The sequence below is a fragment of the Rutidosis leptorrhynchoides genome, chromosome 1 (genome assembly GCF_046630445.1).
Source record: "Rutidosis leptorrhynchoides isolate AG116_Rl617_1_P2 chromosome 1, CSIRO_AGI_Rlap_v1, whole genome shotgun sequence".
NCBI classification, from domain to species: domain Eukaryota; kingdom Viridiplantae; phylum Streptophyta; class Magnoliopsida; order Asterales; family Asteraceae; genus Rutidosis; species Rutidosis leptorrhynchoides.
This window is the reverse complement of record NC_092333.1, coordinates 417,585,197-417,657,285: the sequence shown is the minus strand read 5'-3', so window position 1 is coordinate 417,657,285 and position 72,089 is coordinate 417,585,197. Positions and strand designations below refer to the sequence as shown.

The window sequence follows — 72,089 nt, the reverse complement described above, 5'->3', positions numbered from 1 at the left end:
AATAAGATGTTGAGGCATGTGGTGTTGAATCTTAGGTTGTTGGTGGTACTGGTGCTGTTGGTGCTGAGGTTGGTGATGTTACTGGTGTTGGTGATACTGCTGGTGCTTGCAATTTGTGTACCGTGCTCTCTAAAGTTAACACTCGAGCTCGGAGTTCTTTAAATTCTTCTACTAATCCTGGTTGGTTATCAGTGTGAGGTAGAGATTGGAAATATCCTCTAGTTCCGTTAATGGTAGTCTCAAGATGAAAAATTCTGGCAAAAAGGGTATAAACGGTGTTGTGAACAGGTTCGCCGATGAGCGGGTCGAGTACTCCAAGGTTAGGTGGTAGATTCGGTTCATGATATGGAGTACCTTCTTCCCTTCTCCATAGGATGAGTATGTCTCGAACCCACCCCCATTTTATCCAGTAATCACGGTAGTTAATTGGTTGGTGTGCTCCTGTCACGCTGTCTTCAGAGTCAGAGGAACGTGGTCGATTCGTAGAGGCCATCTTGATCACAGAAAAGATTTTTGGTATAAAGAGTTTAGTGACAGCAATTGATAGTTGGATGTATTCTCAATGCATAATATGGATAGATATATATAGTACCAGGATCCCTTAAATTGCAGAGAAATTTACTAGAGATATCAGGCAAGATCTACAGTAATAGATACACTAAGATATGAATTTTGTCTATACACTATTCATGCAGTCAATGCAGTAAAATGTGTCTAGACTAAGAATAATGAGCAGGTAATCTCCTAAGGATGATAAGCAGATGATTTTCGACAAAATGATAAGCAAAACTTTTGACATGCAGACACGGTCGAAGTCCAGACTCACTAATGCATCCTAACGACTCATCAGTTATACACACTAATGCAGACCTGGTTCGCTAAGACCACCACTCTGATACCAACTGAAAGGACCCGTTCTAATCCATCCAGACGAAGTCCATATTGATTATAAACGATTCACAACAGTTGATTACATCGCGAGGTACTTGACCTCTATATGATACATTTTACAAACATTGCATTCGTTTTTGAAAAGACAATCTTTCATTACATCAAAAGTTGACGGCAGACATACCATTTCATAATATATCTAACTATAATTGACTTAATAATAATCTTGATGAATGCGACGACTTGAATGCAACATCTTTTGAAATATGTCATGAATGACTCCAAGTAATATCTCTAAAATGAGCAAATGCATAGCGGAAGATTTCTTTCATACCTGAGAATAAACAAGCTTCCAAGTGTCAACCAAAAGGTTGGTGAGTTCATAAGTTTAACATAAATAAACATTTCCATCATTTTAATAGACCACAAGATTTTCATTTCTCATAAATATACGTCCCATGCATAGAGACAAAAATATCATTCATATGGATTGAACACCTGGTAACCGACATTCACAATATGCATAAAAGAATATCCCCATCATTCCGGGATCCTCCTTCGGACATAATATAAATTTCGAAGTACTAAAGCATCCAGTACTTTGGATGGGGCTTGTTGGGCCTGATAGATCTATCTTTAGAGTTCGCGTCAATTAGGGTGTCTGTTCCCTAATTCTTAGATTACCAGACTTAATAAAAAGGGGCATATTCGATTTCGATAATTCAACCATATAATGTAGTTTTGATTACTTGTGTCTATTTCGTAAAACATTTATAAAAGCAGCACATGTATTCTCAGTCCCAAAATATATATTGCAAAAACATTTAAAAAAGGAGCAAATGAAACTCACTGTACTGTATTTTGTAGTAAAAATACGTAAGACGACATTGGACAATTGAACAATGCAGGGTTTGCCTTGGATTGACGAACCTATATCATTTGTATGTTTATTAATACACATAATGGTATTCGAATGAATATACATATAAATTTATTAATTACATTATTTTTAAATTAATAACATATATTTTTAATTTGTATGTTCATTCAAATGGTTAATATTTTTATAGTTATATTAACATATTCATATATATACTTGTTTAATATTATATTTAAAATAAAAAATTTGTTGTTTGTAAGTGTTTATATAAATAATTTTAGTAGGTTCTATATATATAGTTATGTGAAGTTTTAATATAAGTATAGTATATATCATAAATATATTTTATGTACCAAATATTTATTTGTTTAAAAATATTAGTTTTGATATTAACGATTTACTAATAATTATAACTTTGTTACAAATGATAATATTAATAATAATAATATTGATATTGTCAATAATAATACTAATAGTTATAAGAGTGTTACTAATACTTAATATTAATGAAAATAATAATAACTTGTATTATCTTCATAATAATGATAATAATAATGATCCTAATCATAATAATAATAATAACACATCTGTTAGTGATAATAATCATAATGTTCATACTTGTATTTATAATCATAATAAGTGAAAATTGTATCACTTATATTAGTAGTAATAATAGTATTAATAATGTTTCCAACGCTTACAAATCTAAACATGACAATACTAATTATAATACTTTTAATAACAATAATAATAATAATAATAATGTTAACAATACTAATTTTCATGATTCTAATAATAATATCATTAATAATAATCAGATTAATAACAATAATAATAATGATAACAATAATATTAATATTAATAATAATAATAATAGAATTAACAATGTAACTACCTTAGAAAGCCCATTTAAAAAGAATTGCACCAAGAAGGGATTGAACCCGAGACCTCTCGAAAACCAACACATCCTCCCAACCAACTGATCCATTCTGTTTTTCTCAATTATATAGCATCTGAGTTATATTTATCTATACTCTATCTGTTTCCCTTTATCTCCATTTCTTCTCAAAACCGTACTCAACCAGGGATCAAATCCCTTCTCTCCATAAATTATAAATCATTTTTAGGATTTAATAACGATACAGAACTAATTATAGATGGATTAAAAATTAATTAAAACAGAAAAAAATAAGAACTGCACTGCTACTGCCGTCGGCTTTTTTTAACAAAAAAAAATTGTGATTTCAATTTTGAAAGTTTTTTAGACAAATGTTACAACACGAATTAGTTTCTAAATGGTTTGTATAATCTTTCTGACTCTTCAATTTTAACAGAATCATAACAAGTAACTAGAATTCGTTTGAAGAACAAAATTTGACTTTTTATTTCAAAGAGTTTGACTTCGAAATTAGAACTCGATATTAGGAATTGGAACTTGATATTTTGCAGAAAGATCACTTGGAGTATTCCTAACAAAAACTCATTAACACTTTTTGAAAATTGATTAAAAATCGAATTTTGACCAATCGAGTTGAATACCCGAGAGTAACGAGCTGTTTCTTGAAATTTCTCTGAATTTAAATTAAACAAATGTAGTTACAGGTAATTGTAGTTCATATTTGATAGTGGAAAGAATTTAGGATGGCTGCTTTATAAATTGGATCGATTGATATAGAAAAAAAATAAATGGACAGTTTTTAATTGGAGCAGACAACCAAAAAGATTAAATAAAAAAAAAATGGAAAACTACACTCCATCGAATTTGTTGGCTCCTGATTTCGATTCAGATGCAGATAAAGAGAAAAAAACAAAATTGTAAAGTTGATTAAGATATAAACTTAACCCGTGATAATATGTTTGTATATACATATTAGATACCGTATATATACATATGTACTTATATATCTAACTATATAACTATATATTTTCTTATTGTATATCTATATATTTGTTTGTACATTTGTATTATATAATTACTCTTATTAATTAGTAATTATAATTGTAACAATAATACACTTAATGTTATAAACAATAATAAAATTTATAACAATATAATTGTATTTTATTATTAATGGTATTGAGTATTTTATCTTTTAATTACATTTAATAATTTTAATATTATAATATATTAGTTTTGTAATATTTACTATTTATATTATAATTCCTATGATAATATTTATTGAATATTGAATATTTATATATATTATATATATTACAATATAATAATGATTACTAATCATATATATACATATATTAGTTCATAATAATATCATATATATTTATATATAAATTCATTTTAAAACTAACTTAATCAATCTATTTATTATTTTATATTTTTAATTCCAATTGATTATAGTATACATTATTAATTAAAAACATTATATATACCTTATATTTATATTTAAATATATATATATATATATATATATATATATATATATATATATATATATATATATATATATATATATATATATATATATATATACATATTTATTAGCAATTGTCCGTGAATCATCGGGCATAGCCAAAGGTCAAATGCATTCATAAAAAAAAATAGTTCAAACATTTTAAGATTCGATTAAATAGACTTTGCTTATCATGTCGAGATCACATAAAGATTAAGTTTAAATTTGGTCGGAAATTCCCGGGTCATCACAAATATGATATTAGACTCATTTGATTTACCGTTAAAATAAGAATATATAATCTCTAAAACATTAGAGATTACATAATCGCCATGTCGAACGAAGATAAATGATGTAGAACGATTCGTAGAACGATAATTACACTCGAGGTACAGAATGAGATGTTGAGGCATGGATTTTTGATGGTACTGGTTCTGTTACTGATGGTACTGTTGGTGCCGGTGATGTTGCTGAAGCTGGTACATTTTGCACCATATTTTCCAAGGCTACAACTCGGGCGCAAAGCTCGTTGACTTATTACTCCGGGATGATTATCGGTAGGAACGAGCGAATGAATAAGGTTTAGAATTTTAGATAGAATATAATCTTTGCGAGATATTCGAAAAATGAGTGTGAAAATGGTGTTTCGAATGGGTTAGTTGGTAAATGCTTCAGGTTCATCGTCAAGAATGCAGGTTGGTGGGTGGAAACGATCGCCTTCTTATCGTCTCTATTGGTTAAGTCGACTACGAACCCATTAGATGAATTGGGGATGGCTAATTGATTGAATTCATTCTGGTGACGCTGCTTCCGGAGCTTAGGTGAATATTCATGTCGGAATAGCTGTCGGAATAACTATCGGAATAGCTATCGAAATCTGAGGGACTCGAACTGGTTGAGGGATTCATCTCGTACGATCAGATGAAGGATTTTCGATAAGAAATAGATTATAGGATGTAGATTAGTACCCTGCAATACATAATTTACATATGCATATATAATACTAAAATCCCATAAGTTACGGAGGAATCTACGGAAGTTGTCAGGCAAAGTCTACAGTAACAGATATGCTAAGATATGAATTAGTAGATACGCTAAGATATGAAGGTTGTCTATACACTATTCATGCAATCCAGGTAGTAAGATATGTCTAGATCAAGAATGATAAGCAAGTGATTCCCTAAGAATGATAAGCAGGAAATTTTCGACACGAAATGATAAGCAAAACTTTTGACATGCAGACACGGTCGAAGTCCAGACTCACTAATGCATCTAATCAACTATCAGTTAGACACACTAATGCAAGGCCTGGTTCGCTAAGACCACCGCTCTGATACCACATGTCATACCTCGTCCAACTCCTTCTGAACGAATACAATAACATCTGGTACCATCTCGATGAACTGACTTCTATATGCCATGAATGACTCCATGTAAATGAGAAAATGTACAGTAGAAGGTTTCTTTCATACCTGAGAATAAACATGCTTTAAAGTGTCAACCAAAAGGTTGGTGAGTTCATAAGTTTATCATAAAACAATAAAATTCTGTAATTTTGATAGACCACAAGATTTCCGTTTATAAATATATGTACACTCGCAAGTGTATAAAAGTATTCTATAAGTTGTTGAGCGCTTCGGTAACCATACTTAACAATTAATGTGGCATATTCCCTTTATTATGAAATCTCCCTACACTGTACCAAGTGTAGTAAAAACGAAGTACTATGCAACCGTTTACGATACTAGAGCGAATAGCCCGGTTGGGGTGGTCAAACCCGATAGATCTATCAATAGGATTCGCGCTTACATGTTCTTCCAATATGTAAATATTAGTTACCAAGCTATTAGGGAAGATATGCAAAGTGGTACAACTCAACGTAGAATATATTTTAAGTACTTGTGTCTATTTCGTCAAACATAAAAGCAGCGCATGTATTCTCAGTCCAAAAATATATATTGCAAAAGCAATTTAAAAGGGAGCAAATGAAACTCACACTACGATATTTTGTAGTAAAAATATTCATATGACGAATCTGAACAATGTAAGGTTGGCCTCGGATTCACGAACCTATATCATTTGTATATTTACATTAACACACATAATTGTAATCAAACAAATTTATATATATAAGAATTTATTAGTTATATCGTTTTTATATTAATACCTATATGTTTCATATATATATTTTATATATTTAAAAGAATATTAATTTTTGTTATGTTATATGTTTTTAATACATTTTTGTATACATATGTATATATATCTTTTGTTTGCTAATATTATATTAATACTAAAATAATATTAGAAATGATAAAAATAATAATAATGATAATAGAGTTAAAAATGATACTTTTAATATTAATGATAAAATGATAACTTTAATAAAAAAATAATACTTTTAATAAAAATGTTAATTTTAATAATAATGTATACTAATAATAATAATTCTAAAAATAATGATTTTACTAATAATAATAATGATAATAATAATATTAAAAAAATAGATTTTACCATCATCATCTTAATATAATCTTAACTTTATATACTACTTTCATATTTATATAATTATCATTATTTTGTCATTAAGATTTATATTATCAACAATAACGATATTAATGATAATCATAATCTTAATAATATAACCAAATTAGTAATACTTATTCTAATACTAGTTATTTAATAATTAGGATAATAATAGCAATAATAATAATAATAATAATAATAATAATAATAATAATAATAATAATAATAATAATAATAATAATAATAATAATAATACTAAGTGATAATAATAACTATTTATGATAGTAATATTATTATTAACAATGTTAATAATAATTATAATTACTATAATCATAATAATAATAATAAGTGATATGTAATACTAACTTTTGGTAATCAAATATACCTTCCCAAGCTTTCTTAAAAAAATGCTTCATACCGGGCTCGAACTCTAGACCTCTTTTTTCCCCCCAACAACACCCAAGACCATGGCTCCATCACCTCTTTTCTATTCTATTCTGTAACCCATATGCATTTAACCCTGTTTTGTATCCTTTCGGCCCAAGCTTCCTTATGAGTCTAACTAATTCAACGGCCCAACAAATCATAGAATACCTAGTCCAATTAGCAGGCCTAAGTTGTAAAACTTAATTGGGTTCGGTTTGTTAACGTAAAAGAAACAGGAATCAGATTCTTTACTTGATTGAAATCAAACACCATCATTATCTATATTTTTAATTATCATCATCATTAAATTTGTAAAACCCCACCTTTATTTATATCATTGTCATCGTTCCATAACCAAAATAGAAAACACAGCAGTGACCATCAAAACAAGTTTCGACTCATCTTCATCATCTCATTAATCTCCTCATCGTACGTCTCCACTGTATCATCACCATGATCATTATATCATCATCATCTTCTTCCTCGTTTTATTATCTTCTCTTCGTTATTTATATAGAATTATCATCATCATTGTATGCTCATCATAGTCGCTGTAGCAGATACATATACTATGGTAGAAGTATATGAGCAGGAGAAAAAAAGAAAGGGTTATAGCAGCAGCAGTTAAGCTGTAAACAGATGGACTTCAGGTGATTTTAATCACATAATTTAGAGAGAAAGAAGAGAGAGAAAAAGATAGGGTGGTGATGGGTATAAGGTGACGGTTTGTAAACTTACAGTAGATGGTTTCGAATGGTGATTTAAAGCGACAACAGTAGCAGTAATTGAAGTGGTGATGATGTCGATAGTGATGGTTACAAACAGCAAGTAATGGTGGTGTGTGGTTGAGCTTCGGTGGAAGTTGTCAACGGTGGTACATGAAGGTGTAGTGGTGGGTTATGGAGATGGTGGAAGTGATACTGGCCGAAGGTGATGGCGGTTCATTGGTGTTGGATGGTTTCATCGATAGGAAATCAAGAAAGAGAGAGAAAAGATGATAGGGTGATTGAAGGTGGTGACGGTTGGCTCGCGGTGGTGTATGATGGCGGAAGGAGGTGATTGTGACTGCGGTTATGGTCGATGGTACCGGTGGTGATCGAGCTTTTAGAGTATATGATATATATATATCCTATATATCTTATGTATGCCAAAGTATATATATAAAATTAGATAAGGAAGAAAAGCAAATAGTGACTCTAATTAGTTAATAAGTCACGGGAGTAATTAGACTATTTCTTTGCCGACACTTATTCACGGATATGATTTCGTGTCCAATGCTAAACAGTTAACGTATAAAAGTGTTCCTAAAAATCCCAAATTTTTAGATTAAATGTATTTAATTATTTCACTCATTAACTGTTTGAAACCTGATCAAAAAGGTTCGATAAATATTTATTTTCTGTTCCAATTTATATGTACGAAGTACTAATATTCAAACTTAAAAAGGTAAAAATATATTTAACAAATCTAAGATCTCGCAATCAATTTACAGTTCAACTTTTATTTCAATCCTTCATGAACAAGTACTATATCTATATTAAAACTAACAAAACGTCAACCGAGTGTTAATGACGTTTACTAATTAAGCTCGAAATCATTTATTTTTAATATATATTCACATTCTATATATAAACAGTTTTAAAATAGCATGTTTAATTACTAAAACAAATATATTATATATTTTTAAACAAATAGATTTAATATAACTTTATATATTTACAAGTAATATTTATATACATAATTATAAATATCTATATATTTATAAATATAGTTTCCATTACATCGCATATTATTTTACATATTTAATTCTAACAGTTTAATGATATATTATTTTAATAATATCTATATTCATCTATTTATATAGTTGTTCGTGAATCGTCGGGAATAGTCGAAGGGTAATTGATTACATGAACACAATTCAAAGTTTTTGAAAACATCAACATTACAGAAGTTTAAATTTGGTCAGAAATTCCCGGGTCATCACAAACGTCAACAAAAATGTTGGTAAGTTATAAGTTTAATATTTAATAGACCACAAGATTTTAATATTTAACTGCACACATTCATCTCGTGTACAAAACATGATACACACAACCTTTGTATAAAAATCATTCATATGGTGAACACCTGGTAACCGACCTTAACAAGATGCATATAGAATATCGCTATCATTTCAGGACTCTCATCGGATATGATAAATCGAAGTACTAAAGCATCCGTAACTCGGATGGGGCTTGTTGGGCCCGATAGATCTATCTTTAGGATTCGCCTCAATTAGGGGCCATTTCCCTAATTCTTAGGCTACCAAGCTAAAAAGGGGCATATTCGATTCGATAATCCAACCATAGAATGTAGTTTCGAATACTTGTGTCTATTTTGTAAAACATTTATAAAACTGCATGTATTTTCATCCCAAAAATATTAGATAGTAAAAATAGGACTATAATTCATTTTCACAGATTTTCGATTCGTCGAAAATTAGACTTGGCCACGGGTCGATTCACAAACCTATAACAAATATATACATATATCAAAGTATGATAGAAATATATTCATATCATATTTTCTTACGTGTTGACGATTTAAGTTGTTAAGTTAGCAGTACAACGTTAGTAGTCCACAATTAGTAGTCCACAGTTAGTAGCACATAAATAAATCAATATATCATATTATGCATATTATCTCGAATCAATCCACGACCCAGTGTATACATATCTCAGACTCTGTCACAACCCATGGTATATATATTATTTTAGAATTAACCTCGACCCATTATATGCTAACTCGAGCATTACCGCATATAGTGTCTTATGGGTTATTCAAAATAATATATATAGATGATGTCAATATGATATGTTAAAATATTGTATACGTGTCTATAATTTATCAAGGTATATTATATATATATATAGAATATAGGATAAGTTAGTTAGGATATGGTTAGTATAGATTTGTTATAAAATTTTCGTAGTTAAAACTAGTAATTCTATCCAATTTTGTTTTGCCCATAATTTCTTCATTTCAAATCCGTTTTGAGTGAATCAAAAGGCTATGGGTTCGTATCGAACCATAATTTATTAATCTAAATAGAAAAAGCATAGGTTTATAGTCTAAAATATAGGTTACAAGTCATTTTTGAAAGAGATAGTCATTTCCGACGAAAGAACGACATCTTGATGACCATTTTGAAAAACATACTTCCACTTTGAGTTTAATCATGAGTTTTGGATATAGTTTCATGTTCATAAGAAATATCATTTTCCTAGAAGAACAACTTTTAAATCAAAGGTTATTATAGTTTTTAATTATTCAACCCAAAACAGCCCCGGTTTAACTACGACGACGTATGTCCGGTTTTACGGAGTTCTTTGCGTTTCCAAGTTTTAAATCATTAAGTTAGCATATCATATAGATATAAAACATGTGTTTAGTTGATTTTAAAAGTAAATTTAGAAGGATTAACTTTGTTTGCGAACAAGTTTAGAATTAACTAAACTATGTTCTAGTGATTACAAGTTATAATCTTTGAATAAGATAGTTATATATATATGAATCGAATGATGTTATGAACATCATTACTATCTCAAGTATAGTAGGTAAACCTACTGGAAATGATGAGAAAATAACTTGAGCTTCAAAGGATCTTTGATGGCTTGGAAGTTCTTGAAGTAGAATCATGACACGAAAACAAGTTCAAGTAAGATTACTACTTGAATTAAGATAGATATAGTTAAAAAAATTGAATCAAAGTTTGAATATGAATATTACCTTGAATTAAAAAGATAACCTACTGTAAATAACAAAGGTTTCTTGATCTTAGATGATTACTTGGAATAGATTAGAAAGCTTGGAAGTAATCTATCAAACTTGAAAGTGTTCTTGAAGTGTTCTTGAGTAGTTGTTTTGTTTGTTGATTTATGTATGGATTTATGAGCTAGATTGATGTAGATTTTGATGAAGATGATGAAGAACACTTAGAACATCAAGAGAGAACAAGAGAGAGATCAAATGAGTGAAAGATAATTGAAAAATGCAAGTGTGTGGTGAGCTTGAAAAAAACATGAATGGAGGCTAGCATATATGCAAGTTGTAATTTGATTTTTAGTGTAATAATTCAAGCTAGTTTCCAAATGTTTGGTTCCACATGTCTCTTAATCATTTAGGACTGCTAAGGAGCAGATTTTTATTGGTATAGATCAATAGTAAATACATCTAAAAGTTACGTACAATACGAGTACAACTACTGTATGAATACGAGTAGAATTGTTAATGAAAACGAAGGGGAATGTAAATGTAATCATTTTTGTTAATTAGAATTATTTTGATACATGTCGTTACAATACATATATATACATTTTAATTAAGTCGTTAACTCATCGTTAATCGTTAAATGTATGTGTTGTTTCGAAACTTATAAGTTAACGATCTTGTTTAATGTAATCAACCCATTATTATTATATCCAATGAGATGTTAAATTGTTATATTATCATGATAACATGGTGTATGAATATATCTTAATACGATATATATACGTTAAAACATTATTACAACGATAATCGTTACATATATTACTCGTTTCGAAATCCTTAAGTTAGTAGTCTTGTTTTACATATGTAGTTCATTGTTAACACACTTAATGATATATTTAATTATCATTTTATCTTGTTAAACATAATGTATTAATATCTTAATACGATACATAGGTATTTATTTTAATTCAGACGTTGTTATAACGATAATCGTTATATATATCGTTTCGAGCTCCTTAATTCATTAGTCTCATTTTATATATATAACTCATTGTTAATATACTTAGTAAGGTACTTACTTATCATAACATCATGTTAAACATATATATATATATATATATATATATATATATATATATATATATATATATATATATCATGTCATTTTTACAAGTTTCAATCATTCATGAATCGCAGGTCAATTTGGGTGGTCAATTGTCTACATAAAACTCATTTCAATTAATCAAGTCTTAATAAGTTTGATTGCTTAACATGTTGGAAACATTTAATTATGTAAATATAAATCTCATATAATATATAATCATGGAAAAGTTCGGGTCACTACACCTTGAGTCTTTCGGGATATGGTACACGAACTGGGTTCTGTGGGAGCAGTTCTCGCATGGTGGCTGACTTCTTCTTTAGCCTAAGTGACCTTCGGCGAGGCGGTGGCTCTTCCTTTGGGATTACATGATCCATTTTCTTTGTTCTTCTATGTGGGAATTTTTGATGGTATTACTAGGAAACCTTTCCTGCGGTCGGGTTTCAAGGCGTTAGGATAACCGTCCGAGCTGCATCTCTAGACATTTGAGTAGAGCTAATTAATTTCTCATGAGTACTTCCCTCTCGATCTTTTCTAGATGCAGTTCTCTGATTTAACTGTTGTTGCCCTTGAATGAACTAGTATACATGTTCTTCAGTTCCGAGAGTTGAATTGGTTGCTTTTGTAATTTGATTGTTAAGAGGGTTAACTTCTAACGTTGGTCCAGTGAGTGAGAGTGGTTGATCGTAGGTTAATTGAGATTTCTGAGGGTATGAAAATAAATATAAACTATATCTTGGCCTATCCCTAGCTTCTTGTAGGAGTTTGACAAAGAGATGAAATTATCAAGGTGAAAGTTAGGATCCTCGTTCGACAATCCATGAAATTGACAACCAGTTTGGATGCGTTGTACAATGTAACATTTTAGCTCGAATGAATGTCCTTGAATCTCTGGAAATCTAATCGGTCCTCCTTGACCTTCAATTGAGGGTTTTGTGTTCTCAGCAAGCAAGAGTGACTCGTAGTGCCGTTGGGTTGACGAGAGCTTTAAGCTTTTCTTCCTTGCGTGATTATATAATATTGATTCAGGACATGAACGAATATCATCAATCCTGGTATGGATCAGGTTTTGGTCATACACTAGGTATGCCTGACTAGTTTATCTACGAAATCCTAAGGGGTTCTATGATAATATGGGATCTACGAAGGGTTTAACCAGGGCGAGTTTTTTTTTCTTACTGCTGTTTTCCTGGTATGATGATAACAGAGTTTCGCATGAACTATTTAACAAACTAAGTGGCCAGGCCGACTACGGGAGTTAAGATCCTTTTGGTTTCAATATAATTGGAGACTATTCGAAAATTTCAACAACCAAGTCCGTGTATAATTGTCTTTCTTAAACACCACTTAAAGCTTGTAATAAGTTTGAAATGAAACAATATTATATAATACCAGTTCCCCAACATCGACGCCAAAAACAAAGTTACACTAATGAAATCGCCTAAAAAGTCGATTTCGTTTGTTGTATAACGAGGTTGACAAAGCGAATGCCTACCAACTGATTTTTTTATTTGTAAAAGCGGGGCCTAAATCTACTAGTCCTTCCTATAGGTGAGTAAGAGAAGCATGACCTAGGATTGTTCGTTTAAGAAGACAACAGAATTGAACCTTCGGAATAGTAAACTTAGAAGATTAATTTAGGAGTAGTTTGGGATAGTTTTGGTTTTTCTATAATCTAAGACAAACTGATAAAAAAAATAAAGCGATAAAGATAAAATTTGTATTTCAAATAAGGTTAAAGTAAGTGCATGCTATGATTTCATCAGTTGCTTGGCTGAGATTGTAAAATGACGGCTCATGAATAGGTGATGACTTTAGATTCGTTATGTTGTACCTATAGGCCCCTATTAGATAACTGATATGTCACCGCGTAATTACGCTAGGTTTGGTAATTCTGAATAGACAATAATGCCCTCAACCATTGACGTCCATCAAACATTGCTACATGTAGGCATGGGCGGCTCATCAATAGAAACGCTCGAAAAAGGCGACATATTAATATTTCATAAGGTCTAAACTTTCTTATGCATAACAAAAGATCTTAAAGTGTCCCTAGTTCGAGAGACGCGATGTGTTTCGATGCTTTCGTTAACGACTGGTTAATAAAAGGTAGTTAGGTTCTTAATGAAAAAAGGCCAACCATGAAGAACACCATGGCCAAGTTATGTTGTAACTTTCATGAACACGTTATGTTATCCTAACGATTCAATCCTTAATGACTTTTAAAAAAGTAGTCCCTGAGTTAACTAAATAATATCTCAAGCTTAGTGCAATGTACATGCACGTCAACACTAGGCTGTTTCCATGGCCCTGCATAGTAGAGGTACAACTTACAACAAATGTTGTGCTTCAGCATGCACATGGTAGATTTATATGCTAGTGACTTGAGACGACCCGTCCTAATCCATAAGGACGAATACAATAACATATGATTACATTGCGAGGTATTTGACCTCTATATGATACATTTTACAAACATTGCATTCATTTTAAAAGACAAACTTTCATTTCATCGAAAGTTGATAGGCATGCATACCATTTCATAATATCCAACTATAAGTGACATAATCTGTCATTTTCTTAATCATAATCTTTAATGAACTCAACGACTTGAATGCAACATCTTTTGAAATATGCCATGAATGACTTCAAGTACTATCTTTAAAATGGGAAAATGCACAGCGGAAGATTTCTTTCAATCTTGAGAATAAACATGCTTTAAAGTGTCAACCAAAAGGTTGGTGAGTTCATTAGTTTATCATCAATATTCATTTCCATCATTTTTAATAGACCACAAGATTTCATATTTCCATTTCTCATAAACATCATGCATGCATATAGCCATCTGCATAAAAATCATTCATATGGATTGAACACCTGGTAACCGACATTAACCATAATGCATAGAATATCCCCACAGACATCGACGTTTGTATAATAATAATCTCGAAGTACTAAAGCCATCCATAGACATGAATAGGGGTTGTTAGGCCCAATAGATCTATCTTTAGGATTCGCGTCAATTAGGGGCCATTTCCCTAATTCTTAGGTTACCAGACTTGAAGGACGATATTCGATTTCGATAATCCAACCCTAGAATGTAATTCGATTACTTGTGTCTATTTCGTAAAACATTTATAAAAGCAGCGCATGTATTCTTAGTCCCAAAAAAATATATTACAAAAGCCTTTAAAAAGGGAGCAAATGAAACTCATGATACGATATTTTGTAGTAAAAATATGCAAATCGACGGAACTGGACAATGCAAAGTTGGCCTCGGATTCACGAACCTATATCATTTATATATATATTAACACATATAATGGCAATCGAACAAATTTATGTATTTATTCTTAGTGATATAATTATTATATTTAATAATTTATAGGTTTCATTAATAGTGTAGTTAGATATATTTACTTTATTTACTTTAAATAAATAATTATTATTTATTATAAAAATATTAATATAGTTATGTTATATGTACTAAATATATTTTTATATAAATGATATTTATTTGTTATAGTACTAATAATAGGAATAATATTAATAATAATGATACTTATAATAATAATAATAATGAAAATACTAATAATAATATTAATATTGATAATAAAAATGATAATAATAATAAAATATATAAAATTTTTAATAATGATAGCAATAATAATAAAATGAAAAGGTTGTATTATTTTTACAATAAAAACACTAATTTTGATAAAAATTCTTAATACTAATAATACTTAATACTAATAATACTTGTTAATAAATATATTAATGTTAATAATAGTAATAAAAATAATGACAATTCTAATAATGATAATGATAGTTTTAATGTTAATAAAATGATAGTTTTAATAATACTAATAATAATAATAGAAATATTAATTTTTAATAAAAATGATAATTTTAATAAAAAGGATAAAAATAGTTATTAGTAATGATAATATTAATAATGATAGTTTTTAATAATAATAATAATAATAATAATAATAATACTTACATTAATAATAAAAATGATATAATAATAATAATAATAATAATAATAATAATAATAATAATAATAATAATAATAATAATAATAATAATAATAATTTTTGAATACAACCTTTGAAGAAACAAGCTTTAAAAAATATACACCACAACCCATGCTCGAACCCCCGACTTCCCGTAACACACAAACACGCCTAACCAGTCCTCTGCTCCATACATTTCTGTTTTATTACGACTTTTAATTTATTTAACCCTTCTTTCAGTTTCATCTTTATTTACGTACAACACCATCGCCATCTTTTGTGTTCTATCGACACTACCATTATTATTTTCTATAGCGATCCACAAGCAGGAGCCCAATTGAGGCCCATTCGTAGAAAGATGTTACCAGCCCTCTATTGAGTTTAATGGCCTTTGGCCCATTACGAAATAATAAGCCCGACCGAGTACATGATTTTTCTTCCAGTCACATATAATAATATAAGGAGTAAAGGCACGAGGGATAGAAAAAGTCATCATCTTTATATAGTATCACCATTACATTGTGTCTTCACCTTTACGGGGCAGGAACATTATTCCTCATCATTGTGTCTACTACTCATCGTCATTATCATTCTATCCATCATCACCTTTTAATTTTCTTCAATCATAGCCTAAAGGAGAAACAAAGAGAGACAGAAACTACAGCAGTCTAGCTGCTTTGTTCAAGCAAAAGAAGAAAAAAAAATAAGGTGTTGGTCGGTTCGTAACAGGAATAAAAACATAAGTGCAGTAGAAATTGATGGTTGTTTAATGGGAATAATCGAAGGTGATGGTTTTTGGTTTGTGTCGAATCGAGCATGAAACAAAAATAGTAACTGTTAGGGCTAATGGTGGTTACAGTTGTTGGGAAATTACGGTCTCACTAATTCCCACCACCCAACCCAACAATAATAGTAAAGAAATAAGAACAATACACAACACAAGATTTAACGTGGAAACTCCAAAATAGGAGAAAAACCACCGGCCCCCAAAGAGAGAAATACACTATATCACAAATTGTTACAATAATATAGATGACTCTCTTAAGCCAACTACACTCTCCAAAATATTTAACTAATACAACTCTCAAACAAGGGTAAGAAAGAAAGAAATAATCAAATACTTAAAGTGTGTGTATTGATTGGTGCAATTTGGAAGTGAGGCATAACACTTCTTTTATAACCAAGTCACCCGCCTCCCACTTCTTCCTCCCACCTATGTGGGATAACATCCATTCACAAATACAAAGCAACCATATCCATTTCTTCTAACCAAAACTATAACCAACAAATCTCCACCTTTTGGATAGAAGAAGATAACCATGCTTCCACTTTGCAAAAGAAACCGACATAGATGCTTTCTCGACGACAACTTTAAGATCCTCATCTTCATGCCGCTGACATTACCTCTAACCCAAGTAATAAAATTTGCATCTTCATCGAACATTGTCAAGACCCGACAATCATTGTCATAACAGACAATCATAACTCTAAACAGAATTATCATACTCCACCATAAAGAGTATAGCACTTAGAATATCACATTCCAAGCATTTTATATCGGCATATGTTATATACCCAGCTGAACTGTTATGGTGCAACTTCCTGTTTGGCTTTCCCTGGAAGTTTTATCAGCTACAACATCCGTTTCCACCACACAACCTACATAAACGCCAAACCAATGCCCATGTGCAATTGTGGAACCACTAACGAATATCCCTTACCATGATGGCGCAGACACACCATGAGGATGACTTGACTTCAGAAGAATTCGTCACTCTCCGTAACAACGGAGACAATGTTAGCATCTTTGGAGCCATTTGCCGGATTAGCTCCACCGGGACAATTAACCCTTACATGTCCAGTCTTCCCGCACTTCCAGCATGTCAGATTCTTTCTAGAGTTTCTCTTCTGCCTATCCGAATACAACAGTACCGTAGCTTCTGATGACGAGACCCCGTTACCTTCCAATCTTTTCTCCTCGGATAGGAGCTTGCTAGTAACATCTTCAAACTTCAACGTTTCTTTCCCGTACATTAGAATAGGTTTCATGTGCTCATAGGATAATGATAAAGATAATATCAACCTCAAAGCTTTATCTTCATCATCCATTTTAACTCCAATAGCCTCCAGTTCCGAAACAATACCATTAAGAATACTTAGATGATCTGAAATTTTTGAACCCCTATCCATACGCAGAGTATGGAATTGTTCTTTAAGACACAACCGATTTGAGATGCCCTTGCCCTGGTACAACTGCTCCAACTTATCCCAAAGTTCCTTAGCCGTTGATAACCCGTGCACATTTGTAAGCACGTTCTTTGCAAGACACAAACGAATCGCACTTTCCGCCCTCAAATCCATATTATCCCATTCTTCTTCATCGAACTTCTTACTAGAATTACTGCCGGGAACAAGGGTGGGTTTACCCTTCAAAGCCTTGTGTAAACCGGACTGAATCAACACACCCTTTACTTGAACCTGCAACAAGCCAAAATTTATCCTCCCATGAAAATTTCTCTACATCAAACCTCATTGGACTGAACTTCGACAACGTATCTGTATCCTATAAACAACACTTTCTCTGATTTTGCTCATGTTTCGACTGGCCGACAGATGTAGTGGAGTGGCGCACAGGATCCGTTAAATTGGAAAATCCAACACCCGATCCACTACAAATTCTTGACACCACTTACTCCGAATCTGAAAGATATTGTCAAACCAGATACCCTATACGATCAATAGAACTCGTTTTTGATGTGGACGATCCACTCCCGGGGCAACCACAGAGCACTCTCCGACTCCGATAACCGAGACCCCCCGTCAAACATGACGTTCTGATACCAGTTGTTGGGAAATTACGGTCTCACTAATTCCCACCACCCAACCCAACAATAATAGTAAAGAAATAAGAACAATACACAACACAAGATTTAACGTGGAAACTCCAAAATAGGAGAAAAACCACCTGCCCTCAAAGAGAGAAATACACTATATCACAAATTGTTACAATGATATAGACGACTCTCTTAAGCCAACTACACTCTCCAAAATATTTAACTAATACAACTCTCAGACAAGGGTAAGAAAGAAAGAAATAATCAAATACTTAAAGTGTGTGTATTGATTGGTGCAATTTGGGAGTGAGGCTTAACACTCCTTTTATAACCAAGTCACCCCCTCCCACTTCTTCCTCCCACCTATGTGGGATAACATCCATTCACAAATACAAAGCAACCATATCCATTTCTTCTAACCAAAAGTATAACCAACAACAGTGACTTGTTATAACAGAAAACAGACCATACGTTTAGCGAAACAAAAACATTAATGACAGCCATCTTTTGGGTTGAGGATCGAACAGAACAATAAGAGGGTTGCAGTAGCAACAACAAACAGAAAGAACATACTTATAGCAACTGCAGTAGATAGCGAACGTAGGGTTAAATGGTTGAGCTGTGATGGTGGTGCGTACAGTAACAAGGCAATAGCAGCAGCCAAACAACAGCCATAATTGAATTTGGGCTGTTTGTTTTCGAACAGAAACAGTAAATTTACCGGCGGGTTTGAAGTGGGTGGTGGTTGTTTAATGTGGCATTTTATGTGAGTTCAAAGTGGTGGTTACACAAGGTGAAAGATGGTAGTTTAGTTGATGTTATTGGCACGATCCAGAAACATAATAGCAGCACTTGTAGTTGTGGTTTGGTAATGGGGATCGAAGAAAATGGTGATATATTATCAAAGAAGAAAGGAGGTGGCGGTTGGGGTTGTTGAGGTGGGTGGAGATTGAAGGAGGAGAGGTGAGGTGTCACGATGGGTTTAAGATGGTGATGTATATTTCTAATAAATCAAAGTGGTGAAGTGGTGGTTTGTTGATGAGGAATGGTTTTCGAATGATAAACAGAAAAACCAATGTAGCAGCAACAATGGTTCGATGTTGGGGTCTAGTATGGTGGTTGAAATAAAATAAAAACAGACGGTTAGCAGAAGTAGTAGGTCACGAGGATGGTTTGGAGTTGATCGTGGTTGTTTAAGTATTTCACGCATGAAACAAGAAAAAGAGTGGCAATAATGGTGTTTGGTTCATTTGATTTGAAACAAAAACATTGCATCTTTAATGATGATTGTGGTGATGGGAAGGTGAAGGTTGTAGTGAAATGGCGATGGAGTCTAATGAAAGTGGTGCTGGGTTTCACAAGAAAGAAGGAGAGTAGTGGATGTGGTTTGGTGATTCTTGCATTTGTATATGTATATCATATATATATATATATATATATATATATATATATATATATATATATATATATATATATATATATATATATATATATATATAATTAAGTGAACTACACAGTAACATGTTGAATAATATCTACAAATTCAATTAGTATTATATTATAACTTTAGATTGATGATAGAATGGATTGGAACAAAAATAGTGACCAACGAATTTGACAGGCAACAAGGAAAGGAAGAAAAAGAATATTGTGGGGTTCATGAATTGGATAGAAAACAGAAAGTTGGAAAGTGGGTTGTGATTGAAACTGGTACACGTTTTGTGATCTACATATAAGTCATATGCTTGTATATATATATAACTCGACTTTTATTGTAAGGAAACAAATTAGAAATAATTTAAGCAGACAAATTGATTCTTGGCGGGGTTTAACCAAAAAAAAATGATATGTGTTGGTGATTAGATAGAAAGCATAAACTATTAAAGTGGTGTTCAAAGAGGTGATTTAATAGTAGTAGTCTTGCTTAGTAGTAGAAAAAGGAGCCAATAACTGGAAATTAAAAAGAAGAAAAAGATGTGTGATGTTATAGGTTGTATGTATGTGAATATATTAATAATATGTTAATGTACCAAGGAATTTAATAATACTCCCACATGCTGATTTAAAGAATCTACAACAAAATTGTAACTTATTTGCGGACGATTTCATTAGGGGTAGTAGTACAGAGAAGTTGTATGAACTTCTCTCAAGTTAATCAACAAGTGGGTGTAGAAGCATAAGTGGATTAATAAACAAGGAAGATAATAATCTAATACAACAAAAACATGTCAATCAAGTAATTAACATACTAATAATTATAACATTAACTGAAAACGTGTGATTCAATAGCAGCCTTATGGTTTGGTTCTTTCTACTGGCATAATTAATACGGATGGTCTTTAGAAAAAACCCGTATTTTTAAATTACATACCTTAATTTATTTAGGTCATTAACTGTGTAAACCCCGATAAAAAATTTTTGACCTAATATTAGCGCTCAATCCCAAGTAAAATTTACTAAGTGTTAAAATTTAACAAATAGGTCTTAAATATATTTTCAATAAGCCTCTAATTTATATAACTCATTTTCGGATCACCGTTTATTTTAAATTCATATAAGTTCGATTTTAACTTGCTTAAATAACCATCGAATGATGAACGAGTGCTATTATTGTTTACTAAATGAATTCAAAACCAAATATATATATATATATATATATATATATATATATATATATATATATATATATATATATATATATATATATATATATATATATATATAGATTCATCTTAATAACAACTTTATTATCTTATCTTATATTTTACATTTGTAATTCAAATGATTAAATTGTATTTTTATTATTTCAAATTATCACATATACTTACATTTATATATACATTTTTAATTACAAACAATTGCTCGTGAATCGTCGGGAACAGTCGAAGGTCAATTGAATATATGAAACAGTTCAAAATTTTGAGACTCAACCTAACAGACTTTTCTTATCGTGTCAAAAATATAAAATCGTATCGAGAGTTTGATTTAAATTTAGTCAAAATTTTTCCGGGTCGTCAGATGACTACACCACATGGTTCAAGACCAACCATGTACTACAAGTCCTAGTAAGAGTTTCCATCATGAAAGAGTCATTTGTCGGAGTCCGTGGCGTAGGTTGACATACTACAACCATTGTGTGACGACCCGAAAATTTTCGACCAAATTTAAACTTAATTTTAATATGAACTCGACACGATAAGCAAAGTCTGTAATGTTGAATTTTAAAACTTTTAAACTGTTTACTTTGATTCATTTAACCTTTGACTATTCTCGACGATTCATGAACCTTTAATTGTAAACAGAAATATATATATATATATATATATATATATATATATATATATATATATATATATATATATATATATATATATATATATATATATAAATAATCATATATGTAAATAAATATATATAATAAACTAAATATATTAATGTACTAGTATGTGATTTAGTTATTATGAACGATAACTTAAAATGTCTAAAACTTATTATTTTGAATATAGAGAGTAGATTGAATATACATAATTTATCAATGTTAACAAGGTAATTAAATATTATACTCAGATATTATTTGTTTCAATATATATATAGTTAATATAATTATCTACTTAATACTTAAAACATAATTGTATATATAGTAGTATATATATATATATATATATATATATATATATATATATATATATATATATATATATATATATATATGTATATATATAAATGTATTCTATTCATAATTGAATGTATAAGTAATAAATACTCAAAATATGTTATTTCAAGTTTAAAGTATAGTTGTATTAGTAATATTATTATTACATTAAATAATAATAACAACATTAGTAGTAGTAATAAATATATATCATATAGATATGAAATTGGTATATAAAATGATATATTATTATTATTATTATTATCAATATGATAATATTCATTATTAATATTAGTATGATTATAATTAGTATTATTATTATTGTTAATAATATTATCGATATAAATTTATAGCTATCATTACCATTAATAATATTATTATTAGTATTACATTATTATAAATTTGTATTAATTACTATTATGTATAATATTAAGAGTATTATTATTATAGTTATATTTACTAATAATATTAATTATAATCTATAATAAATAAATAAATAAATAAATATATATATATAGAGATGGATATATACAGATATATATAATATATATGTACACAGATATATACAGAGATATATTTTAACAAATTATTATTATTTTTAGATTATTATTATTAATATAATTATTAATATTAATTAGATTTAAATTATATATACATATAAACAAATATATATAAAAGGAAATATGTAAAAATTAGTTATATATAATAAATTTTGTACGATTTTGTTACCAGTTGCCATCTAAACTGTATTAAACTCTTGTCCTGGTCTCCAATCAGTTACAAGTCAATATCCAATTTATATATTTTTATTTATTTTACGTACCTGTTGAAGCAAACCTTGTCGACCACTTCTGCAATAAATCCAACGAGTATTCTATGATATTGAAAAATCATTCAATTCATCAGTACCATTATCAATTTCTTTATTTACTGTTGCGAAATTTTGAATTAAAAACAGTAATTATACAAAAACCATGTCGACGACCCTGTTCTCTTTTCATATTTCAATTAGAACAATTTCGAATGAAATTTAAAAATGTGTAAATGCAGATTGGTTAGAAAACCTTCGTTTAAACTACCTGCAAATTCTCAAGGTCCAATTCTATCTATTGATTTCAATATTTCGAGTCAAAGTTTCGAGATAAAAAAGTCAAAAAAGTGTTCTTCAATCAAATTGATGTTTTAGAGATCAATTCTAGTACAATTGATGATTCAAAAAGTTTATAAAGATGATTTAAAACCTTTTTCATTTAGTAATCATGGTCTATAACAGCCTAAAATGTCGAATTCGATTTAAAGTTGATATGTGTTCTTAATTTTTCTGTTTCAGTTTTATTTTAATTATTTTTCTGTTGTTTTAATCAATTCAAACACTTCTAAATCGTTTCTGTATAAGTTTAAATCTTAAAAGTAATTAGTAAAATTCGTTGTTACTTGATTTTGAGCTCTGATCGATTTTAAGAGGAAGAAGAAGATGAATACGAGTAAACGGGATTTAAGATTTTCATTTTGGTATAAAACAGATATGTAGTTATGGAGGAATGGTTTAAGGGTGTGTCGGGTTAGCATGTGGTCACGGGTTCGAGTCCAGGGGCTGTTATGTTTTTAGAATCCATTTTAGTTGAGGTAGTTTTCAAATTCTATTATCATTATTATTATTATATTATTGTTATTATTATTATTATTATTATTATTATTATTATTATTATTATTATTATTATTATTATTATTATTATTATTATTATTATTATTATTATTATGATTACAATTATTGTTGTTATTATTAAGATTATTATTATTAATGTTATTATTGGTATTATAAGTATTATTATTAGCATTATCATAATTATAAGTATTATAACCATTATTGTTATTATTAGTCTTATAAGTATTATTAATATATTTATTATTATTAATTTTATCATTTAAGTATTTTTATTATTATTATTATGATTATTATTATTATTATTATTATCATTATTGTTATTATTACACTTATCATTATTATTATTACTATTATCATTAAGTATTAGAATTATCATTATTATTAGTATTATTATTAGTAAGTATTATGAATATCAGTTACTACTGTTATTATTACTAATATAAATATTAGTTACCAATTATTATTTTTTATTACTGTTATTATTAATATTATTATCAATATAAGTATTAATATTAAATAATATCATTATTAATATTATCATTATAAATATCAAAACTACCTTTTAAACAGATAAATATTTTGTATATAAAATATATTTATTATATATACTATAATTATATTAAAATTTCGTATAACTATATATATCAAACCTATTAATATTATTTATATAAACACATATAAATAACAAGCTATCGACTTTTAAATATAACATTAAACAATTATGTATATAAATATGGATATATTAATATAACTATAAATAAAAAATAGTAACCGTTATGAATATATACACAAATTAAACATACATAATATATAAATTAAAGATATAATAAATAAATTTGTCAGTTACGATTATATGTTTTAATATATATATACAAATGTTATAGGTTCGTGAATCCGAGGCCAACCCTGCATTGTTCAGTTTCGTCATATGTATTTTTACTACAAAATACAGTATTGAGTTCATTTGATTCCCTTTTACTCTTTACATTTTTGGGACTGAGAATACATGCGCTGTTTTTACAACTGCTTTATTAAATGCTTTTGAAATATATTTTGAACTGCGAATACATGAAATGCTTTTATAACTGTTTTATGAAATAGACACAAGTAATCGAAACTACATTATGTGGTTGAATTATCGATATCGAATATGTCGAATTTATCATGTCCAAAGTTTTCTCGGAATGATGGCGAGTTTATCATGTCCGAAGTTTTTCCGGAATGATGGCGAATTCATCATGTCCAAAGTTTTCCCAGAATGATGGCGAATTTATCATGTCCGAAGTTTTCCCGGAATGATGGCGAATTTAGCATGTCCGAAGTTTTCCTGAAATGATGGCGAATTTATCATGTCCGAAGTTTTCCCAGAATGATGATGAATTTATCATGTCCGAAGTTTTCCCGGAATGATGAGGATATTCTATATGCAACTTGTTAATGTCGATTACCAGATGTTCAATCTATATGAATGAACTTTATGCATGATGTTTATGGGAAATGGAAATATTAAATCTTGTGGTCTATTAAAATGATGAATTTTATTGTTTAGGATAAACCTATGAACTCACCAACCTTTTGGTTGACACTTTAAAGCATGTTTATTCTCATGTATTAAAGAAATCTTCCGCTGTGCATTAGCTCATTATAAGGATATTATTTGGAGTCATTCATGGCATATTTCGAAAGACTTTGCATTCGAGTCATTGAGTTCATCAAGATTATTATTATGTCAATTATAATTGGACGTATTATGAAATGGTATGCATACTCTCAACTTTCGATGTAAAGAAAATTTGTCTCTTAAAAACGAATGCAATGTTTGTAAAATGTATCATATAGAGGTCAAATACCTCGCGATGTAATCAACTATTGTGAATCGTTTATATTGTATATGAATGGGTCATTTCACGTTGTGCGCCTCTGTCAAGCGCACTATGTATCCAGCAGAGTTTTCTTACCAAGAGGTGACAAAGATAGTATACTATGAATCGGGGTTCACGACTTCCTAATGACAGAGAAAATAACTACAATCTATTAGTTGAAAAAGCGATTGAGTTTAAAACATAAGAGGAAAGTATCTCATCTACATACACATTTTACAACAAAAAAATCAGTAGCGTAACTGATTACATCATAGCATATAATGATATGCGTACCTACGCACATGGCGCTCGTGCGTATCACGTGCATCGTGCACGTCCATAATAATACCGGAGTATCTGATTAGGAGGTGCGCATGCGGGTTTTGCTTAGCGCACATGAAAGCAATCATATATGATTTTATCCATAATTAAACGTGATCCTTTTCCAACTATAAACCCGTTATTTATGGTTGTTATCCGGTAGCATCTAAAACCTAATTATGAGGCATTCTAGGGTTAGGGTTTTATTATAAATACAAACCTAAACCTCCTTCACTCGACACAACGTTTTCTGTATTACTCGAATTTAAGATTGCATCCAGAAAATGCTCTTATGGTAACAGGTATGTTCCATGAACATAAACCCTATGCAACCATCTCTAGTGGCCATTATTGCGGCAACTGCCATCAATGGTGGACGTAGCTTTGATCACCCTTTCGCAGATCATCATCTCAATAAGGGTTATTCACGGTAAACCAGACCGGAGATCAAAGCTATAAACGTTCTTAAACACTCCCTCATGCACTCAACATCATTCTTGCTATATGAGTAGATTTACGTTTGATCAAATGGCACCATCCATGGGACCATAACTAGAATTGCGTAAAAACTTTTATATGTTACGAATGATTAACTATAAAGCTTTTAACCTTTTATGGTTTTTCTTGTAACAGGTTACAACGGGAAAGTCTGGTAGCAATCAATCGACTCGTTCTCAGGTTCCTGATGTTACGGGATCGAAACACGTAAACCTAGACAAGACTCCTGTCACAAGTAAAACTCCAATCTCTGGAGCAGTTAAGATCTCGGAAAAATAAAAAACTTCGTCAACAGTTACTCCCAAGATGTATCAATCGTTGACGTCACGAACAACTACCGAATACTGGGCACCGGGTGACGAAGATGATGAAGAAGAGGAGTATGAGGAAGAGGTCCCTCTTACTACGGTGGGGTCCGTTCCCATCTACTCTACGCCAAAGTCAACAGTTCATACCCTGCGAGTAATGACCCCAGCGAGTGCATGCGAGTATTTAGCAGGGCAGAACATCGATGTTGGATATCCAACTAACGATCGCACTCCCTTGGACAAAATACAAAGAAATCGCATGTCTTCACCCATTCCCAAGTTATCGTCCTTGCTTTCGCCAAGTACACCTTCGGGGTATACTATCGATCCTGCGGGCGATAGCAAGAAGAAGAGCCAAGAAGATTTACTTGCCATACTGGCTGGAGCTGCGCCAGATAAATATGCGCATGCATTCATAGTGCCAGACAAGGGTGAAGAAGTGTTGGATAACTTCTATGCGGGAATAATTGGGCAAAAGGTAAAACCCTTCATGGAGGTTGCACCAGTTAATGAAAAGTTTGCGCCCCATATTGCCAATTATGTGTCCGAATCTCCTCCTATTATTCCATTAACTATGGGATGGTATGATGGCATAACAGATCCAGATGATTTCTTACAAAGGTATGAAGGAACAGCGCGCGCTCAGGCTTGGAACGATGAAACCAAGTTTTTAGAATTTCAAACTTTGTTACAGTGAGTCGCAAGGGAATGGTTTAGTAATTTGCCATTACCGCTTGTCACCTCCTATAATGATCTTCGAGCACGCTTTCTGTTAAACTTTTACAACATGCGCGCCCGCAAAAGGACGCATGTTGAATGTCATGATATCAAACAAGGTACAAGAGAATCTCTTGGGCAATTCATAGGTCAATACACCAAGGAAGTCGTTAAAATGGCTGAACTCCCCGAAAGTCAAAAAGTGTCAGGTTTTATACACGGGTTGTGTAGAAAGCGACATCTTGCCCTATGGCAGCGCTTGCGTATGAAGGTTGATGATACTTTAGCCGATGTAATCAAAGAAGCGCACAAGCATATGCATGCGAGGGAAGATGCCACTAGAAATAGTGGAAAAAATTCCGATGGCAAAAGTAACAAAGATGACGATTCTTATCGCAGTCAAGCAGGAGGATCAAAGCGCAAGGGTGATAATTACAGCTGGGGTCCTGCATCATCAAAATACAATAAATTTCAGAAGTTAAGCAATTTTGATCAAGGGAAGGGTCACTTCCCAAGTCAAAACTCTGCAATTATGCGTGAATTAACTAAAACATCAAAGGAATACTAGCCACTGAGCCAATCTATCTGACGTTCTCTGCTCCTGTGAAAATGTTAGAATGCACTAAGAGAGACAAATATAAATATTATGAGTTTCACGACGAATATGGGCACGAGATTGATTGATGCAAGTCTTTTATCTAAAAAGTGATCGAATGTTTGAGAAGGGGTGAGCTTAATCACCTGAAACCCATAAAAAAGCAGGGGACTGCGTCGCAGGGTAATCAATCGGAGAAAACCGCCCCCAACCAAAAGAAGGGCGGTGAAAAAAATTCTGATAAAACGATAAAAAGGTGCATGCTTGGCATTCTGGTCAGAGGCGCAAGGCCGAGCAATTGAAAGAATGGGAGGCGGAAGATATTATCTTCCCTCCAATGCAAACGATTAAACCTTCACATGCGCCCATAATTATTAAAGGTCGCATCATTGACTGTGGATACAATGTGCAATGGTTAAATGGTGACACGGGCAACAACGCCGACGTAATGTATGAACACTACTTCAGGCAGCTACCAGTGACAATCAAGTCCAAGATACGGGCACCCACAACTATTCTGTCAGGATTCTCCGGTGAATCTGCATGGCCATTAGGGTGCATTGAGCATGAACTAGAGCTGGTCGATGATAACGACTCAACCCGCATGAGGGCCGTCCCTGTTGAATTCTGTGTGGTGCGTTCTTATTTGTGTTACAATGCACTCCTCGCGTGCGTGACTTTGCAGAAGTTTGGCGCGGTACCCTCTACCGTTCATGGCACGATCAAGTTTCCTACTAAGCAAGGTATTGCTACTATTCGGATGGAGTCTGGAAGAGCACTATGTGCTTCGATAACATCGCCTAAACCATTGTCTACAGTTGAAGAACAGATACAAAGCAGTTCTGTCCTAGTTAATCCAAAGTACCTTGACAAACGAATTCAGATTGGGGGCGATTTTTCAGATGACATCAAAGTCCAGTTGCGTGACATACTGGTAGCCAACATGGACATCTTCGCATGGTGTGAGGATGATATGATTGGGGTACCACAAAATATCGCTGAGCACAAGCTGAACGCGAATCCAAACTTAACTCCAATGCGACAAAAGAAGCGCCCAATGGCGCCAGAAAGAAGCGAATGCTTACGGTTGGAGGTGGACAAGCTGGTTCATGTGAACATTCTTAGAGAGGTGCGGTATCAGACTTGGGTCGCGAATCCTATTTTGGTTAAAAATGGAGATGGATCATGGCGCATGTGCGTCGATTTTAAGGACATCAACAAAGCGTGTCCTAAGGATAATTTTCCTTTGCCTGAGATTGACTGGAAGGTTGAATCCCTTTCCGGTTTCAGGTTCAAATGCTTTTTGGACGCGTATAAGGGGCATCGCCAGATTTAGATGGCAGTAGGGGATGAAGACAAGACTGCGTTCCACACTGATTAGGGTTGAAGAATGCGGGGGAAACATACCAGAGAGTAGTGGATTTGGCGTTCAAGGATCAAACTGGCAGAAATCTTGAGGCTTATGTAGATGACTTGGTCATCAAAAGCAACACAGAGGTACAATTTGTGACAACCCAGAAATTTCCGATCAAATTTAAACTTGATCTTTATATGATTTCGACATGATAAGCAAAGTCTGTAATATTGAAACCTTATAAACTTTGAACTGTGTTCATGCATACATTTGACCTTTGAACTATTTATATGGATTTAATGAACCTTTAACTATTCCCGACGATTCACGAACCTTAATTGCAGATAGATATGTGTGTGTATATATAAATTTATATATATTAATTTGAAATATTATATATATTGTGCTTATTAAATGTAATTATGATACTATGATAATTATTATTTAAAAACATATCTATATATATATATTAATAATGTATATTAAATATATATTTTGTGATTTCGAATCTATTTAGTAAACGACTAATTATCATTCAATGGATATTACATGAGTAAAATACGAACTAATATTATTTTAAAATAAACGGTGATCCGAAAATGAGTTCTATAAATTTTAGGCTTATTAAAAATGTATTTAGGAACTATTTGTTAAGTTTTAACATTTTTTTATATTTCACCCATAAATGAGAGGGACAGTTGATGTAATTTTTATTTATCAAATTAAGGATCGAATTTTATATCATAATGACTAAAATAAATAATTATAAGTAATTTAAAAATATGGGATTTTTTCGAAGACTTTTATCCGCCCCTGATTTCAAATGGTGCACTGAAAACTGACTGTCGGCAAGATAATTATTTGTGAACACGTTTATTATTATGATTATATTATTTTATTATTTGTTGTACAACTTGACTCCTTTATTCTATATTAAAACTTATATATGGACACTAGCATATGATGTAACATTCATGTTACTGTTTCGTTGGCAAACAACATAAATCCATTTTTTTTTACTCGAGCCATTCATTTGCTTTGCTACTACTATATTTTTTTTATTTACAGCCATCAAAGATCAAACACAACCACCATAACCCACTTCTATTTACTTCTTGAACAAAACATCACCACCTGCGTTTTCTTCTCTTGTTTTTCTTCTTGTCGAGCTCAGACCCCCATCACCACCACGAACCCATGAAGAACCACCATTAACGCCACCCTTTACAACCATAATTGCTACTCGTATTCTGTCTTTACAGCAGTAAACCATCAAGCAAACACCACCTAGTTGTTTTCTTCTAGCTTTCAGTTCAAACCACACGACCACCACTTCGAAACCAAACCACCATCCTCCACTCGTACCAAGTCATAACACACCACTACGAACCCTTTTAATATGATATTTATACTCATTTTTTTTCTTTCTTTTCTGTGATTATGATCGAAGAAATAACCGACACAATCATCATTAACCCACAAACCAACATTTCAATCCAAGCACCTTGGAACCTTGTAAACTCGGCACCACAGCTGCAGCAGCCATGGCTACCACTGTTACTATTTATGTTTTTTTTTCTTTCTACGATACAGCAAAAAAAACACGAAGTGGGTATTAACAGAGGAGAGGAAGATGACGAGTTGAGTGATGAGAAGTTTATGGTTACAATATTGATTCTATAACAAAAAGAGGAGAACGATGATATTATTATGATCATAAATATGGTTATTGTTATGATTATAATCGTGATTATGAGTAGGATTATGATTGATAGAAATTGTAATATGATGATATGAAGTGAGATAATTAAAATGATAGAGGATATGATGATGATGAAGATATGAATTAAATGGGTTTTGTTTATGAAGAAGACAATAAGTTTTATAAGGTTAAATAAATTTAACTTGCTGGTTAGTTTAAGAAAGTAACAATGGTTTAATGGTCTAGAGTGTTAGTTGAGTTACGAATGGTTGTGAGTTCAATCCCAGGCTACAGCAAATTATATTTTTTTTCATCGATGGACTGTTTGCTTTGTTTCCTAATTGGGCCGAGGATTGTTCTCTTGGGCCGAAATCCAATCTCTTGTTGGACTACTCTGTTGGGCCGTGATCTAAATTCTGCTGGGCTACTACTTTGATGAAGATTAATAATATATTGATAATATATTGATTTTTCGTACAAGGTATATCAGAAAGACTATATATGGATCGATGGTTTGTGGTGTTGGCATATGAGCGAGAGGTCTTGGGTTTGAGTCTTGTCATGGGCGATTCTTTTTAGAGAAGATTCTGAGGGTATACTTATTTATTATAATTATTATTGTTATTATTATTATTATTCTTATTATTGTTACTAATATTATTTTTGATTATGATTGTTATTAAATACAAAGATAAAAGGTATAATAATTATTATCACTAATATTATTATCATTACTAGTATTATCATTAATATTATTAATTTTACCAAGTATTATTAATATAAGTATTATGGATTACCTATTGATATTATTATTATTAATCTCATTAATATTAGTAATAGTATCATTTTTGTGACTATTAGTATTATTATTATTATCATTAAACAAATGTATTATTATTAACAATACCATTATTATTATAAATATTATTATTATTAATAAAGTTATTATTATTATTATTATTAGTAAATCATTAATATCAAAACTATCATTTTTTTTTTACAAATAAATATTTTGTACATAAAAACACTTATTACTTATACTATAACTATATTGATATTTCATATAACTATATATAAAACATATTAACATTTTTTATACAAATACTTACATATAACAAAGTAGGTACTTTTAATATAATACTAAATATATATAGATATTAATATAATTATATTAATATATATATATATATATATATATATATATATATATATATATATATATATATATATATATATATATATATATATATATATATATATATATATATATATATATATATATAACACCTAATTTAAGATATAACATATATTAATAACTACAACTACATAAATAATATATATTAATAAATGAAATTATATGATTTTCATTTTATGTTTTAATAGATATAAAATTTATATAGGTTCGTGAATCCGATGCCAACCCTACACTTGTTCAATGACGACATATGCATTTTTACTACAAAATACAATATAGTGAGTTTCATTTGCCTTTTTACCATTTATATTTTTGGGCTGAGAATACATGCGCAATCTTTATAAATGTTTTACGAAATAGACACAAGTAATCGAAACTACATTATATGGTTGAATTATCGAAATCGAATATGCCCCTTTTTATTAAGTCTGGTAATCTAAGAATTAGGGAACAGACACCCTAATTGACGCGAATCCTAAAGATAGATCTATTGGGCCCAACAAGCCCCATTCAAAGTACCGGATGCTTTAGTACTTCGAAATTTATATCATGTCCGAAGGAGGATCCCGGAATGATGGGGATATTCTTATATGCATATTGTGAATGTCGATTACCAGGTGTTCAATCCATATGAATGATATTTTTGTCTCTATGCATGGGACGTATGTTTATGAGAAATGGAAATATGAAATCTTGTGGTCTATTAAAATTATGAAATGTTTATTTATGTTAAACTAATGAACTCACCAACCTTTTGGTTGACACTTTAAAGCATGTTTATTCTCAGGTATGAAAGAAATCTTCCGCTGTGCATTTGCTCATATTACATGGAGTCGTTTATGGCATATAGAGGTCAGAACCTCGCAATGGGACCAACTGTTGAAGACTTCGTCCAGATGGATTAGGACGGGGCATTTCATAATTATTGGCTGATATCCAGGAAACGTTCAACTCTCTGCGAAAAATCAACATGAACCTACAACATAACTAGATTCCTGTCATGGTGTTCTTGGGAGGAAGAGGGCAAGTTCTTAGGACATGTAGTGATGCCGCGAGGAATCAAGGCTAATCCCAAGAAGATCAAAGCCGTAGAGAGTATGAGCTCCCCAAAATCAAGGAAAGAAGTGTAAAGTTTGACAGGAAAGTTGGCTGCGCTAACTAGATTCATGTCAAAAGCCGCGGAGCGGTCGTTACCTTTTTTCCAGACCCTTAAGAATTCATTGAAAAAGTCAGACTTCAGGTGTACTGAAGAGGCCGAGAAATATTTTGTCGAGATGAAGTCGCTCTTAAAGGAGTTGCCTACTTTGACTGTGCCAATAGCGGGCAAGACATTGATGATGTATCTTGCGACTTCAAAAGAAGCGATCGGTTCTGTTCTTGTAGCAGATAGGGGCATGTATGTCTCATATTAAGACTTGGAATAGGTATTGAATGTAATGCTTACTATGTGTTTCCCACTATTTTGGACGCAGGTACAAATGCCTGTGCATTTTGTCAGCAAAGCACTTTGCGGCAGCGAAGTTAACTACCCACCTATTGAAAAGCTCGTATACGTGCTAGTACACACAGCTCATTGGCTTTACAGGCACTTCCAGGCGCATCCAATAGTGGTGTTAACTGATCAACCGATAAGATAGGTATAAGTCGCGGCACGCACATCCCAATCTCTTTTTCACACAATCTTATAAGACGCCAAATACGCACTTGAATTAATTGTGATACGCTGATAACATGTGATGACAGGTATTGTACAAGCCTGAGGTTTCGGGTAGATTGGCCAAATAGGCTATCGAATTGGGAGAGCATGAAATCAATTACTCCCCGCGCACAGCGATAAAAGGCCAGATACTTGCAGATTATTTGGCTGAGACAACGGGAGAAGTAGAGGCACTCGCAGAAAGTACTACAGTCGGCTGTGACGAGAATAAGGTCTAGGAGCTGCATATGGATGGAGCTTGTGGGCCCGAAGGTGCTGGTGCCGGGTTGGTTATTACAAGCCCCGATGGAGAGGAGCATACTTATTCACTCCGATTCACATTTGCTGCGACCAATAAAGAATCTGAATATGAAGCATTACTGTTTGGGATAGGCATAACAACAACTCAGAATAAATCACTTAGATTCGTAAGTTGACTCACAGTTTGTCGTTAACCAGGTCAATGGATCGTTCGAAGCGCATGAAGCCTCTATGCAACGGTACATGGAACTGGTCCACGAATTAGCAAATGAGTTTGATGTTTTCACGTTGACGCAGGTACCCAGGGGACAAAATAAGAAGGTGAACGTGCTGAGAAAGTTGGCCGCCTTAACTTTCGATCATCTGCGCAAAAACGTATGGGTTGAAGTGTTAACAGAAAATCTATTGATGAGAAATCAATTATTGCGCCCATCGTAGAGGAAAGCCCAAATTGGATGACACCATTGGTGAAATTCTTAACAAAGGGTGAACTCCCAATAGACAAAAAGGAGCACGAAAGATTCAAATGAAAGCCCCCATGTACGCGTTAATTGAAGATGATTTATACATGAAATCCTATCTAGGCCCAAGCCTGCTGTGCATTGGGCATATTCAAGCTAAAGCGGTGCTTCGATAAGTTCATGAAGGCTCTTGTGCTTTACACTCTGGGTACAGAACAATTGCCGCAAAAGTGATGCGCTTAGGGTATTACTGGCCCTCCATTCACAGTGATGCCGCATAAATAGTGAGGACATTCTAGTCGTGTCAACAACACACACCAATAAGTCGAGCGCCGCGGCACCCAATGATACCGATAATGGTAGTATGGCCGTTCAGCAAGTGGGCCATCGACATTGTCAGTCCCATTACTGTGTGCTCAGGTACGCTTGAAATAAAACGCTTATGTAATACTTTGTAATATACGCGCTTTAATAGTATTCACATCATCATTGCTTCCTCAGGAGGAATAAAATTCTTGGTGGTAGCAATTGATTATTTTACCAAGTGGGTGGAGGCAAAAGCATTGGCAACAGTTACCGGCAGGCATATCCGTAACTTCTTTTGGGAAGATATTTTGTGCAGGTTTGGTATCCCCAATGAAATTGTTAGCGACAATGGTACTCAGTTTGAAGGCAAACCTTTTAAGAGCTGGCGTCAGAGCTGAATATCAAGCAATGTTTCACTTCGGTCACGCACCCACAAGCTAACGGCCAATGTGAAGTAACAAACCAAGATACTGTAAAGGGGATAAAGGCGCGCCTGGGTTGTATGGTAGTGAGTGGGTCGATGAGTTCCCGAGTGTTTTATGGGTGCATCATACCACTCATAAAAACAACACAGAAGAAACACCGTTCAACTTAGTCTACGGAACTGAAGCAGTAATCCCCGCAGAATTGGTGGTTCCAACAAAGCGCATACGCAGCTTTGACGAGTCAAGTAATGATGAGAGCTTGTGCGCTAATCTAGATATGCTAGAAGAGCACAGAGTGATAGCTACCATACGAGAAGCAATTACCAAGCAGAAGATCTCTAAGTACTACGACAAGCGCGTTAAACCTATGTCATTCAGGGTTGGAGATTATGTGTGGCGTAATAATGAAGCAAGTCGGGCTGAGAATACTGGAAAGATGGGCCTAAACTGGGAAGGTCCTTATGAAGTTATTGGAATAAGCGCAACGGGGTTCTATTGATATCGGCCAAAAAGTCACGTTTTTACCCCCGATATTAGGCCCTAAATCCATAAATTTCCAAACTTTATCGCAAAAATAATTGCTTTGTCAGTTGATTTTGTAGATTTAGTAAATACGAAGGCGATGCAAAAAGAATCAAGTAAAACGGAGCTAAAACGAAAAATCTAGAGCGAAAACGCTGAAAGGCAAGAAATCAATTTACGATCCAGTGATTTCAGCTGACAGGCAAGCCAAACGGGCTGCCAAACAGCTTTTCTGTATGGAAAACGGCCAGCCACATAGCTAGAACAAATGGGTATTGCAAATGGCTGATCTGATCAAACGGACACAACAAACGACCAGCCAAACGGCCAGCCAGCCATTTGCTGGCAAAATTCAAGTCTATTTAAAGGGCTCTTTCCATCCATTTCAACATAGACTCAATTTGCAATTTATTTTATATTTTCAAGCTTTTTAGTTAGTTTTTAGTAGTAGCGAGCTTAGCTTTTATTTTTCGGAGGATATCTCGGCGCGTCCCTGCGATCTCGGGCAGATTTCTTCAGCGTTTTTAGGTTTTTATCCGAAACACTTGTCTTTTGTATTAAACATATATTCTTACCTTTTATGTTTAATAATGCGTTCTGATATTTCCATGTTAGCTTAATTAATCTGTATGTTGCCATGATAGAAGTTTAGGTTAGCGTAGTTATGTTAAATTAGTATGGTTACTAATGTTATGCTGAACTTGCGAGTCTGATAGATTTGTATGCTAGCATCTTAAGGATTGACCAACCTAGGTTTTGATCAGGACTTGTCCACTTATATGAACTTAGCTACTTCATAGGATTAAGAACCCTGGTTATATTGTATATGAAGATTCGATGAACTCGGTATGTTCGGAGTTCCCGAGAGGCATCTAATGCGCTTTTAGGATACGGAACTTAGGAATTGAGACATGAATGACCTAGTATGCCTATTGACTATTCCAAGGAGACCTCTTAGGAGCTGTTAAGATCTAGCTAGTGCCTCGACTATATGATCCAACCGTATTGGATGTTCTTGTTTGATTGTTGCCCTAGGATTAAGTCATATCAACTATTTAGGTATCTGCTAGGTTTCTATTTGCTTTACTTTCAGTATATCACTTGTAATGCTTTATAATGTTTGATTTAGTTTGATCTCATTAGTATGATGAAATGGTTGTTAGTTTTCATTTAAGGTTTTGTTAACTTAACCCGACGGATTTCTTCCGTTTGTGATCAGTGTTCAATCAACACGGCACGTTATTCAGTTAACTAAGCTGATAACGAGGGTTAGGATTAGAACTCAAATCACTAATAAACCTAGTGCTTTACTAAGGATAACCTCCGAGGTATGGTTACTTTTCAATTATACAACCAAGTGACATACTTTTCACTACTCAACGAGAACTCTGAGAGTCTAGAGATAAGTAGGTCTGTGTAATTGGCTCATCCAACAAGATCTACACCATTCCAATCATAGCTTTAACATCAACATAATTACCTTTCCCTAACCCAAACTAATATCTTGGTCAACATTTCCTTGATCTGCATACTCCGGATATCCTTCCACTTTATTTACTTTTCCGCATTTAGGACTATTAGTTTAAAGCAAACTATTATCTTTACCCAGGTAATTTACCAAAGACAATTATCCACTTGATTTTCAATTCGTTAAACCATTCAAAAAATACGACCCTAGGTTAACTTACACCTTCTACATTTTAGAGATTAAAAGTAAATTTAGGCCCCGCACAATATAAATAATAAACCACTGTTTGCTACTCTGATCATCCGATTCTGACGTTTTGCGGCCCAACGACACCGCACGAATAAAACCGTCCGTTTTGGTCATACCATTGTAGAAACGAGTTTCTGGCGCCGCTGTCGGGGAATCGAATATTTAATTGAGAAAGATTTTAAACAGACAAAAGTGTTGCTAAGTGGTGTCTATGAAAGACAATTATACACGGACTTGGTTGTTAGATTTTCCGAACATTGTCCAGTTATATTGGAACCAAAAGGATCCTGTCTCTCCGTAGTCGGCCTGGCCACCTAGGTACGAAGTAATCTGTGAAAAATCCTATCAGTTGAAATATCCAATAAGGTTAGCGACCGAATTTCAAGAATAATTGTTTTTATTAAAATATCGATCCTTTTAGTCAATTAATATTTTTTAAAAGTTACCTTTTAAAGTATTTTTAAATAGAAAATCTAAAAATGGAACAACAAAACACCCTTGCTTCTATGCAAAAGTTATGCTTAGAAAAAAGAGGAGGACCAATCACCTTAGGAACCGAAGGAATTCCTGAAATCAGTTCACATATGATCAAGTTAGTCAGTATGATCTGTAAATTTTAAGGATTACCGACTGACGATCCCATCTTTCACTTAAACAAATTTATCAGTCTGGTTGACTCTTTTAAAAAGGGAGAAAACGAGAAAAACCTTTTGAAACTTCATCATTTTCAATATTCTCTATCTACACGCGCTTTAACATGGTTTGACTAGCTTAACCCGAATTCAATACATTCATGGGAGGAACTAGCAACCAAGTTTTTGAACAAATTTTATCCACCCTCCCTGCAAACCTATTTAAGAAATAACATCACAAACTTTTCTCAAAAAGAAAACGAGTCATTATGTCTAGCATAGAATAGAGTAAAGGTGATACTTAAAAGATGTCCGAATCATTCGTTAAGTCAGGCAGACATAATCTGCACACTTTACAAAGGTTTGACCAAGGATGATAAGTCTCTCCTAGACATGGTGATCGTTCCTTATTTGTCACGATTATTTATGTTTAAATACGCAAAATTAACTATGTGTGAGCGAAAAAGGAGATACTTTGATGTGGTTTTATGTTTTACAGGTAAGAAAGATGTTGGCGCAAAATGTGGTACAAAACAGCGGTTTAAAGCGGATTATGGACAAGATTTGAGAGCTTAAAGAGTGATCAGGAAATTTGTATTGGCGTAAAATACGCCATTTTTGACGTAAAATACGCCACAGCTCAGGTCAATCCAGAACAAAATCTAATTTCAGGCATAAAAATACGCCCAGGAGTTTTTACATTGCCATAAAATACGCCATGCTAGAAAAACTAGTGCCGGGAAATACGAAAATTAGCTTTGTGGCCAAGTTTCCTAACCCCTACTTAAAGGGAGCTCTAGGGTTACGAAACCAACACTTTTTCAATCAGTTTTAGCAGCAGAAAACATTCCCAAACACCTCAAAACACCATCCAATCATCATTATTCAAGGATTCAAGTCAAGATCAAGGTGTGGTTCATCATGCAATCATCAAGAAACTCATTGATTATCATCACCAACATGCTTGGCTAGTTTTCTAAACTTTATCCTTTCCATGAACAATTGAATCATGTATAATTTCATTCAAGATTATGTGATTTGTGATGTTTAATACTTTTGAATTTTGATGTTATGAATCAAGTTAATTTTTGATTAATGCAAATTCTATGTTTGTTATTTCAAGTTAAATTATGGCGATTTAACAGCGTGTTCTTGATCCAACTTAGTGTTAATTAGATTAGGGATAAAGACACTTTGTCTAGATTGCATAGTTTAAACTCAAGATAGTAGAATTATTGAACTCAAGAAGTCTTGTCTATGAGATTTGATCAACAATTGATAAACATAATGCTTGTTTGAATGAATGCATGTTAAATTGAGATTGTGAAAGGATAAAGGCTTTACTCTCATTGTTTACATTTCAATCTTTTCAACCGCACGCTAGTTTAAGTCTAAGTTTTAAGTAGAGATTAATCTAAGTAGTCTTTAGTTAAACCAACAACTCAATCTGAAAATTGCTTGCTTGTTAACCATAACTTTCCGTGAAACGAACCCTGCTTACCCTAGCTAAATTAGAGTAATTAGGCTATTTTTGGTCGACCCTTCGACATCGATCAAATTTTGGCACCGCTGTCGGGGAGGTGTGTGCTTGATTTGCAAGCTCTTATTTTATTGCTTTTGTGTTGGAAAAAAAAAACATAAAAATTATAAAAGCAAAAAAAATCCAAAAATAATGTTTTGTTTAATTTTGTTTTTGTCAGTTTTACGCTCGGTGTTCTTGTTTTTGTTGGAGTGCAGGTTAGTGTATGCAAACTCGGAGTTCGGGAGATCAAAATCTTAAGCCTTTAGACCCGAAAATCGAGAAATCTGCAAAAGCGAATCGAAAAGCTACAAGAATCTTAATGGGTTTGACAGTGACTTCAGCATCCACTCAACCACAGTTAGAGACACATCCGATTGTTCTGCCAAACTCTCCTAAATCAGAGTCTGACACTGAAGAGGAAGTTTTTGATCAATGAGATGAGATGGCCGAATGACCAAGAGGAGTAGACACCTACTACCAACCGGGTGATTTTGAGGATCATTCACCCATTGTTTATCCTGCACTGGCAGGAGGAAACAACCGACGATTTGAGGTCCGACCTCAACTCATTTCGATCTTGCCGACCTACCGAGGTATGGCCAATGAGGAGCCATATAAACACATCACGGAATTTAATGGGATATGTGCTGCTAATCAGGTAAACGGTTTCACTGATGATGAGGTACGTCTTCGATTATTTCCTTATTCACTTAAGGATAAGGCAAAAAGATGGTTTCTCTCCTTGCCCGCCCGGAGTATTAATACTTGGGTGGAAATGAAAAAACGATTTTAGAGGAATTTTACCCCATAAGTAAAACTTCAGACATGCGTACGTAAATAAAATCTTTTAAACAATTACCGGGTAAATTATTTCATGAAGCGTATGAACGTCTGAAGGAGTTACTTAAGGCATGCCCACACCATGAGATACCCAAGTGGGAATTGGTTAAAGTTTTCTATGATAGTTTAGATTCCCAAAATAGGCAGTTTCTTTTGGCGGCTAGTGGTGGGGCATTCTTAACTCGGTCTAGTGATGATGAATGGACGTTCTTTGAACAGTTAAGCAAGGGTTCAAAAACTCAAGCTTCGGTTAATCGTAAACAACCAAGTACCTCCCAAGTGAATCATGTTTCCAATTCGGGTGGTTCATCTAGGAACTTAGAGCAGGAATTTGATGATTTGAAAATGCTTATATTTAACAACCCAAACCAGGGTCTTGCTTATAATGTTTCGCAGGTTCAGGAAGTATGTGAGATTTGTGGAGATCCTTCTCACTTTGCATACGGCTGTAGAAATGGGATTTCATCGGTAAATCAGCACATAGTGGAAGAACAAGTTAACGAGGTTCAGGGACGGAGATATGATCCATACTCCAACACGTATAATCCGGGTTGGAGAAATCATCTTAATTTCAGTTGGAGCAATAACAACGCTCTGAATGCTAACCAAGGGAACCAACTTAGACTACAAAACAACTTTCAAAACCAGGGTAACTTTCAGAACCAAGGCAACTACCAAAGAAACTATCAAAATCATTATCCCAACAACCGAAACCAAAACCAAAACAATTATCAAAACCAAGGCCAAGGCCAAAACCAAAACCAAAATCAAAACAGTACTTCAACAAATCAACCATCTAGCTCGGATGCTAAGATGGATGCGTTCATCTCCGAAATGCGAAAATTGATAGAAGTGCAAAATAAGTCGATTGGTGCATTGGCTAAGGAGGTCGGTAATGTAGAGGAAAGTAAGGAAAATATGGAACCAAGTACAATTCCAAGCTACACGGTTCTAAATCCAAATCATAAGGATCAAGGAAAAGGGCATAGCGCTAACATGGTAGGTATTTTGAGAAGCGGAAAGAAGTATGACAATAAGGTTGGTGAAAAAGAGGTAGTGCAACCAGAGTCAAGTAAGTCTCCAATTGTTCTTGATGATTTAGAGGTAAGTGAAGTTGATGACCAAGGAAAAGGAGTGAAAAATAAGGACCCAATTGTTAATGAGACCGGGAAACCGAAGACGGAATCAAAATCCGTCCCATTTCCCAAGGCCTTAGAGTCCCCAAATCAATTCCCTTATGAGAAAAAGGGACCACAACCAGAGGACATGTGGGAAATGTTTAAACAGGTTAAGATAAATTTACCTCTCCTCGATGCTATTAGGTAAGTCCCATCATATGCTAAATTTTTAAAGGACCTTTGCACTCAAAAGAGGAAGCAAAGGGCGAATTTACCCAAAAAGGTGGAGCTAACCGAGTACCTAAGTGCGGTTATTTCGGGTACACTTCCACCTAAGTTTAAGGACCCAGGGACCCCGTTGATAGCTGTGACTGTAGGAAATGTGAATGTAAAAAAGGCGTTATTGGACCTAGGAGCTAGCATAAATATTTTATCTTTTTGTCTAGTTGATCGATTTGAATTGGGTTTAATGAAAAGAATCGACATAATTATTTAACTAGCGGACCAGTCAATCAAAATGCCTAGGGGGATATTAGAAGGTGTGATAGTAAAAGTGGAGGATTTCTATTACCCAGTTAACTTTGTTGTTATGGATATAGAACCTAGGAATAGAGATGCCCAACCCACTATAACCTTGGGACTCCCATTTTTGGCCACCATTAATGCTCACATTAATTGTGGAATGGGAGGTATGGACATATCTTTCGGTAATCGCAAGATGAGGATTAATATCTTTAATTCTCTTCATACACTGGATGTCCATGAATGCTATCGGATAGATGTGATTGATGAATTACCGGAAAAACATACTTCTCACCTAATAACCAACGACCCAGTAGAAATATTTTGCTTAGGTGACGAAGAGGATGTTGAGTGTGAAGAGGTCAAGGCAGCAGAATTAGCAGTAGCAAGTACAATGGATGCCAGGTTGCCACCATGGACTCATAAATATGAGCCACTACCTAAATCCATTGATACTAATACTAGACCTTCACTAGAGTCACCACTGACTCTTGAGTTAAAACCCTTACCTTCTCATTTGAAGTATGCATTTTTAGGTACTGATGGCACTTTGCTAGTTATTATTGCTTCAGATTTGATAGGTGTGCAGGAAAAAGCCTTGATGGAAGTGCTTAAGTACAAGGCTGCAGTAGGGTGGACGAAGTCCCTCAGTGTGTATGCATAGGATAGTTACAGATCCGAAGGTTAAACCTGCTCATGATACGTAACGCAGGTTAAACCCGAATATGCAGGAAGTTGTAAAGAAGGAAGTTCTCAAATGGTTAGATGCAGGGATTATTTTCCCTATTTCGGATAGTCAGTGGGCAAGCCCCACTCAAACATTGCCAAAGAAAGCTGGGATAATGGTAATTGAAACTGAGGAAGGTGAAAAGATCACAACCCGTCCCGTGACGGGTTGGCGGGTATGTATTGACTACAGGATGCTGAATGTTGCGACTTCAAAAGATCACTTTCCCTTGCCTTTTATTGATCAAATCATCGAAAAGTTGTCAGGTCAGAAATTTTATTGTTTCTTAGATGGGTATTCGGGATATAATCAAATACCTATTCACCCTAATGACCAAGAAAAAATGACTTTTACTTGTCCTTATGGAACTTATGCTTTTAGACGAATGCCTTTTGGTTTATGTAATGCACCTGCTACTTTTCAAAGGTGTACGATGAGTATTTTCTCAGAGTTAATAGGCGAGTCTTTAGAAATTTTCATGGATGATTTTTCAATATTTGGCAAGTCTTTTGAGTCGTGCTTGAGTATGTTGGAAAAAGTTTTAAAGAGATGTACCGAGACCAACCTTGTCCTTAGTTGGGAAAAGAGCCACTTTATGGTAAGGGAAGGTGTGGTTTTGGGACACATTGTGTCTGAACGGGGATTCGAAGTCGATAGGGCAAAAGTGCAACTTATTTCCACATTACCTCCACCAACCAATGTTAAGGGGGTAAGATCGTTTTTGGGATATGCGGGATTCTATCTTAGGTTTATCAAAGATTTTAGCATTATTTCTAAACCATTGTGTAATTTGTTATTAAAAGACACACCTTTTGACTTTGATGACCAAAGTAAGGAGGCCTTTAACACCCTTAAGTGTAAGTTGACCGAAGCACCAATTTTGCAATCACCCGATTGGACCAAACCATTTGAAATTATGTGCGACACTAGCGATTTTGCGGCTGGGGCTGTTTTGGGTCAAAGAGTTGATAGGAAACCGGTTGTTTTCTATTATGCTAGTAAGACGTTCTCGAATGCCCAGGTAAATTATACTACAATCAATAAAGAATTATTAGCAGTAGTGTTTGCCTTAGATAAATTTAGATCGTATTTGTGGGGGTCTAAGGTAGTTGTCTTTTCTGACCATAGTGCCCTAAGGCACTTGCTTGAGAAGAAAGAGTCTAAGCCTATATTGATTAGGTGGATTTTGTTGCTACAAGAGTTTGATTTGGAAATAAGGGATAAAAAGGGTATAGAGAATGTGGTAGCCGACCATTTATCTAGGATACCCCTGCCACCATTTGACCCTGCTAAACCGATCCAGGAGAATTTTCCGGATGAGTGTTTGTTTAGTGTTGTGCAGGTACCTTGGTTCGCTCATATTGTTAACTATTTGGTGACTAAAAAAGTACCAGAGCATTGGAACAAGCACAAGAAGGATTACTTTTTCTCACAGGTTAAACGTTACATTTGGGAGGACCCGATTCTTTATAGGATTGGACCCGATCAAATCATAAGAAGATGTGTGGTGGAGGATGAGCATAAGGACATTCTAGCTCATTGTCATACTTTTGCATGTGGAGGACACTACGGAGTCAAGAAAACCGGGTACAAAGTACTCGACTCAGGTTTCTTTTGGCCTACTTTTTTTAAATACGCGTGTGAGTATGTTAAAAATTGTGCTAGGTGTCAAAGGATGGGGGAATCTATAAGCGTAATGAAATGCCCATGAATCCAATTTTGATTTGTGAAATCTTTGATGTTTGGGGCATAGATTTTATGGGACCCTTTCCACCTTCTTTTGGGTTTGAGTATGTACTAGTAGCCGTTGATTATGTCTCCAAGTGGGTGGAGGCTGAGGCTACTCGGACCAATGATCACAAAGTTGTCCTAAAGTTTGTTAAGAAAAATATTTTTTGTCGTCATGGTGTACCTAAGGCCATAATTAGTGATGGGGGTTCGCACTTTAAGAACTCGCATTTTGCTAAACTTTTAAGGGATTATGGGGTAAATCACCGAATTGCTACGCCTTACCATCCCCAAACAAGTGGGCAAGTGGAAGTATCTAATAGGGAATTACAAAGGATTTTAGTAAAAACCATAAATCCTAATCGCAAAGATTGGTCTTTAAGACTAGACGATGCGCTTTGGGCTTACCGGACAGCTTATAAAACCCCTATTGGTACTTCACCTTATCCACTTATTTATGGGAAGGGATGTCACTTACCTGTTGAAATTGAGCATCGTGCAGAGTGGGCTATTAAGCAGGTGAACATGAACATGGATGAGTCAAGAAAACCAAGAAAGTTAGACCTATCGGCGCTGGATGAGTTTAGACGCGATGCTTATGAAAGTTCCAAAATTTACAAAGAGAAAACGAAAGCGTTTCATGATAAGAAAATCGTAAGGGGGACGTTTGAAGTGGGACAAAGTGTGTGGTTGTTTAATTCAAGGCTAAAGTTATTTGCGGGTAAGTTGAGAATTAAGTGAAACGGTCCCTATGTGGTTACCAAGGTTACTCCGTATGGGGCAAGTGAAATAAAAGATCCAAAAGGTGGGGAACTATTCTTAGTTAATGGGCAACGATTGAAAATTGCTTCCGGTTTGTCGCTTGATGATGCTAGGGTAGTTGAAACAATTCGGGTTGAACCCATGAAAGTCCATCAACTTAGAACAATTCGGGTGAATGAATCAAAGAATTATGTTAGTAAAGAGAACATTGATGCGTGGCTTGATCAAAATGTTACTATTAGCCGTATGCCCAATTGTGACATTTGGGATGATGATGGGCGATTTGATGATGCGCCCGAGGACGAGGTGTCTGAGGTTATTTCAGATGAATGTTTTGATGAGTTTGATGAAAAGTTGTCATTGGAAGAAGATGTTAAGGGAAGGCAGGAGTTCCGTTGTCAAGAAGAGGATCCAGGGGAAGTATTGTTCGAATTGAGTTTCATTAGGGTCTTACCCCACTTTGCTAACGACCATCATGAATTCAAGGTGATTGTCGATACGGGGTCTACAATTAATATCATGTCATATGTGACATACAACGATTATTTCATGACAAATGCTCTTTATGTTCGTTGACTAAATCCGATGCGGTCATCACACTTGGCAACAATACTAAGTGTCAGGCACTTGGTGTACTTCGTGATGTGATGGTTAGTGTTAAAGGTGTTTTCCTTGAAGTACCATTCACCATTTTTGATATGCCTACGGATGAAGATGTTCCATTGTTAGTCGGGCGTGGATTCATTGCAACCGCGGATTGTAAAATAGACCCGGGTGCAGGTTCTATCACTTTTGAAGGAGGAAACGGAACTTTTAGATTTTTTAATTCGGAAAATATGCGTTTTCCTTTGGCATATATAGTTAAGAGAGAATTTGATAAGGGTTATTGTATGATGCTTGGGATACAAGAGGTTAACACAAATGAAGTAGTTAGTGAAGAAATGGTAGAGGATACTATAGACATGGACGAAATCTATCATAGTTTTGAGTGTGGGGGTATTCGCTTCGATCAACACTTAGACTCCGAGTTAAGCGAAGATGAACGAGCTGAAATTATGTATGACTCCATGAAATGAAAGTATAAGGAGTTCAAGAAAGCTAGGAGCGACCATAAGTTAACCGAAAAGATGTGGTTCGAGTTAAATTCGGAAGAACGTGAAGTACTTCTAGAAATAATTGAAGAAGAAAAGTCTTTTCATCTCTACTTGGAAAGAAAATTGAAGAGGAAGAGTGATGAGGGTTCGAGCAAGGTTGAAACCATTTGTGTTGACACGGTTATGGGAACACCCGAAGTAGAAAAAGAACCGGATGTGGATGTAGAGGAGATTTGTAAGACGCTTGAAAGTATGTGGGGAAAAGAAAAGACCGAAAGATTCATGAACAACACCAAAACATCTTTTGTTGATGATGAGGGGTGGACAATTGAAGTTGAATACGTTGAGTCCAAACCGAAAAGTGAATCCAAACCAAAATGTGAATTCAAACCTCGCACTAAGTATAGAGATCCGGGCGAGTTTTCAGCTATGTGTCAATTTAAAAAGAAGAAGACTTACAGGCCATTGCTAGATTCGGGTGCAAGTGTTAATATGATGCCAACTAAGGTTGCAAAATCAATGGGCATCCGGGAGTTGGTTCGAACTAATACGAGTATTCGATTTGGAAATCAAATGGTTGATGACCCAATCGGGATTACAGAAGATGTTCTTTTCATTATCCATGGTATTGGTTACAAAGAAGATTTCTTAATTATGGATTGTGAACCGGATGCAAACACTCCAATTGTATTGGGACGAGGATTTCTAGCAACCGCAAGGATGTCACTAGATTTTGATACGGGGACTTTGATAGTTAAAGATGAAGATAACATGATCACGCTCCGTATGAAAGATGGATTCGGCTCTAGCAACAACGAGGCCGATGATCCGGACGAATGCTAATCCGGAAGAGGAGTCGAGTGCGCGACTCCATCAAAATCCGCACACCTTTGTAAAGTTTGTAAGTTTTTAAATTTTTTTTTTACATACGGGCGGGGCAAAGTACCATTTTGAGGCTTAAAATGGGATTGGTTTAAAATGAATATCACTAACTTTATGCATTGAGGACAATGCAATGCTTAAAGTGTGGGAGGGGGTCAAATTTTTTAGTCCCAAAAATGTTTTGTGCGAAAAGAATGTGAAAAATGGATATTTAAATAATTTTTGGTACCTGACTGTTGGCGTAATTTACGCCAATTTTGGCGTATTTTACGCTTATGTAACTTGTGGAGTCAGAAAATTTTTGCATCTTGGGCATTAAAATACGCGAGGTTTGTACGCCAGAAATTGTATTGGCGTAATTTATGCCAGTCCGGCGTATTTTACGCCTGTGTAATTTTGCTGGTGCCGGTTTTAGGGGTTTAAAATGGGGAAAAATTATATATTTATATATAACTCATGTGCAGCCATTAACCACGACCACCATCACTCTAAACCCTAATTTTTCATCATCTAAACACCAAATCAAAGCTTAAAACATCATCAATTCGTCATAACACTTCACAAAAACATCCAAATCCTTACAAAATCATTCAAATTGGGTGTTGATTTGTGTTCTTGGCTAAAACCTAAGTTTGGGGGTTTTGATTTGTGGGTTAAATTCTTCAAGTATTCTTTCAATTCAAGTGTTTTAACATTAAGGTAATCATCATTCTTGTGTTTTTCATTGTTTTTGATTATCAAATTAGGGTTTTTGCTATTTTCATATTTATGTGCTAGGGTTAATTCGAAATAATTATGTTTAAGCATTGTTTTTGGTCTAGCTATTGTTAATTGTGCTTAGATATGTTAGTAGGATATGTATGCATGACCAATTTGAAAGTTTAGGTTAAAACTTGTTAATTGCTTCCAAGTAGTTGACTAGGGTTGACTTTGACTGAAAAATTGGTAATGTTTGTGACTTGAATGTGTGTTTTCAATGTTTAATGTTTAAATTGGTGTTTGTTAAGTGTCAATGCAATATTGTTAGATAATAGAGTTTGTAGTTTTCTTTGGAATGATGATTACAATGTAATATGAAGTTTACTTGAACAAAGGGGTGATTAATGGTGATGATAATATATAACATGTTAAATTAAGAGTCTTGTGGTTAAACGAGGTATATAAGATTGATGTGTTGATTTAGTGAATGAGGTTAGGATTTGCATGTATTGCTAAAAGTTTATAATGTGATATATTGAGCAATGACATGTAAATTGTTTTGTTTAAGTCCTAAATTGTTTGTTGAGATTGCGTAATTACAGAAATGTTGGGAAGAGGTAAGAGAAGCCGTAGCAATCAAGGAGAATCTCCAAATTGGATGGATAAGAAGTGGTTGAGTGAACTACTTTATGATTGGCAGGTTCATTTGTATACAGAAAAGAAGGAACAACTCTTGAGAAACGCTTCTGCGAAAGGTATATAACTACAAGTGTGTGGAGAAAATATGGGGTTTTTCACGTATTTTCAGAATGGGGATGGGAAGCTGCACTTCAACCAGTCCAAATGGGTTTTTCGAGCACACAGCTGAATTGCTCATGGGAGATGACGTATCTCACACAGGTTTTTAATTGGATGTCAACGTTAAAGTGGGTCCCAGGGGATAATTTTCCACATACATTGGTATTAGAAGGTAAAGTGGGAAACACTGTGATTCGAATGAGATTGGAGACGTTTAATCAGTTAGCACACCCATACTTACCATATGATGCAGGGATAAGAATTGAGGGGAAGAATGGGTATGATTATCCGACTGAAAAAGGGTTGTTTGAAGTACCGGCTGATAGATATGCTCTGGTGGTGAGAACGCTATTTCACGTTGATCGACCTGATGTTGAGAACTTTGAGATTTCAAGAAACAAGCTAAAAATAATTCCAAGGTTGTTGTCAACGGTGATTAATTACAATATACTTCAGAGAAAAAGCGATCTTATGTTGGTTCGAATGTACGAGCTACCTTTGTTGTATGCCATGGTAACCAACGCAATGGTACCTTCGTTACGATTTGTTATGATGACTTGGATTTGGGAATGTCGAGAACAATTGAAACAAAGGGCGGTGATCCCCTATATGCGGTTTTTGTCTTTCTTTTTGTGGAGGAATGGAGGGATTTCGAATAATCCCAAGGGAAAAAGAGAAGAAATTAAGAAAGTGAAAGAAAAGGTTCCCGGGTTGGAGTTTATGCGACAAGGGGATGGTTATGTAATCGAGAATCCAGCTTATTTGGAGAGGTATACTTTCGGGGTAGAGGATGATGAGCTTCCTGAAGAAGAAGAAGATTATAATTCAGCAGCTTCGGCCGAGCGAATTATCCGAGCTGCTGAGAATATAAATGATAGGGATGATCCGGATTACAACCCTCAAGGTGAAGGATCGAGTAGAGGTAGGAGATATGTTCAGGTGGATGAACAAAGGTTGGCTAGAATGGAGGAGCAACAGAGTACCCTTCTTGATGCAGCTAGGGCTCAGTTCTACCTGACTGAGCGATATCAACAAGATGTTTTTGAAAGGGATAACCGAAGGCATCAGTATGAGGATATGTTGCAGAATCGGCCGGTAACGCGGTATTATGAGCCGATTGATTATACGACTTATGCTTCGGGGTTTGCACCAGGTGTGGAGTATGTGAATCCACCCGCACCATCTGTAGCACCACCATTGTTTTATCAGCAACCCACACCACTATCACCGGATATGGAGAGAGCTAGAGAGGAGGGCAGGAAGTTGGTGTTCGACATGGCACCGTTATCGAGGAGCTTATTTGATAGTATATTTGGTCCTGATCCCCGAATGGGATGAGCCTCTCTGATTTTAATCAGGTCCTGTGCTCCGTCTGTAATAACATGTACACTTTTCTTTTCTTTTCTTTTCTTTTTATTATTTTATTTTATTTTTCTTATTTTTATTTTAGTAGCTAAATGAACTTTGTGGGTATGTTCGCTAGAAGCCCTCACGAGACAAAACTCGTCCACCCGTGCTATCGGGTGGTTTAAAGCGAATCCCTCCGAAAGTGGGCTAGTTAGTTTTTATGTTTTCTTTTGTTTTTGTTTTGTAAGAATACAGTTGGATGGAAGGAACATGTTGTGTGATGAATTGGAGTTGGTATGCTTGTGACAATTGTTATGGAAGTTGCTTTTAATCCCGGGTAATATTGTTCTTTTTCTTCTTTCTCCTTGTTAAATTTCCTCACTGTGGTCTAACATAACTTTTACACATGCATACGAGGACGTAGCATGACTTAAGTGTGGGGGGAGGAAGGAAATTTGCACATTTGGCTTAGCTTGAAAATGCTTGTTGTTTAAAGGTTTTATGACATAAATGGTTTTAATGGCCAAGGTGGTATTTTTAATTTTTATAAGCTATAATCAAGATGTTGACCCATGAGAATACCCATAGTGATTAAGAATTAACTTGGAAGTTTTTGGACTTGGCCGGTGAGGAATGATAGTGTTAGGCATTTGACCTTGTTGACCTTGACTAATTAACTTTAAGAAATTGTATTCTTATGGGAAAAGAAAGGTTGAGAATGAGATCCCATTGTTGTATGCTAAGTAGCATGAATGATAAAGAAGCACTTTAGGATTTTCTTTTTTTTAAACCAATTTTTTTATTTTATTTTTGCAGCCAGTCTACCCAGGTCGTTAGTACACAATTGTGTACTAGAATCAAGTAGTGACCATTAGCAGCCTAAGCCTTAGAAAAAACAAAAGAGAAAAACCAACTTCTCATTCCTACCTTATTTTTGGTTATTGATGTCGAATTTAATCTTGCTTTATCTTGTTTAGATTTGGTAACATTAGGTGACAATGCAACACATTTTTGCTAAGACATAATTGGTTTAAATTAGCATGGCAATTATAACTAGCTATTATGTTATAGTGTTTGTGGCCTTTTAATTAGTTTGACTCAGAGTGGTTTTCTAGGTTCCACAATGGATTCCACGATTTACTCACTAGTATGAAAGTGCATAATAATGATGATAGTCACCAATGAAACACTTATAGAGTTTACTCTTCCCTAGGCAAAGGTCGAAAGGGGGTACTTTATATCACAAGCTATGACAATGATATACACCCAACAACCAGCATCTACGTTACATACATATACCTACATATCATTGTCACCATCACCACATATTCACCATTACATCCTAAATGTTCTTAAAATGTTATATGCTATGTGCTATCATGAGAACAAAAAAAGGAGGAAGTGAAAGAGACGAATTTGAAAATGATATATGACAAAAATTGTGAAACGATTACTCTAAAAAGCATGGACCACTGAGGCATAGAAAAAAAAATGAATGATAAAAAGAGAGTAGAAGAAGAGTATGCCAAAAATTGTGAAACGAGTGCCTTATAAAGCATGGACCACTGAGGCATAAAATTCATTCTCGATGAAATGACAAGTCAAGAATGCAAAACTCCTTATAACCTTACAAAGTACTTACACCTTTCATGTGATGCCTCGTATAAATGGGAAATGTAACCAAAATCCACTTCACCGAGCTTGTGGTATGATGTATCTCCAATTAGACTTAGGGGGTTCATTGGTGTCGGGACTTAGAAGCTATGCACTTAGTACTAGTGTAGACAAGGGCATGGGTTTGGTTAATTGAAAAGTTAAGGTGGATAAGAACACAAACATATGTATGATTCTAGTTTTAATGGACATTCCTATTTAAATTAATTTATCTTGGTGTGAATGAGGGTCATGTTAAAATTTCTAAACCTTATAAAGTTTGATTGGTTCGACATTCGTAACCGCTTTACACCTATTTTTATTTGAGCCATGACTAACCCTTATACAATCACTCCGGATGTAATTAAACCCATTTTGTGTTTCTTTTGACATGTTACTTAGATGCATTTATATTGTTGATTAAAAGAGTAAGTGTGGATCATAAAAGTTGTGGAGTATAGTTGTTTAACTTAGTCTAAGTATTGATCCATTTGATGATTCGGGGAAATGCTTGAGGTTTATGTTGATATGATTAGCGGAAGAATTGTTGAGCTAAGGAAATATTCTGTGAAAAGAAGTTCATGATTGAATGTGTTAGAGGATAAAAGTTGCTTGAGGTTTTGAGTGATTGGCCCATATCGTCCTTACATCTTGATTAATAGTTAATTTTGTTAATACCACATAGGTGTTGTTGTCTTGTAGTTAAAAACAGATTTGCTTGAGGACAAGCAAAAGCCAAGTGTGGGTGGTTTGATCGTTCCTTATTTGTCACGATTATTTATGTTTAAATACGCAAAATTAAATATGTGTGAGTGAAAAAGGAGATACTTTGATGTGGTTTTATGTTTCACAGGTAAGAAAGATGTTGGCGCGAAATGTTGTACAAAACAGCGGTTTAAAGCGGATTATGGACAAGATTTGAGAGCTTAAAGAGTGATCAGGAAATTTGTATTGGTGTAAAATACGCCATTTTTGGCGTAAAATACGCCACAGCTCAGGTCAATCCAGAACAAAATCCAATTTCAGGCGTAAAAATACGCCCAGGAGTTTTTACATTGGCGTAAAATACGCCATACCTGGCATAAAATAAGCTAGGCCAGAAAAACTGGTGCCGGGAAATACGAAAATTAGCTTTGTGGTCAAGTGTCCTAACCCCTATTTAAAGGGAGCTCTAGGGTTACGAAACCAACACTTTTTCCATCAGTTTTGTCAGCAGGAAACATTCCCAAACACCTCAAAACACCATCCAATCATCATTATTCAAGGATTCAAGTCAAGATCAAGGTGTGGTTCATCATGCAATCATCAAGAAACTCATTGATTATCATCACCAACATGCTTGGCTAGTTTTCTAAACTTTATCCTTTCCATGAACAATTGAATCATGTATAATTTCATTCAAGATTATGTGATTTGTGATGTTTAATACTTTTGGATTATGATGTTATGAATCAAGTTGATTGTTGATTAATGCAAGTTCTATGTTTGTTATTGCAAGTTAAATTATTGTGATTTAACAGCGTGTTCTTGATCCAACTTAGTGTTAATTAGATTAGGGATAAAGAAACTTTGTCTAGATTGCATAGTTTAAACTTAAGATAATAGAATTATTGAACTCAAGAAGTCTTGTCTATGAGATTTCATCAACAATTGATAAACATAATGTTTGTTTGAATGAATGCATGTTAAATTGAGATTGTGAAAGGATAAAGGCTTTACTCTCATTGTTTACATTTCAATCTTTTCAACCGCACGCTAGTTTAAGTCTAAGTTTTAAGTAGTGATTAATCTAAGTAGTCTTTAGTTAAACCAACAACTCAATCTGGAAATTGCTTGCTTGTTAACCATAACTTCCCGTGGAACGAACCCTGCTTACCCTAGCTAATTTAGAGTAATTAGGCTATTTTTGGTCGACCCTTCGACATCGATCACATGGCCTCGCAAGGCAATTTCATGTCACGAACAGAAGACGAAACATAGAATCTTTTAGACTCAACAGCTGCACAACAGGAAGATTGGAACAACGAAGCTGCTGAGAAGGATGACGTCTTCATTCATACGGTACAAATGCTAGAAACCAGGTTACAAGATCTCACCCTCACTCTTCAAAATTTACCAATTCCTAAAAGTCCCGATGCTACTAGAATCAATCTAAGGTATCCTTACCCTAGATGGGCATATAAACAGCAGAATAGCTCGGATTTCAATATACTCCTCCCACTACACCAACCTACTATCCTCTCTAAGGACACTTTAGTTGAATTTATGAAAAAGCAATACACAATAAACCTTCAAGTTATAGAATGTCAAAACAAGTTTGAAACTTTGATAAAGACTTTTGAAGAATTAATAATCAATTTTCAGCTTACGCTTAAACAATTAACCACTAAAGTTGTATTAGAGTGTAGTGAGTCTGATGCCCTAGTAGTCACTAGAGATGTGAAGGAAACAATTGTTAATATACCCATACAAGATTTTTCCGATAAGGAACCTGTGCCAATTGACCCAGTTGTCAATCCACCAGAACCTATCTCTCCTAAGGCCCCGGAAATCATTCCGCACGCCCGCATACCTTTTCCAGGTAGGCTTAGGAAGGAAAAAAAGAAGCACAAATCGCTAAGTATTGGGATATTATTAAGAATTTACATTTGAATGTACGACTAGTAGATGCTTTAGTTGAAATGCCAAACTGCGCTAAATTTTTCAAAGAGCCGCTTTCAAACAAAGAGAGATTAAGAGAGATAGTTAGCTTGCCTTTAAGTGAAGAATGTTAATTAGTGTTACAACATGGTATTCCCCATAAGTTAGAAGATACAGGTAGATTTACGGTACTTTGCTACCTGCAAGATGTCCAAAATAGCAATGCGTTAGCAGACTTAGGAGCCAGTGTAAACCTAATGAACTATTCATTATTCAAAAAGCTAGGATTAAAAGACTTAAGACCTACCAGAATGACCATCCAACTCGCGAACAGATCAGTTAAGATTCCTTGAGGAATAGCTGAAGATGTCCTAGTCAGAGCGGATAAGTTCGCATTCCGCATCGATTTTGTCATTATGGATATTGAGGAATACACGAAGGTCCCAATCATACTTGGCAGACCATTCTTGAATACTACCAAAGCCGTAATTGATGTTCACGAGAAATCGTTGAAATTAAGAGTTGGAAGTGAAGAAGTCACATTTAATGTCGACCGACTCATAAGCCACCCTCGCGAAGAAGATATCAATCTCACTGATTTGTTTCAAGAACTCGTTAATGAATATCTGGAGGATACCATGGCTATATGTAGTCAAGGCCAAATTTCTAAGGATCTGTTCTTTACACCTCCTGAAGGAAATCTCAACATCCATTTAGCCATAGATCCTGGTCAAAATAAATCTCCCCTCTCTAAAAGTAACTTTCTCGGCAAGACTATCCAAATAGCACCGCTAGGTCAAGGTATTCCCCTACCTCTGTTAAGGAGAATACCAAATGAAGAAATATATTTCATTATGGTATTTCAGGAACCCAGAGGACTGTGTTGAAATTCCTGAACCAACCTTCGAAACTAAAGAAGACGTTTCTGAAGTGGAAGCATTAAGAAGGACAATTTCCAGAACCAAAGAACAGATACAAAAATGACCGCTATTAAGGTAGAAGAATCAGAATTCTAGGAGAGATATGACTCGTTAGACAGAGCAGAAATAGCTAGAATGAAGCCATCTATCGAGGAACCTCCAGAATTGGAATTGAAGAAGTTACCCGAGCATCTGGAGTATGCATTCTTAGAAGGAGAATCGCAACTCCCTGTAATCAATTCAAAAGACCTCAAGCCACATGAGAAGGCAAAATTGATTCAGGTTTTGAAATCACATAAGAAAGCAATTGCTTGGAAGATTTCTGACATAAAAGGAATCAGTCCCAACTATTGCATCCACAAGATCTTCATGGAAGATGATTTCAAGCCATCAGTTCGAAGGCAAAGAAGGGTCAATCCAATGATTCAAGAAGTCATCAAGAAAGAAGTAATCAAACTTTTGGACACTGGTCTGATCTATCCTATTTTTTATTCACCATCGGTCAGTCCTGTTAAAGTTGTACCCAAGAAGGGAGGAATGACCGTAATCCAAAAAGAGAATAATGAACTTATTCCAACACGGGAGGTCACCGGTTGGAGGGTTTGCATGGATTATCATAAACTTAAGGAGCGTCAGGAGCGTCGCTTTTACTTCAGGAGCGGCACTTTTGGCTTATTGAGGAGCGACGCTTTTGACTTTGGAACGCCGCTTTTGGCTCTGAACAGAGGCGACACTTTTGTTGAGTAGCGACGCTTTTGGCTGATCAGGAGCGACGCTTTTGACATTTAGAATGGCGATTTTGCTCACTGATGAAAAATGAAGACAAATCGTGCATAATAGCGCCACTTTTCCTTATGGAACGGCGCTTTTGGGCCTTCAGGAGCGGCGCTCCTTTACAGGAGCGGCGCTTTTGGAGCTGTTTCCTGCACTTGTCATTTTCTTAGCCAATTTTGCCCATGATTTGGTCAATTTTACACCAAATCAACTCCTTAGCCCTTAGTTCACAATTAGCTCAATAACACACTAAATAGGCTCCGAGATAGTCAAAAACCGAGCAAAGTGAGGTAGATATCATGAAATAAAATATATATATATAAATGGAGCGATATCAAACCCACTACATTTGAACCTTTGCTTGTCCTCAAGCAAAAAATCGACAAAACAAGCTTTAGAGATAGAGAATATATAAGTGAACATTGCCAAAGCGCAAGAAGGTTAAGCTCAAAATGATACCTTTCATGAATATGCACAAGGCGGTAATAGCGTTCTCTAAAAACTTGCAATTGCTAGGACCAAGCACAATCATCCTCTTCTTTCTACTAACACTAGCTTAACTCAAGCTCCAAATAGTATCTTCAAATCTTCAATCCTCAAGCACTAACATAAACACAATTCAAGCCTAAGTCTACCCGAACCAATCATGCCCCCGGTCAAAGTCAACTTCATCTACGAGAAGGTCATCAAACACCAATCACAATAGTATCAAATCATTACAAACTCGAGCTTGATCTCCTTGACCTTGACCAAATATGTAGGATTCACGGGATAGCCATAAACTCATCAAACAATTCGGTCATATCAAATACAAGTCTACTCAAACAAACTCAAAGTGTACCCAAGGTATGTAAAATGCACCTCGAAATGAATAAGGGCCATGAAAATTGCACATATCAACACTAATCATGAAATGCATCATGTAAAGAATACGCTTCCAAAAAGAATGATCACCTCATCAACCCGCAATGACTATCCCTCTTCCACCTCCATGCCCCCAAAACACCTATTTTCGTCAATTCCAAGAATGATCGTCAATTCCAATTGATAATATATATATATATATATATATATATATATATATATATATATATATATATATATATATATATATATATATATATATATATATATATATATAGGTACCCCCACCTTTATTTGGTTACCCGGGCACGGGGTAACCGGCACTCATCAAGCTTTCTATCACAACTCTATGGTTTCTATCATAGTAGGGCGAAAGCATTGACGGAGGTTCGTGGAATTATGGCCCCACGTGGCTAAATAAGAGAGTCTGCCAATTCTAAATTTTTGAAGCACTAGGAAGACTTTAATTCCTTTCAAATAATCGAGCTTGACTTGGGAGACTTTACTCCCAAGCTTGGAACAAACATAACTTGGAAGACTTTACTTCCAAGCAGCGACGGAGCTTGAAAGCTGACAATGAGGGGGCCAAAAAAACACAACCAAAACATGTAGTCTTATATATATATATAATCCAAAAATCTCATGAATAATACGTATAATCAAAGAGGAACACAACCTTCATTGAAAAAAATTATACTTCGTAGATTATAATATGTAGTAGTTGTGACGACCCGGAAATTTTTGACCAAATTTAAACTTAATCTTTATATGATTTCGACATGACAAGCAAAGTATATTAAGTTGAATTTCAAAATTTTTGAACTATTTTATGAAATCATTTGACCTTCGACCAGTTTCGACGATTCACGAACAATTAATTGTAACTTGATAGGTGTATGTGTGTGTATATATATATATATATATATATATATATATATATATATATATATATATATATATATATATATATCTACACATATTTAAATAATAATTGGAAACGTAATTTTAAATATTGTACGTTGTTGTTGTTAAAATTTATTTATGTAAAGTAAAATAAAAATAGGATATTATAATAATTAATATTTAAAATATATCTCTATATATAAATAATGTATATTAAAAATATATATTAAATGATTATAATACTCGTTTGATGTTTCGATTGATATTAAGCAAGTTAAATTCAAACTTATGTAATTTTAAAATAAATGGTGATACGAAAATGAGTTCTATAAATTTTAGGCTTATTAAAAATGTATTTAGAAACTATTTATTAAGTTTTAACACTTTTTATATTTCACCCATAAATGAGAGGGATAGTTGATGTAATTTTTATTTAATAAATTAATGATCGAATTTTATACCATAATGACCAAAATAAATAAATATAATTACAGTAAAAATTTAGGATTTTTCGGAAGACTTTTATTCCACCACTGTTTATCAACGGACCACGATTTAGCAACCCGTGTAAAACTGTCGGTAACTAACATACAAATATGTAACGGCTAAACTGTGTTATATTGTGGTTAATTCAATTCTTGTAACTATTTTTGGTTGTTGTCATTTACTAGTATCATTCATTATCACATGCATAATGTATGTTGGAATTTAAATGTTTAATATTGTTTTTTTGTTTTGTTTGTGGATCACAGCATATGCACAACACATATAAATTTTTTTCCTCTGTCTTCTTTTATATTGCTTTATTATATATATGATGTACTACATACATGCATCGACATATAACCACCTATATTCCTTTACCCTACTTGTTTTCACTACTTCTTTTTCTTGGTTACTAATCAAACATCATCATCCATGATAAACGTTTCTGCTCGACTTCAAGAATCAAAACAAACCAACCTCCAATCTCACTACAAATCGATAACCACTTCACCATTCTTGTTCCTAAATTCTTCTTCTCCATCACCCTATTCGCCACCATATCACCATTCATCACAACCTTAACCCGCTACTACCTCACCACCTTGAACATAAACATCCTTACCACCACTTTTTACCACGACATCATCATCATAAGTACCATATGCATGTAGGAGCCATTGAGTTCTTCTCCTACCACTTTCAAGCCCATCATAAGTACCTTTTAAGCAGTTCTTCTCCTACCGGCCAGTTAACGTTCACTTGTTGCCACAAAATTTCTATATGGAAAAAAAGGTTATGAATTTTTTTTTTTTTGATTTGTTCCTGGTTACGGGGATACTATGAATGACTAAGGTAATTAAACCTTCATCTCTTTCTCCTTCGCACACTCATAAACTATATATGAATGAGAAAAAGAATCAAGACGATATTGAACAGAAACCCATTTATACTTGATGCCTTTCGAAAACCCTTTAAGCATCGGTTGCTACTACTCGTTTCTGTGTGGTTGTTCGATCTTGTCTCCTATTTCTCGTCTCGTTCAACCAACTCAGAATAATGCTATTGACAATCAAAACCACCATTAAAACCCGTTTAAACCACTACCATCCCATCGTGAAACCAACCTAAACCCAATTGATAATATTATTCGTTTTTCTGTTTCAAACAGCCGACAACAACCAAAAACCACCACCAATTACTTTTCTGTTTCTCCTATTCTAATTCGAACAACAAAATCAACTAGGAAACTGCTGCATCTATTATCTATCGATTTCTAGTCTATTCTTAATCAACCGCTAAAGACCATCAATCATCATCCCCATTCGAACATTACAAACCCTTAATATATTACCTACTGCTACAACTATCCTATTGTGTTTATCCCTATTCGACCATCAATCATCCTCCCCCTGGTTACAGTTCACTAAATCAACAACAAACCAGAGACATTTAAAAAACTACCATCGATTACCATTATTATTAAAACCCACTTGTGTTTATATAAGAATTTACATAACCTGCAACTGTAATGATAAGGAATGAGTAAAGATTCACAATACGCGTATTGTAACACTAACGATGAAGATGATGAATAGTATTTATGATTTTATGTGATCGTGAATGATGATGTAAGTGCATGTGATGATGTTGTTGAGGTGATAAGGAAGATAATGATGCCTGCGAGATATATTCTTATTCCACTTCTGTTCTTTCAAAATTTTCTATACAGACCTAAAATCACGAAATAGTTTTTAGATCTTGGTCTTGGGCTTATTAAATTACTATGATGGGTTTCAATATAATTAATAGTGGGCTCGTAAACTGTTTGGGCCGTGTTTGTTGGACTGTTGGGCCGAATTATTTATTATGGACTAGTTAGTAAATCTGGGCCGAATCTACGTATTGATGAGTTTCATCCGCGTTTAAATCAGAAAAGAAATAGCAGAGCAGTGGTTTGGGCGGGTATTAGGGGAACAAGAGGTCACGGGTTCGAGCCTGGGCCAAGGCAGCTTATTTTCTTTTTGAAGCTACTCCTATTAAGGTAGTATTACTAATACTTATTATTATTATTATTATTATTATTATTATTATTATTATTATTATTATTATTATTATTATTATTATTATTATTATTATTATTATTATTATTATTATTATTATTATTATTATTATTATTATTATCATCATCATCATCATCAATATTATAACTATTATTATCATTAACATTATTTTTATTATTAACATTAATTACTATCAAGTATTATTAATAAGTATTATTAGTATTAAGAGCTATTATCAAAATTATAATTTTCATTGTAAAAATAATACAACTTTTTATTTTATTATCATTATTGTTAAAATTATCATTTTTACTAAAACTACTTTATCATTTTTATTATTATTTGAGTTGACATTATTGATATCATTATAAAGAGATTACAACTTTTTAATTATTAGAATTAGTATTATTTTACCAAATAACAATTAGTACATAACACTATATTTAAAACATATAACATATAATTTCTTAAAATAACAAGTATATCACTAATAATATAAATTCGTTCAATTACAATCATATGTGTTAATAGATATATATAAATGATATAGGTTCGTGAATCTGAGGTCAACCCTGCATTGTTCAGTATCGTCGTATGAATATTTTTACTACAAAATATCGTATTGTGAGTTTTATTTGCTACCTTTTTAAATGCTTTTGCAATATATATTTTTGGGACTGAGAATACATGCGCTGCTTTTATAAATGTTTTACGAAATAGACACAAGTAATCGAAATTACATTCTATGGTTGAATTATCGAAATCGAATATGCCCCTTTTAGCTTGGTAGCCTAAGAATTAGGGAACTGGCCCTTAATTGATGCGAATCCTAAAGATAGATCTATGGGCACTAACAAGCCCCAGTCAGAGAATTTAAATTGCTTTAGTACTTCGATTTTATCATGTCTGAAGGGAGTCCCGGAATTATGGGATATTCTATATGCATCTTGTTCATGTCGGTTACCAGGTGTTCAATCCATATGAATGATTTTTATCTCTATGTATGGGATGTTTATTTATGAGAAATGGAATTGAAAATCTTGTGGTCTATTAAAATAATAGAAATGATTGTTTATGATAAACTCATGAACTCACCAACCTTTTGGTTGACACTTGAAAGCATGTTTATTCTTAGGTATTAAAGAAATCTTCCGCTGTGCATTTGCTCATTTTAGAGATATTACTTGGAGTCATTCATGACATATTTTAAAAGACGTTGCATTCGAGTCGTTGAGTTCATCAAGATTATTGTTAAGTCAATTTTAGTTGGATATATTATGAAATGGTATGCATGCCATCAACTTTCAATGAAATGAAAGTTTGTTTTTTAAAAACGAATGCAATGTTTGTAAAATGTATCATATAGAGGTCAAGTACCTTGCGATGTAACCAAATGTAATGTATTCGTCCAGATGGATTAGGACGGGTCTCTATAGGTGGTATCAGAGTGGTGGTCTTAGCGAACCAGGTCTTGTATTAGTGTGTCTAACTGATAGTTATTTAGATGCATTAGTGGGTCTGGACTTCGACCCTGTCTGCATGTCAAAAGTTATGATTATCATTTTGTGTCAAAAATTACCTGCTTATCATTCTTAGGTAATCACTTGCTTATTATTCTTAGTCTAGACATATTTTAATGCATTGACTGCATGAATAGTGTATAGACAAAATTTATATCTTAGCGTATCTGTTACTGTAGACTTGCCTGACATATGCCGTAAATTCCTCCGTAGTCTACGAAATCTTTAGTACTATATATATAGATATTCTATGTAGTTAGAATATCATCCAATATTCGAAAATCATTTCATATCGAAAAATCTTTTATTCACTCGTACGAAATGGAACTCGCCACTAGTTCAAGTTCCTTGAATTCCGACAGCTATTCCGATATGGATACTCACCTGAGTTCCGAAAGTAGCATAACCTGAATGGATCAACCAATTAGCCATCTTCAATTCTGGATGAATTGGGGATGGGTTCTTAGTCGACTTAATCAATGGAGACGAGAAGAAGGTGATCCCTTTCATCCACCACTTTTCCCTCTTGGTGAAGAACCTGAAGCACTTACCGGCGAACCTGTTCGATATACTATTTTCTCTCTCATTTCCAGAGTATCTCGTCACGATTATATAGTATCTCAAATTCTGAAACCTTATTCGTCTGCTCGTTCCAACCGTTAACCATCCCGGAGTAATAGAAGAAGTCAACGAAATTCGCGCTCGAGTAATTAATTTGGAGAATATGGTGTAAAACTTACCAGCTTCAGCAACACCACCAATGCCCCAAGTTTCAACATCACATGCCTCAACATCTCATTCTGTACCTCGAGTATAATCATCATTCTACCTTACGTTCTACATCATTTATCTTCGTTCGACATGGCGATCATGTAATCTCTAATGTTTTAGAGATTATATATTCTTGTTCTAATGGTAAATCAAATGAGTCTAATATCATATTGACTCATTAAATCCATGATTACATCTGAAGAAAATATATATGTATATATGTTTTCATAAAGATTTTAATTAAAAAAAATTCTTTTGTACAAACTGATTATGGTGAAAATATTTTAACGGGTAGGTAATACCAGAGGAATATTTAGATTTCACATTAATAAGTTACACTGTACATTCTTTCAATTTGATTCAACAGTCATTTACTATCCTACTTACGTCCACAAGATATATGAATCTGTTCACCACAAAATAACCATTTTCATTCAATTTCATATTTGGATTTTGACATATCAGAATCCAACAAGTGGCATAATGAAGAAAACATTGGACAAAATAAAATTAGTTAGAAACAAACAAATTAACTATGAGAAATTTTGTTAAGAATCTACGCTAACAAAATCCTAGCTAACTGTTCCTAGCTAACTGTTCCTAGCTAACTGTTAATTCCTTATTACATTTTATTTATCGCAATTTATTTATCACAATTTATTTATCGCAATTTTAATTCTCGTAATTTTATTTATCGTCATTTAATTTCTGTTATTTATTTTACGCACTTTATCGGGACACATATACAATGTTTTGGCATATCATATCGACGTCATCTATATATATTATTTGGAATAACCATAGACACTCTATATGCGGTAATGTTCGAGTTAGCTATATAGGGTTGAGATTGATTCTAAATAATATATATACTTTGAGTTGTGATAGAGTCTGAGACATGTATATAATGGGTCACGACATGTATTAATTAATTCGAATATTATATATTAAACTATATATGAATTATTGTACTACTAAATATGGACTATTAACTGTGGACTAATAACATTGGATAATTTAAAATGAATTAAAATATTGATTATAACATATGAAACTAAACATTTCTTCAAGTTTGTCACTTGATTTCATCTTAAACCTCATTTGTATCTTGACAATTAAAATCTACGTTCAAACCTTTAATGAATCTTGAAAACACCTTAATCGAAAGGATGAACCAACCACACTTCATCTACAGAAGAAAAGATTGATGCATATATTTATGCACCTGAAAACACTCGGATCCTGAGTAAACGTTTAACATGTATCTGTGCTAGATTCTTTAGCATTATTATTACCCAAAATAACTTTACAATCCCTTTTCAAGGTAGTAAATTTTGTCACAGCTCCAGCAAGTCAACTTCTATTTTTCGTTCAAAACAACCTTATTATAACCTTAATATATATGTGTGCTCTTTTATTGTTACCGGGGAAACTTTTATATTCCACCATATTACCAACAGATGTACCAGCAACCTCATTGCTCTTTGGCTTAAATCTCTCTGATAAATCACTATATTTATTCATTGAAATCCTATCATATACTCATCCGCATCTTGTAACTAGAACTGCCATACCATTTACCAGGAATCGGCAATCAGTACTTTAAAAACCCACAGCATATCTACATCAACAGTTATATGTATAACATTTATCTCTTTGAATTATGATCTTTCATTCTGAAATTCTGAAAAGCACTCAGTCTACAAATCAATACTCTGAACGTTGAAAAAGCTGAATGAAGCAGCAGAAACTGTAGACAACCGTAAATGACCTTAACCGTCGGAATTTTGATGATAAAGAACAGAATGTTGGCAACAACTCAGAAAAAGTTGAAACTGGAAACCGGATTGAGTAAATCATGAAGGAGGCTATGGATAAATCACAAAGACTAAATCTGCCTTCAAAGAATCCAAATGAATCAGTATCTGCTGAAGTTATTATCGAATACCTTGCTCCTGACTCTACACTTTTACGGACAAATCTTATTCATCATTATTCGACATTAGAATTTCTAAAATATCACCGTATCTTTCATTATAAATATCCTCGATATTTCTGAGAATATTCTTATCTGAAATCATTTATTTTTTCGCGCTATCTGTGTTATATCATAAAAGAAACTGCTTTAGTTTCTAAATTCTGAAAAATTCGAATTTAAAATCTGAATGTTTTTGAAGAAGTGTTGGGAACTGAAGCATGAGTTAGTATAATATAATGACACTTGATCAACGTGATTATATTACAGTAAGACATGCTGAGTTTCAAATGAAATGTGATGATTCACAGACCATAACGTCATCATGTGTCATGTTACACGACTCTTACATTCTATCTAATCTCCAAAAATATCAAGAACGTATCTTCCTAATAATTCAATCTTGTCTCGTGACTTCTGGTAATTTGACAAGTCAGATCGAACTATCACAATTTCTTTCTTAGAACATTAGTTATGTTCATTCGAAACTTCATACCTACGAATTCTGGACAATTATTCGCTTGACTTAAAGTCGGGAAGAGAAAACAAAAGGATGGAACACCAAAATATAAAGGAAATGAAGAGAGTGGATTTATAGTGAAATATCAGACAGAACAATCAAAACAGATTATCGCATTTAACCAAGGAAGATCCTAATTTCCTTATATACCAAAGAATCGAATCTTATATAGATTTCGTAGATAATCTCTAGATTCCTTAAATTCCAAAAATCAACCGTGACTACGTCATCGGTCAAGACAAACCTGCAATTACTCAATTCACTCTTTTGCGATAACTTCACTCGTAATCTTCGAGTAGTCAAATTATCTTATCCATATTACTCAACAGTAATAAAACTCTATTCATCAGCTCATATTCGTCAGGAAAACATTCTTATTGTTAGTCATGATGATCCCACTCAAATTTCGGGACGAAATTTCTTTAACGGGTAGGTACTGTGACGACCCGGAAATTTTCGACCAAATTTAAACTTAATCTTTATATGATTTCGACATGACAAGCAAAGTCTATTAAATTGAATTTCAAAATTTTTGAACTATTTTATGAAATCATTTGACCTTCAACCAGTTCCGACGATTCACGAACAATTAATTGTAACTTGATAGGTGTGTGTGTGTATATATATATATATATATATATATATATATATATATATATATATATATATATATATATATATAATAATTGGTAACATAATTTTAAATATTGTACGTTGTTGTTATTAAAATTTATTTATGTAAAGTAAAATAAAAATAGGATATTATAATAATTAATATTTAAAATATATCTCTATATATAAATAATGTATATTAAAAATAAATATTAAATGATTGTAATACTCGTTTGATGTTTCTATTGATATTAAGCAAGTTAAATTCAAACTTATGTAATTTTAAAATAAACGGTGATACGAAAATGAGTTCTATAAATTTTAGGCTTATTAAAAATGTATTTAGGAACTATTTGTTAAGTTTTAACACTTTTTATATTTCACCCATAAATGAGAGGGATAGTTGATGTAATTTTTATTTAATAAATTAATGATCAAATTTTATACCATAATGACCAAAATAAATAAATATAATTACTGTAAAAATTTAGGATTTTTTGGAAGACTTTTATTCCACCACTGTTTATCAACGGACCACGATTTAGCAACCCGTGTAAAACTGTCAGTAACTAACATACAAATAAGTAACGGCTAAACTGTGTTATACTGTGGTTAATTGAATTATTGTTACTAATTTTGATTGTTGTCATTTACTAGTATCATTCATTATCACATGCATAATGCATGTTGGAATTTAAATGTTTAATATTTTTTTTTTGTTTTGTTTGTGGATCACAGCATATGCACAACACATATAAAATTCTTTCCTCTGTCTTCTTTTATATTGCTTTATTATATATATGATGTACTATATACATGCATCGACATATAACCACCTATATTCCTTTACCCTACTTGTTTTCACTACTTCTTTTTCTTGGTTACTAATCAAACATCATCATCCATGATAAACGTTTCTGCTCGACTTCAAGAATCAAAACAAACCAACCTCCAATCTCACTATAAATCGTTAACCACTTCACCATTCTTGTTCCTAAATTCTTCTTCTCCATCACCCCATTCGCCACCATATCACCACCCATCACAACCTTAACCCGCTACTACCTCACCACCTTGAAGATAAACATCCTTGCCACCGCTTATCATAAGTACCATATGCATGTAGGAGCCATTGAGTTCTTCTCCTACCACTTTCAATCTCATACGGTAGCTCTTTTAAGCAGATACAAAATCACTTTGAATTTGTTCTTGGTTAACGATCACTTGTTGCCACAAGTTAACGTTTTAAGCAACCAATCATAAGTACCTTTTAAGCAGTTCTTCTACCAGCCAGTTAACGTTCACTTTTTGCCACAAAATTTCTATATGGAGAAAAAGGTTATGAATTTTTTTTTTGATTTGTTCCAGGTTCCGGGAATACTATGAATGACTAAGGTAATTAAACCTTCATCTCTTTCTCCTTCGCACACTCATAAACTATTTATGAATGAGAAAAAGAATCAAGACGATATTGAACAGAAACCCATTTATACTTGATGCCTTTCGAAAACCCTTTAAGCATCGGTTGCTACAACTCGTTTCTGTGTGGTTGTTCGATCTTGTTCTCCTGTTTCTCGTCTCGTTCAACCAACTCAAAATACTGCTATTGATAATCAAAACCACCATTAAAACCCGTTTAAACCACTACCATCCCATCGTGAAACCAACCTAAACCCAATTGATATTATTATTCGTTTTTCTGTTTCAAACAGCCGACAACAACCAAAAACCACCACCAATTACGTTTCTGTTTCTCCTATTCTAATTCGAACACCAAAATCAACTAGGAAACTGCTGCATCTATTATCTATCGATTTCTATTCTATTCTTAATCAACCGCTAAAGACCATCAATCATCATCCCCATTCGAACATTACAAACCCTTAATATATTACCTACTTCTACAACTATCCTATTGTGTTTATCCCTATTCGACCATCAATCATCCTCCCCCTGGTTACAGTTCACTAAATCAACAACAAACTAGAGACATTTAAAACACCACCATTGATTATTGATGTGCGTAGAGGTGTATACAAAATAGTTATATTTTTACAAGGAAATACTATTTAATACGATACAATTTTACACAAGTTATTTATTTATTTATAGAGTGGATATACCTAAACCTTCCTACAACACTTATAGGCAGTGCACCTAATCGTATAGTAGTGTAGTTTTTAGTAAGTCCGGTTCGTTCACAGGGAACTCGACAAGTTTAACACTATATTTTTTTAAAACTATATTTGTAAATATATAAATATATAAGTAGTATTATTATTATAAAAGGGGGTTTTTACCGTTTAATGACCGGTTTGGCGATTTTAAAACTTTAGTCGCAGTTAAAACCTAATGTAAAATATTAAAAATAAATATAACTTAATTTAAAGCGTAAAGTAAATTGCAATAATTAAAGTGCGATAAATAAAATAACGGTAAATAAAATTGCGATAATTAAAAAGTACGATAATTAAAATGACAATAAATTGAAGTGCGATAATTAAAAGTGCAATTAAATATGAAATAAAGGAAATTAAATATGAAATAAAGGAATTATTCTTATTTAAACTTCCGTAATCATGATGTTTGACGTGTTGATTTTAGTTTATTCCCATGGGTTAATTGTCCTTTGTCCTGGATTATTTAATATGTCCATATGGTTTTGTCCATAATAGTCCATCAGTCATAAATATAAAGTGCGAGAGTCTTCGTCAAATTATCCTTATACCCGAAGTCAAATATTCCAACTAATTGGGGATTCGAATTGTAACAAGGTCTTAATACTTTCTTTAATGAATACACCAGCTTATCGACTGCGTGTAATCCAAGGTTTTATTACTTTGTTAACAATTACACCAATTACCCTTGAATGTAATCCACCCCTGTTTCAACTAGTCCATTAACTATTAATCCAGTTCCGTGTCCGGTAAAATGAACAATTATTGGTATTTATAGATATCCCGCCCACCGTACCCGATTAAGCGTATGTGGTTATTTATAGATACGTCAAATTATAACCTTTATATTAAATTAACGAGGTATCGTTAAGTTAATATAAAACCCATTAATAGCCCATAGTCTAATTTCCACAAGTGTCGTTATTTTATCGAAACCTCAATTATGGTCCAAAGCCCAATTACCCAATTTTAATATTCAGCCCAACATCAGGATTACTTCAGCTTAAATAAGCATAATAATAACTTAGCTACGAGACATTAATTTAAAAAGGTTGAACATAACTTACAATGATTAAAAATAGCGTAGCGTTACACGGACAGAATTTTGACTTACACCCTTACAACATTCGCTAACATACCCTTATTATTAAAATTAAAATTAAAATTAAAATTAAAATTAAAATTATAATTAATATATATATATATATATATATATATATATATATATATATATATATATATATATATATATATATATATATATATATATATATATATATATATATATATGTATATATACGTTGATAGATAGGAAGAGAAAAAGATGTGTTAAATTGATCACCAAACTGCGAAATTTATAGGAGTGTGACCAGATACTGTTCACCATGCGATCGCATGGTTTTATAACTGCCAGGCCATGCGATCGCATGGCCTGCTTTTCTAGCTCACATGAGCTTGTTTGCTTCTTGCCGACGGTTTATAAATATATATATATAATATATAAATAATTTTAAGAATTATTTAAATATTATATTATATTTATGTGCATAGGTGACTCATAATTTTTAGTCCGTTGTGTCGAGCGTTGAGAGTTGACTCTGGTCCCAGTTCTGGATTTTCAAACATCTTTTTGTACAATTTAATATCTTGTATTTAGCGTTTTGCGTCTTGTACTCTTGTAATTTCGAGACATTTCTCAACAATAATTTGAACCACTTTGATTGTACTTTGTACTTTTTAGCTTTTTGGTCATTTGCGTCTTCAATTCGTTGAATCTGTCTTTTGTCTTCACCTTTTATTATTTAAACGAATATCACTTGTAAATAGAACAATTGCAACTAAAAGCTTGTCTTTCTTGAGGAATAATGCTATGAAATATATGTTCATTTTTAGCATTATCAAATATTCCCACACTTGAGCGTTGCTTGTCCTCAAGCAATATAGTCTTGAAATAAAAATACTAGAATCACTTCTTTATTCTTCACACTTTGTACATCAGTGATTTCTATACGGCAGTATGAACAATGGTAGTACCGATGTGGTTTACAGTCCCACATGACTATGAAAAATTAGATCCTTTAGGAAATTGGATCTTTATGAAAACATTTTATCTTTTTGAAAATTCAATCTAGCTTTTACCCTAGATAAGTTTTCCAGAATAACCCTTCACCGGTGTTTGCAAAATATTTTTGTGGGTTTGGTGGGTTTCAGATTTGAAAATTTTAGCTCAAAACTTGCGGTTTTGTGTCACCCACTTGCTAACCTTGTATTGGGAAAGCAACACGTCCACTTTACTTGCTCCGTATATTACCTTTCGGTAAACTACCGTCCGATTGTAAAGGAAAGCGTTGAACAAGCAACTGTTAAGGCAATGTCCCCTGACATGCTTTTAATTATGGTCTATATCGTGTCGGATGCAATTACTATCCTTTGTAGGAGCAATAGTAAAGCTCACCCTATAATTTTTCGGTCTGGCACAAGGTCCTGTCTTTGACCATGCTATGCAACCACCGTTCTTACGGTTGACACCCGATTTGGTTCAGGTGACCTAATGAATTCAGAAACCAAATCGGTTTGTAATTTGATCAAAATATTTTCTCGTTCAAGCTCGAGTTTAGATATCATCGAATTCCATGAGTTTGTAATTCTCAATCTTTAAAAGTCAATCTCTAGGATTGAGTAATATCAGTCTTAAAAGCTGATTTTTGATCTTTAAGGAGATTATCCTTTCTGGGGATCTGATTCATTAGTCTTATCAAGCTAATTTGCACGGTGCCCTCTCCATTTTACGAGACAGATCCTCTCATAGTTAGGATAAGTTTGACCACTTGGCGACCCTGTTTGATGCTGAGGTCCGTGGATTTCCAGCTGATTTTCGAGAAAACTTTTCAAGGTTTTTCGTAGACTCTACAACTGGTCTGAAAGACAACTTCCTGACCTAAATTAAGAAGCGCGTTTCTTTTTCGAAAGACTTTACTTTCTTTTAATGATGGAATTGATTCATCGTGTAGATCCATCTTTCTTACAAATATCTTACAATTTACAGGGTAAAACGGTTAATTTTGTCCAAAACAAAAGTATCTTCAATTATTTGTACAAAAATATGTGACATATATTTTAAATAACTTGGTAAATTTTTCCCACACTTAGCTTTTATTTTCCTTTCTTTGCCTTTTTATTGTCCTCTATTGCATTTTAAATGAATTCTAATATTTTGGGTTGTTTCTCAATTTATTTTCTTTCCGAGGTAACAATAATTTCGATGTTAACACCTAGTTTTATCGTTCATAAATATGTATAAACATGATTTTGAATTCATTTATTTGAAAATTTTGAAAAATTTTACTAGAATTGGGTAGTAAGTATATAAGACTAGGGTTGTTCTTTATTATCAGAGAGCACTAGATTCTAATACAACTACTGCGTTACTAGTATTTTTAATGGTAACCAAG

The 72,089-nt window shown here is 33.5% G+C and overlaps 3 protein-coding genes across 3 annotated transcripts; all 3 read left to right on the top strand.

Moving 5' to 3' along the window:
- The first annotated feature begins 28,789 nt into the window (after positions 1-28,789).
- On the top strand, positions 28,790-31,578 carry LOC139901906 (uncharacterized). Its single transcript, XM_071884573.1, has 4 exons — positions 28,790-29,735; positions 29,834-29,949; positions 31,400-31,468; positions 31,567-31,578. Exons 1-4 carry the CDS (start codon positions 28,790-28,792, stop codon positions 31,576-31,578), a joined length of 1,143 nt encoding a protein of 380 aa, XP_071740674.1.
- Positions 31,579-33,869: 2,291 nt separating this feature from the next.
- LOC139901898 (uncharacterized) lies at positions 33,870-34,488 on the top strand. The gene is made up of 3 exons (XM_071884567.1): positions 33,870-34,082; positions 34,176-34,262; positions 34,447-34,488. The coding sequence occupies exons 1-3, from the start codon at positions 33,870-33,872 to the stop codon at positions 34,486-34,488; spliced, it is 342 nt and encodes a 113-aa protein (XP_071740668.1).
- A 989-nt stretch (positions 34,489-35,477) lies between these two features.
- Positions 35,478-36,351, top strand: LOC139901890 (uncharacterized). Its single transcript, XM_071884561.1, has 3 exons — positions 35,478-35,541; positions 35,623-35,793; positions 35,906-36,351. Exons 1-3 carry the CDS (start codon positions 35,478-35,480, stop codon positions 36,349-36,351), a joined length of 681 nt encoding a protein of 226 aa, XP_071740662.1.
- Positions 36,352-72,089: the final 35,738 nt, after the last annotated feature.

What these genes read in the sequence shown, in the direction of transcription:
- LOC139901906 (XM_071884573.1), top strand. Translation starts at nt 28,790, where the DNA reads ATGCAAACGATTAAACCTTCACATGCGCCCATAATTATTAAAGGTCGC. An exon ending in GAAGGTTGAATCCCTTTCCG is followed by an intron (nt 29,736 to 29,833) that starts GTTTCAGGTTCA and finishes CACACTGATTAG; the next exon opens with GGTTGAAGAATGCGGGGGAA. An exon ending in TCATCAAAAGCAACACAGAG is followed by an intron (nt 29,950 to 31,399) that starts GTACAATTTGTG and finishes TCTACGATACAG; the next exon opens with CAAAAAAAACACGAAGTGGG.
- LOC139901898 (XM_071884567.1), top strand. Translation starts at nt 33,870, where the DNA reads ATGTCAAAAGCCGCGGAGCGGTCGTTACCTTTTTTCCAGACCCTTAAG. An exon ending in AAGCGATCGGTTCTGTTCTT is followed by an intron (nt 34,083 to 34,175) that starts GTAGCAGATAGG and finishes TTTTGGACGCAG; the next exon opens with GTACAAATGCCTGTGCATTT. An exon ending in AAAAGCTCGTATACGTGCTA is followed by an intron (nt 34,263 to 34,446) that starts GTACACACAGCT and finishes ATGTGATGACAG; the next exon opens with GTATTGTACAAGCCTGAGGT.
- LOC139901890 (XM_071884561.1), top strand. Translation starts at nt 35,478, where the DNA reads ATGGTAGTATGGCCGTTCAGCAAGTGGGCCATCGACATTGTCAGTCCC. An exon ending in TCCCATTACTGTGTGCTCAG is followed by an intron (nt 35,542 to 35,622) that starts GTACGCTTGAAA and finishes TTGCTTCCTCAG; the next exon opens with GAGGAATAAAATTCTTGGTG. An exon ending in CAATGGTACTCAGTTTGAAG is followed by an intron (nt 35,794 to 35,905) that starts GCAAACCTTTTA and finishes GATACTGTAAAG; the next exon opens with GGGATAAAGGCGCGCCTGGG.